Source organism: Micrasema longulum, unplaced genomic scaffold (genome assembly GCF_059751315.1).
Source record: "Micrasema longulum isolate JH-2025_06_02 unplaced genomic scaffold, ASM5975131v1 h1tg002285l, whole genome shotgun sequence".
Lineage (NCBI taxonomy): Eukaryota > Metazoa > Arthropoda > Insecta > Trichoptera > Brachycentridae > Micrasema > Micrasema longulum.
The window spans coordinates 34,073-106,161 of NW_028279441.1; the positions used below are offsets into that span (position 1 = coordinate 34,073).

General features: G+C 32.8%; 3 protein-coding genes across 4 annotated transcripts in view; 1 reads left to right on the forward strand and 2 right to left on the reverse strand.

Moving 5' to 3' along the window:
• Positions 1-2,762, forward strand: part of Rcd6 (Reduction in Cnn dots 6) — a gene marked incomplete at its 5' end in the record, with an annotated part of 13,469 nt that extends 10,707 nt beyond the window's left edge. The window contains one exon of the mRNA XM_088239864.1: positions 501-2,762. Within this exon, the coding sequence (XP_088095990.1) occupies positions 501-641 (141 nt within the window). The remainder of the gene's footprint in view (positions 1-500) is intronic.
• A 13,638-nt stretch (positions 2,763-16,400) lies between these two features.
• Positions 16,401-28,506, reverse strand: LOC148272572 (uncharacterized). 2 transcript variants are annotated; one of them, XM_088239862.1, is made up of 8 exons: positions 28,470-28,506; positions 25,290-25,399; positions 22,716-24,197; positions 20,189-20,408; positions 19,725-20,029; positions 18,479-18,606; positions 17,775-17,887; positions 16,401-17,250 (listed from the first exon to the last, which is right to left on the reverse strand). In XM_088239862.1, the coding sequence occupies exons 1-8, from the start codon at positions 28,473-28,475 to the stop codon at positions 16,909-16,911; spliced, it is 2,706 nt and encodes a 901-aa protein (XP_088095988.1). In that variant the 5' UTR covers positions 28,476-28,506; the 3' UTR covers positions 16,401-16,908. The 2 variants fall into 2 exon arrangements, with proteins under 2 accessions (XP_088095988.1, XP_088095986.1); XM_088239860.1 differs by lacking the exon at positions 28,470-28,506 and adding an exon at positions 28,159-28,335.
• Positions 28,507-31,568: 3,062 nt separating this feature from the next.
• On the reverse strand, positions 31,569-32,490 carry LOC148272573 (14 kDa phosphohistidine phosphatase-like). Its single transcript, XM_088239863.1, has one exon. The coding sequence runs from the start codon at positions 32,312-32,314 to the stop codon at positions 31,952-31,954; it is 363 nt and encodes a 120-aa protein (XP_088095989.1). The 5' UTR covers positions 32,315-32,490; the 3' UTR covers positions 31,569-31,951.
• Positions 32,491-72,089: the final 39,599 nt, after the last annotated feature.

Here is a 72,089-nt window from a genome sequence, read left to right on the forward strand (position 1 = left end):
TATCCCTACGGATACTAATTTAGGAGTAATAAAATCTTTCGTACCATGCAGAGTTCTGCATTGATGTTACTTATAGTCTCTCTTGAAAATTCACCAACTTTGATTTCATCTGAACTTGGATGTGCGTTATCTGTCTCTTCAGATGGAAGGAGGTACAGCGAAACTGGGCGGTTTTAAGGGTTTTTGTATGATCCTAGCTCCTATAATATATAATGGTGGATATATATAGTGTATAAAAATCACTCTAGTGTCAGTCATAATACAGGGAGAAAATACGGGAATATGTTTGTAATAAGAAAAGTCAGACCTAATTTTTCCCCCCTTCCAAACTACTCACCTGACCCCACTTCGAATGCACTACCTTTAATCCTTCCATCTGTTGACATATTTTAAAAGTAAATACATAAACATCATGTAAATGCCACAAAGGGATTATGGAAATCTATCTCAAGATAAATGTAGCTGTATCTAAAATCTATTTGCTATTTGTCATCTTACAGGTATTCTACGGACCCATGATGTACGGACCAGACAGCTTAATGAGTAGAAGACAATATATGGACAGTAGATACGGCTCCAGTAAAACTTCTATGGGAAATGAATCAGACGATCTTACCAAGTATAGAGATGTAGCCTTATAAAAATAAAGAAATAGGTCTAATCCATTAATCATTTAAATATCATCGACTTAATTATTAGAAAACGATGAGCCTGATCTGATATCCATTTCATTTCCATCCAATTCATGAATTGATATTGCCAGTCAATCATAAATCCATAAAATGTAATTTTTTCAATTTATGTTATTTTTTTACGATTAATTCTTGATGGAATTCCATTGTAATTATATCATTATTTGAATATAAATTAAAAATGCTCGGAACACTTCCACTTGTTTATTTGACCAATTAGCATTTTCACCCTCTAACCGGCATCTTCAGACTGCTCAAGCCCATTAGAGGGTAAAAGCTCTAATTGGTCAAACAAACAAGTGGAAGTGTACCAAATATTTTTAATTTATAACTTATATTCAAATATAAGTTATTATATAACATCATTTTTAATGCATTAATGTTTAAACTGGTATTTTAAATATGCATTACTGACAAAACAAGCATTATCGACAGAAAACAGAAAGGTGTTCTGTGTTGGTTTGGACATGCTGAGCGAATGGACAGCAAAAGAACGACTCGAGAGATTTACGATGTGAATGTTGATGGATGCAGAAAACGAGGAAAATCGAGAAAGACATGGTATGACCAATTCCAACAAATACTTGAAGGTTTACATCATAACAAAAGTAAAGGTTATATAGCTATACTCAGTATATTTTGTATAAATTTGTTTGTATAAATAACAGCATTTATAATATTAATTATTATGTAAGAAGTCAGCAAGACAATTTACCTGTACAAAGTATAATATGTACTACATTTATGAAAATAATGAGCGCATGGATAAAATTATCTACATTACCTTTAATTAGAAATAATATTATTTTGTGTATTCAAAATTGAAAAAAAAAATTATACGAGTTACCATAAAAGTGTGGAATGAAGTCATTTGTGTAAAAAATAGTTAAAATTTATATATTGTTTTTTTGTGGAAGATATATTTGTTTTAGCATAAAATATTTTATTTTTTCAATTGAAATGGTTTAAGATGGATTTTTTTTAGAATCAATGTTATTGGATCTGTTTTCATTTTTATCAATACTCGGTGCATAGAATTTATGGTAATTAATAGATATCTATCTCTCTATATCTCCATACTTTGTTTCATAGGTTGTGAAGAATGAACGAGTATAATTTAGGTACAGCTTGAAACACGACCCATGTCAGACATTTTGCTGTCCCATGCGAGAGGAAAAATATAATTTATTACAAACATTACCATGTCTTTAAAACAAGTATGGATAAATCACTTTATAGTACACCAGAACCTCTTTTTAGACATCCTTTTTTCTACATGGTTTTGAAATCAATAATGCTTTTTGTTTTTTATTTTAAATTTGGATGGAAATATTACACAGGGTTTGAATATTTTAAGCGATGAATGGGTATGTCTATCGTCTGATAGTGAATAATCTTTTTTTTGTCACTTTAAATTTTTTTAATAAAAATAAGGCTCAGTAAATAGCTAACAATTAATTAATTTTTTATACAAGGAAACCTATCCACCTTTTTTTGTATCCACCGTGTAAAAAAGAGGTTCCAGTGTGTTTGTCATCAGGTGCTAATATAATCTGGGTTTTCATTTTAAGATTTCTAAAACAATTTGCAGATCAGACCAGAAATATAGGAACCAAAAAATAAAATCATGTTAAAATACTTAGTACCGTGCTGATGACATATTATGAATGGAATTCGCTCTTAACTCGAACTTAAAATATTCTTGCATACAATTTCATTATGGTGACATATTAGTGTTAAGTTTTTATGTACTAGTGTGCTATTAATCCTTGAGTTAAGAGTTACTAAAATGTTCAAGGATACAAGAAAAGTTAGAAAATGTAATGCCTGATTATTTAAGATGAAGCATTGCTCTTTAATTCAAAAGATGTCTGTTTTTGTTAAAGTGCTTTAATATGTGGATCCATAATGATCTGTGTTTATAAATAACATGTGTATATAATTATTTATTACGTATATAAGGTATTTTATATACGTAGACCAAAGATCAGTAATGTTTTGTTTACCTGTCCTGTGTATGTACTGATAAAATGTGGATTATGTTCATTTAATAAAATGGTTACCATTTTTCAACCTCGTTTAATTTAAACACCTAGCGTAAATAAATAATGATCACTAATCCATATTATATACACAGTCAACTTGAATATTTCATAAGAAATTATGACCAAAGATTTAGTATGTACAAACAAAATTGAATTTTATTCTATCAATATTGCAATTTTCTTATGGAAAATTCAAATTGGCTAAACCGATTCATCTTTCAATAATGAATGAGTAGAAACCCTGGAAATCTGGCATACAAAGCCCTATTCTCATGCGCAGGTAACCCGTAAAATAGACCCATCACATTCTTCAGAATGATGGTCTAAGCGCACCAGAATACTTCTTATCTTTCCTCTTCCTGATGGAGGTTGGAAATCATTGCAGCAATTCTTACTTTGTTGGCCTGCCCTAAACACGGGCCAGAGTGCTGCAATGGAACCAGCCTCGCAAATTCTTTAGCCAAGAGATGCGCCTTCTACCTGCACTGCGTCTTCCTTCAATCCTTCCCCGTAGAATGACTTCTAAAATGTTATATTTTACGCCCCTCATCACATGCCCAAAGTACCCAAGTTTTCTTTTCTTCATGGTCTTAAGTACTTACTTACTTATCGGGTCTGGACTTCAGACCTTGCCACTCCAGTGTGCAGCGACAGATATCACCTTGTCAGTGGCCATCCTCAAATCATCATCACAAGTTAACTGCATTTGTGGACACCGCAGCAGATGAGAACCATCCTGCACCTCTCCACAATCGCAGTTCATGTCATCTCCCTTCAGAAAACCCCACTTCTTTCGGATGGCACTATCCAGAGCCTATCGCCGAGTTCCTATTTCTACAGATCCTCTCTGCGTTTTTCTGCAGAGGTCTCTAAGTCAGTTGTGACTTTGAGGAAACTCCTTCTCAATCCCAGCCTTGGAGGAGTCATTCGATGGTCATGTGTCTAGGGTCATGGATCTGTTTGTGTCTCTCTGTGTCCGCTGGTACATTTCTCCCGATGTTGGGTGGAGCGATTCCTATCATAGGATAAAGTTTGTGCACCGGTGTGGACTTAAGGCAGCTGGAAACCAGTCGTGCCATATCATTAGCAGCAATATCCACTTGTTGGGCGTGTGCTGACTTCTGCCAAACGGGACAAGCGTACTCTGCTACGGAGACGCACAAACCCAAGGCAGAAGTGCGGAGTGCCAAATACCCAAATATCGTGGTGTTACTCTGGATAGGACGCTTTCGTATAAGCAGCACTGCACCAATACTAAACAGAAAGTCTCCGCCAGGAATAACATATTATGAAAGCTCACTGGTTCATCTTGGGGAGCATCTCCACATGGTCTTCAGTACCAGAATACTGCATTATTTTAAAACTATGTTTAATTTAGACAGGTATTTCAAAGCTATTGTAAAATGAAAAAAATATATTATTTGTCATAATATCTTGATTTTCCTACTTCAGAGAGTAAGTGGTAGTCGATCAAACCGAGGAAATAGTTATTTCACGAAGCATTGAATTTTTATATATATTTTATAGAAAAAAAAAAGATTGCCAAGGAGGTAAAAGAAACAAAGAAAACACCGGCATTTTTAGTTCAACTTGCATTTATTGATACATTTATTTGAAATTAAATCAACAAAACAAGGGCATAGTGTTGTACAAAGTTATTGACTCCAATCTTAAATGTTGATAGCTGAGTAAAGCAAAAATTAACTTAAATTTAGCACGGGGAATTAAAGGTTAATATCATAATCGTGTACGATACGTTTGTCAATAATTTTAGAAATTTAATGACTGTTCTCGCATCCTACGAACGCCTCAAACCGGAGATACATTTACTTGACGCATTTGTTTCGCAAGAGAATTACAAAACCAGAAAGATACACAAAATGAAAGCGTGAACCGACTTCTTCCATATTAACATTTAAATTAATCACAACACATTTTTATTATAACAATAGAAAAGCCATTCAGACTCAATCTGTTAGAATCAATTTTCATACACATTATCTTTCTCAGCATTATTTGCTTTTAAAAGAGAAAATTAGTTTTAATAAAATTACATTATGTGGAATCATTTTTGACTAAAAAGCTCGATTTAATTCAAAGCAAATAAACAAAATTAGTTTAGGAAACACAATAATTGTGAAAATAGTTGGTCGGATGTTTCATTATTGAAATTGTAAACCACAAATGTCTTAAAAACTAAAAAGCCCAGAAGATATAGATGAAACTTATAATTATTTGCTTTTATTCGGAAACATAAATAAATTATGAACACCATAGTTTATTACTCTATTGAAAATTTATACTATTCTGATATGGCAATAACTTTTTGGATAGGACATCGGCAGATACCCAAATGATTAATTGTAGGAAGAAATACCATGTTTTATATTGGGATTACACTTTTTTATTTAGAATACAAACATATTTTACGTGGAATTGAAATATTAAGTTGAATTTTTAATGAATACGCTTAATTATTATCTTGAACAAAGAATTCACATGTAATTCAAAACAAAAACAGAAATGGAGTGAATTAAACTAACAGTGGACACATATATATGTAATATAATCAAGTTACACTAAGACATTTGGTTAAGAGTTTAACAGGACTCGAAATACTAAACATTAGTTAAATGAATATGTAATCCTTAAAAATAATAATAAATTTAACCCAGAGACTTAATCTATGGAAAAACTAGCAATACTAGATTTGTTACACTGAAAATATCCGATAAAACAATACAACAAAGCCACTTTTAATGACTTAAAAACAATTGTCGAATTTGGAAATACGTAATAATTGATCAGCGTCAAAATAACAACTAATTTAATTGACTAAAGATTTAAAAAATTGACACGACGGTAATTAAAGAAGTATGAAGAAGGAAGTAAACATTGTATCGGCGAATAAGAAACATTTGATATAATAGAAAAACAAAATGATACAAGTTTTGGGAGTTTGTCAAATGAATGAATATAATGTCATTAAAAATATGAAAATACTTAAAAACTAGAACAATATCAGATAATCCATAAAGTCTGTTACAAAATGTGCAAATAAATCTATCAACTCCCATATTAATAAATAATCTTTAAAACAGGACAATATCCTTAAAATCTGTTAATAAATTAGTACGTATATACATTATCATGTATGTACAATGGTAAAAAAATCATAAGACTTATAATAGATATTCTTCTGTTTAACACATTCATAAATCAATAATATTAAATAATTGCATCAATATTTGGAATAAATAAATAAATATTTTGTTTATAATTAAACACAAGTCTGTTGTCAAATTTGACCCATCAAAATACAAAATATCCAAGTCCATAAAAATGCGTATATTTTACTAAAATCAGAATTACTTTTACAAGATAGATAAATTTACCATTATAAAAAATATGGAGCTATAGTTTGGAAAATGGCGTAAGATATTTTATATTGGAAGAATCGGTAAATAATTTTACACCGTAAATATTAAAGGAACAATTATTATTATTAAGTTTGTCATTATTGCACGAGGATAGATTTTAAATTTATATAATCTAATATAGCGTCATCAAACAATAATACAATTTTCCAATAAATATAAACTTTTTCGATTGCTTCAGACATGTAACAGAGGTCCATATAATATTATATTACGAGGATTAATTAACGCTGTTTTTCATGTTAAAAAAATATATAAACTAAAATCCGATGAAACAGAAAACAAAGTGACAACATAGTGCAAATTTGCAAATTACACATTACAGATAATATATTTAACTTTCAATGACAAAATGCTAGTGCATCATTCTGTTCGCTATTCCACACATATGAACATTTCTAGGAGTGATTTGTGCATTGCATAAAACAAAACATATAAAAATGTTATGCAAATTTGACACGAAGGTATAATTAAATGCAGCATTGTAAGTAATACAAAATACAAGTTATATTAACCTCCGTAAAGACATTTTGTTTAGTAAGAAAGATTCCATTCAAATTGGAAAATGCTCTGGCGAATTCAACAAAATATAATATGTATGTCTAATACGCAGAGAAAACACAAATAAATTACGCTTATAGTCAAAACATACTTTGTAATGAGGAAAATAAGTTAAATTCGTAATAGTTACAATTAATACCCTTCAAATGGCTAAATTTGTCAATTTTATCTATCTAAACTTACAAACTATAGAAAAACGCAAACGTTAAAAAAACAACATGAGCGGGAGAAAAGCAAATGAATAAGATAAAACCTCTCCCAAGTCCACCTGGCACCACTGCTTCGGGTGAACTAACCAGGACATAAGGATACACAATTTCCATTCTCAATACAACTACTTTAAAACCTCCATTCAAGAGTACCCTTTTCACATTGTTGTTTGGAGTTAACTTCACTAGCAAGATTCTAACTAACATTTTTCTAAGACTATTTTAGATAAGTACCACAGCGAATATTGTAACATTTATTAAGGTAATAATTTGACCGTCTCGGTCACACATGCGTTCACACACACACACTTAGGTTTATGTCGTTATCACATAAGTTTCGGGACGACAGCTTTGTTGAATTGTTCAATTCCAAACAACGGAACACACACTCGTCTAAGTCTTATATTATTTATCAAGTGAAGTTTCTATCATAAGAAGATGACACAGTAAGGGATGATAAAGCCATTTTTACTGAAAAATTCATTCGTGTCGAATATAAGTTATGGTGGATAAATTCATCAGTTTTGCGATTAACGAACCCGGGAATACAACAGTGCCGGGTTTCTAATAAAATGCTATATTCAACACGGGTGAATTCCCAGCAGAAAGTGGCACACCAGGGGAAATGCACGGCAAGGAAAATATTATAGAGCCATCGAGACAGTAATACATTAGGATATAATTATTACAATATCATATTGATAGTTTTGTCCAAAATACACCCGAGATGATTGATCCCACTAAATTATAAGGTATCGTTATACTAATTACTCTATTGGTGTTTCACATAGAACTAGGTTACATTCAAATACTTGGAGTTCATATTCACTGCAGACGAATACTTCCGGATATGTTTACAAACATCATTATTGACCTCGAGTAAAAACTGAATACACATTAACGCGCTCTTTACTAAGTTCTAACTGCGAGAGCGAGGTTAGACTGTTTAGAAGTCTCGCAACTGAATCTGCGGCAAATCTGAAATGCTCGTGATAATAAGACCACGAGAAGCAGTCGGTCTTGCATTTTACTGATTGTAATTTCCCACAGAGCATTGTGGGAACGCATGTCGGACAACCGAACTGAAGTTTTGTCAGTCTTCCAATTCCGAATCTATCGTAATATCAACGCGGCGGATTCTTGCGAACAGATAATAATTTGAGATCCAATCGAACAGTTTTGTAATTATGTTCGACGAAACATTGACGCTTCGTTTCAGTAGCAAGTTTCTTCTTAAAAAAAAAACTCTTAAATGCTTTTTATAAATAACACAAACGATTCGATAATCTTTTTATATTTAACGAGGAACAAATTGGTGACAAAAATTATTGCAAACTAACATTAATTTTACAAAAGCGTAAATAAGCGACTTCGATTTTAATAACTTGAGCAATTTATTTAATTAAATTTCCCGTAATAAATAAATTGGATGTAAGAATGGATGTGAAAGCGTGTCTGTATGATTTTCTATCATAAAATGTATATTAAAAATACGTATTAAAATTTAGCATCTGGAGCGCTCTCTAAGTTTGGTTACATCCATATTTGGCAAGATTTCGAGAGTAAGTTTGCGAAATGAGACTTATATGAGCCGGTAGTATACAGACGTAGTAAGTTCGATATATATTGGACCCAACGTGTATAATATATATATGTAATATTGTGTGGAGAAGTAATGTTTACAGCACAAGCTTAGGTTTACAACATTTAGTTCAAGTCACATATTGCGAGAGCAAAGGGTAAAATACGGACACATATACATTTAAAACAGACAACTATTAGATTATATTTGGACGTAATCAACGTAAATTTGAACCACTTTGATAGAACTGTCGGTCTTCCTCCTCGAACACTTCAAGCGCAAGAACTCAAAGGTGGTTCAGTTATATTATATTGAATAATTAATTATGAAATCACACATAGTATTTAACATTACGCGCTAATTACTGTAAGTAAGCACATTTGACATTAATAATATTGTATCACATCTATTTATGTTGCGTATTATCACTATAGACATTTACTAATCTATTACAATATTATTTTAGGCCAGCAATCTCCATCTTTAGACAAACTTTTCATAAAAATACTATTTTTGTATTTGTATCAAATACTATCACTCTCTGCGTACATATTGCCGACTTCCGAATCCCCATACAAACATGCCTTCTTTTAATAAGAAGCTTAAATTTTCAAGAACACTTATTTTTTTAAGATTCATTAATTTTTGAAGAATCTTTCGCCCTGTGCGATTCAAAATCGCTTTAGTTTATTAAAAATATTTAGAATCAATATTAGATTATCACCGTAACAATCAGATCAAATATTTTTCAAGAAATTGAAATTTCTAAGAGGGTCGTTTAATATCACAAACCCGATATAATAATTATTGTTTTTTTTTTAATCTTTTTAAAATTTCTAGAGCAATTTTATTTTGTTAATTGCACATCTAACACACATAATGGTTTAACGAGTGTTCTAATATTAAAGAAAACGGCTGATATATTTTATTATTAAAATGACTGAATTCGTTTGTCAGGAAAATATTCACGTGAAGATCTACAGATTGACTAATATATTGATCCTAATTAAACTTTGTCAATACGCTAACGACATTAAGATACAAACATGTATATAAATAGGGTTAGTTCTCCACGGAGCGCCGACTAGCGGGAAAAGCCATAGACATATAAAATTTGTATTAGAATAGTAAGTAATCTTCGGATGATATTAAAAATATTACATCCAATCGGAAATGACGAAAATATGCCGACACAATCAGAGGTCAATGAATAGCCACGCCACGTATTGTATGAATTTCAAGGTATGTGAAGTTTTTTTAAGGCTTGGGAGGACGAGATGTTGTAGGTTATGGAGCGCTAACCCCAAATTGTTTACATTCACGGAGCACTGACCTCAATTGTATACAATTACGGAGCACTGACCCCACATTGCATACAACAATAATTCTGTGGCTTTCACTTCAATACGGGGACACTCATTGGGTCGGAATATTTTCCCCGTCCGACAGGAACACAGATAGTCTAACTAACAACATTTACCTAAACTACGTACGAGGTCTCATAAGATTTAGAGATTGAACTTTATCCCATTTTCTAACATCAATTTACACACACAAATAGAACAATATTGTTTTTGCGCTAAACATGGATCGCGTAGGATATTTCAAGGTTCACATATTACGTTATTTGTATATTTTAAAAAATTGGTCAACATTTATAGCGTACATTTACAGATTGTCTCCTATAGTAATTTAGCTACGATAACAAACATGCCATATAAAATTAGCTCTCTGAATTGAAAATGAGTGAAAATAATCAAATTCGGGGTTAATAGTCATTAAAAAACATATATTCAATGGCCAATATTGCAGGAATTCATAACACGATTTTAATCCTTACAAAATTTATAGCTAAATGTATTTTTAGAACATTGATAAAATGCAAATGGTTTGTATTTTATATTTTTTTTCAATGTCTCAATGTTATTTTGGGCAGATCTATTGACACTAATCTGGCTCGACTAATTTCACAAATGGTGTTAAAAAGTGTTTAGTCAAATTTAAAGAAAGGGAAAAATTTAACCTAGTTGCAATTTGTGACATATTTGTATTTTGAAATTAATAGAGCAAGTAAGAATTAAGTGAAAGGAGGGTTAAATGTTAATGTAATATTTTAAACTATAGTGAAAGTATGCGGTATCTCGCTGCGTAATTTTTTTATTTATTTGAATTCATACTTAAATACAGGTAACCGTTAGCGAGCGAGTTATCTTTCCTTTTCACTCACTCACATAATACACATGTACATATACGTAAATTCACAAGCGTGAGTGAGATAAAATCTACCTTCATTACTTCAGTGTAATCTTAGCCGCAGTGTCAAGTCAAGTGTCAAGCGCACGCTAATTATGTATAAGCGTTGTCGTAGCGGATTCTTTGACAGTTATAGACTAATTTTACATAGTCAACGTAGAGAGGCAAAAAAAGGAAATCTAGACTATCTTTGCAACGCGGAAAGAAAAAAATACGCATTGTTTAAATTATAAATAAAGCATTTTTTTAGAGTTGAACGTAGTTATGCAGAAAGCAGCCAGTCCACAATTTCGAAAAAATGAGATATTGATGTTATCGGGTGCAGTAAGGTTAATTCTATGTTCTGCTAAAAACAGCCAGACCGCTTTCATACAAAAAACTGTATTAATCACAATCCGAAAATGGTATCGATCAAAAAAATGGCATTTCTCAATTTACAGAAAACACCCACAGCACTAAAAAAGTCTCACGGTACTTTAAAAATCATTAAAACTGGTCAATTACATAAAAAGATTCTTGTTTGTAATATAAAAATAAATAATGTATTCATTGTTTATCATTTGTTAAAGTCAAAAACATTCCAACTGTTGTGTAGATTTAATTATCCAGTCTTTTCATAAAGGTGCTATTATCTCAGTTTCACTTTTTTATGGCTGGCTGTTTTCTGCATAACTACGTTCAATTATAAAATGATTATTTTTAAATCCCCCGTCGATTGTGAAATTTCGCTTATCGCGGCCATGTCCAGGACGTATCCCCTGCGATCAACGGGCGTCACCTGTACATTTGTTTCGTGGAAATTTTTAATAACAATTTCAACACAAGGTTTTTTTTTTCTTATAAGTGTGTAAATATCACTTTAATGCAGAGTTTTTAAAAATTCAAGCTGAAATGGTCATTGGAGACAAATAAGTTTAAGAACTCCATTTGAATCAATTCTCATTTGATATCATTAATTTGCTTCCCGGCGATGCATGTATATGCGTGAATTTTTTCATAAATTAATGCTGAAAAATAAATATATTTTTATCTATTACATTGAGGGGTAAGCCATAACTAATTTAGTAAAATATTAGAAATAATACATAGTAAAATTGTAAGTAAGATTAAGCCTCCCAGCACTCAAAATTAACTTGGTTTATTTTTTAAAATCTCTATTGTTATTTTTCTATTATCTAATGTAAATATTTTATTTGACAAAAAAAAACACACTGACATTACTTCTTAAACCAGTAGAAATGATAATATCCAACAAATCTGTCCATGCTAAATTATTAAAATAAAATTCTTTATTTTGAAAATTATTATTTAATTGTAGGGTTATAGGTAATTGATTTATTTTTTAAATTATGACTCAAATATAAATTATGAGTTTTGTATCAAAATCTTGGTAGGAAAAATATGTTTAAAATTGCTTTAATTCGTTGAGTATTGTTACCTATAAAAAAAGTAAAAAGTGTTGGAAAAAACCGCTATATTATATTTCAAATGGATAAAAATATGTATTGTGCTTTTTAAAATTAAATTTGAGATTTTCATAAATGCAAATGAACCACTATTTAAATAAACCAAACAGTTTGGTGCATATTTAAAATTATTACTTTAATTGAAATCAGATGGTACATACAATAATAATTCAGTTGAAAATGCGAACACGAAGTAACTTTATTTACTCTGGGATAATTACAATATCTTAAATTGATTAAGCAGTTTATCACAGCTTTTATATCATTGTCGCAAAATAAATTGTTTAATATAATATATTTTCTTTGTCCGTATTTTTAAACTTTAAAATTCATCACTGCTTAGAAATATTATTAACATGAAGTAGATGATAATCAGTACGTTAGTAAAATCTCACCGAGAGGTTTGTAAAAATTATACAAATATAAAATAACAACAATAAAAACAAATTAATATTATTTGTGCACAATTTACGGAAGAAATAATAATAAAATATAAATACATGACGATATATACAGAAATGCCAGCAAATTTATCATTATTATCTAATCTATGGAGAACGTAATCAGTTAATTGGCGAGCTCAGCTCAAATAATAGCGAGATTGTTTTTTAATGAGTCCAAGCACCAGTTTTCAAATGGGTTTTTATTTATTATTATACATAAAATGCAAAATATGATCAGTTATCAGCGGTACTGCGATGCATGCTAAATCTTAAAATATCAGGCAATCGTTAGCGATATACAAAACAGTACCTACAACTCGAGAAACAATCGTATGTATATAGACAGACATGCTTTAAGGTCTAGCGTACGAAAATAAGTTAGGAAATTACTACAATAGTGAATTCTACATTAATACTAAATTCACAGATATAACAACATAGAGAATTTGGACAGAAATAAAGTTCTTTTTATATCCGAGCGAAACCTTTCCGGATTTGTCGAGTGTCTACCGAGCGTCGGTCACTCCCCGGAGTGGGCAATCGGGGAGACAAATCCGGCGACGATTCGGTCGGCTAAGGCTAAATATTTGGCTAATAAAATATCTCAAAAGGCTTTTTACTAACAATTTGGCAAATCTTAAAAACGTGATTGGTCTTTATATTAATACAATTAAGAGGGATACAGAGAGAACCTTGAAAGGTGATATATAAGATTATATTATACTTATAAATAAATAGGGATTTGCACCACACATTAATTATATTGTCTTTACAAGGTAAACACAATTCCTTTTATCATCTTTTGTGGCTTTTCCATCACAATGTGTGCGGGAACCTTTACAGCATGCGCTTCCGTACACCCAAGAAAAATACAAGAAACTTCATTTTATTCGCATCTATTATCATTATTAAAATCAATTTTAAACGGTTCGGTATCAAAATATCAAATCAATTAAACTAAAAATAAGTTTGTAGTTATTATGTTAGCAGTAAGAACCCTGTATAATTGAGCCCATTACAGGTAAAGTGAACCAACTGACAAAATGGTCCCATAACAGGGCCACGGATAGTAGCGAGAAGCTCCATTCGGTAATCACGGAGAAGGGGAAAGGGACAAGACCACAGGATGTGTTCAGAAGATCGGTTAGGATATCCGCAGCAGCAGGAAGGGGAGTCAACAATATTAAAAACAAATAATTTTTGATTAAATTTACCATGAACCAATAAAAACTGCGTAGTCCAGTGATCGGGGATAACCCAAGAAGATTCTAAGCGCTGACGGATTGAAGGAAAAAAAAGAAAGGTAACCCTTCCTGAAGGGGAATTTGTTGCAGTAAAACATATTTGTTAACAGGTTACGCGGTATTGCAGTATCACTGACGATATGCGTACTTTGAATTTATGAAAAAAAATATATATTCCAGCGTTAATCTACTTAATTCACTTTTTTAGAAAATGTCAGTTCGTTCACTTCACCTGCAATTTGGTAACGAAGAACAATTTGTAGAGGAATAAATGACGAAAAAATATCTTGAGAATTGTTTTAATGTAATTGTGAACAATATTACCAGGTTGTTTTTGATAAACAAATACATATGTAAGTTTTAACTAGGATATGTTACCGCGATTAATGCAAATAATTTAAACTTTTTCCATTGCATAAAAAGTAATTTGAAAGTGTGGTCTACGAGCGCACGCTGTATATTTTCTCCATACACAAAAGAGGATCACTTTAAAACTACTCAACTTTGATTTAAAGTGCATCTCAGTCTTAGGAAATTACAAAACATTTAACCGACGTCGCGGGAACGCCGTGCAAAGTTTGTTATACGCTTACAATCAACTCCCTACAGTTAGGTACAAGTCCGATTTAATAAAATATAATGTATAGACACATAGAACTACGGTCCCACTAAAGGACGTTTAATTTTAGTTAATTCCTGTAACTACGTTCATCCATCACATCGAACTCGGCATATTTGCAAGTGATAAACTCGAACAAACTTTCTTGGCGCTTCATTTAACTGTGAAAATTGAGTGGAGTAGGTAGACATTTCAAAGGTAGACTAGTCTAATTAACTTAAAATATCTGCCGACATCATTACAGGCAGTTGTTCCATAAATAAAAAAGCTGCACATATTTTTGGGTAAAGAATTCTGCAAAAATTGTTTAATAATACTGCAAATTTGATGTATTATACATGTATAAAACAGTGATCAAATTTTATTGTCCGTGTCGAGGCGGACGAAAAATACAAGAAATAAAACCCTGAACAAGCGTTACCGACTCGATGCCTACTCTCAGGTAGATATCCTAAACAAAAAATCAAGTGGAGATAAGTCCGCTTAGTAGTGTAGCGGTTGGCGCGTTCACCAACCACGCTTCCGGTCCGGGGTTCGATTCCTGGAGAGGTCGAAGTGAAATATTCATTTTATGTCCCGGGACTAGCAGCTGAAGTGTAAGATAGAACATCTTTCCTTCATGTAACAGATGATAAAATACGCTGCATTCGGTGAAACAATGCAGTGCTCTATGCACCACTGGGTGCAGAAAGGGGAGTGATTAAATTTACTGTGTGTATTTATTTTATGACGCACACAAATTACATCCTATTAAATAAAGCAAAGATCGTAATAGGCTAAAAATGATAAGCGTATTTGTATTTTAAATCTAGAATTATTACGCTCGAGTTATAGAATAAGGAAGAGTAAGAAATAAGTACTATTTAATTGTACGTGTATAGAGTTTCACAGTTAAATGAGTTACGAGCTATCCAGAAATATGGCGCGAGATTTGTGAGTAAACAACACATAAATATACATAATATATTACGAAGCTCTGAAAAATATTATTACTTTGTTTATTATGACGGCGAGTTTTGCGATCCATCGACCGCATATTTAAAATAATCATTAGCCTAAATTGATTACCACTCTGGCAACATATATCACATTGTGAACGGGTTAACATCGAATAAATATTTAATTAATATTTCCTCATCATGGGTTTGTTTTTTTTATTAAACCGAGTTTTGATTCTGACGAGTTTTATTTGAATCCGAGGGTATTGACATGTTTGTTTTCAAAGATATTATACATGGATATGTAGTTACAAAACCTTCAGTGCGACAGTACCCACAAACAATATACACCGGAACCACTTTTCACACCACACTTTCCACACAGTGCCTTGTAAAAAAAAAAGTATAAAAATCAAACAGAAGCTGTTGAGAGAAAGCTATTGTAAAGTTATAGGTATTAAATTGTTGATTTGAATTATATAATTGTAATTGATTGACGTTTGCAGGAGATTCTATGAATACTATGAAAAAAAAAATGGAAATTGACATTTAAAAAAAATATAACTTGACAAATACTTAACAAATCATAACAAGGCTTATTCACTCAGGGCATTTCGAAAACAAATACAGGTAAACGTCGTTTTACGCCGGGGTTCTATTTCGAGAGACGCCAGCGTTAAAAAAATCAGCGTAAAATGAACACAAATATAATGGAAGATATAAAATTAGGTTCCATGTCAAAATTCTAAGAACAATCTTAACATGTTTATTTAATACATATCCCATATATATATTCGAAACAAATTATAAATGTATTTAATAAATACAGTTTAAATTCGTTTACAAAATAAACAATAATCTCTTGATATAAATATTTTGATTTTTAAAAAATAAATACTAACTCACCAGTTTGTACTTAATTAAATTCAAACACTTAAAAAAAAAAACATCCAATGTCATTTGCTTTGATTGTTGCTTAATGTCTTGCAGAATCATAGCATAAACTAAAAATATTTGAATATTCTTTTAATTTGAATAATAATAAAATAAAAAATATAATCAAACCTTTTGAATTTTCTTAAAAACAAAACGAAAACTAACTAACAATTGCACACACACAATAGGCTGCTCGCGTACACGGTAATAGAATAAAACAATGTGTAAAAGTGTGTCTGCTATTAGAATCGCGGCGCCTATTGTCGTCTGGTGTCGGCAGAACCGGGGAATCCCACGCCGCCACGAACCGGCGTAATTGGAAATCGGCGTAAATCGAACCGGCGCAAAACGGCGTTTACCTGTTATAGTTATTATTAAGCATGATTAAATAGGTATACAAAATTTTAATTAATTGAATTTTGTACCGCATTATTTCAAACCCTGTAAAAAGAGGTTCCGGAATACTTCATTAAATTATGGGAATTATTTGATAGGAGCAGCGGTCACATAATTGTTGTTGTGATTAGCCTTGTTCATACCGGTGGAGTGATCGTTCCTGACGTTCCCGTTTACCTCGAACTTGCCCCTCTCCAGGTTGCAGTGGTTGAAGCGGTTCTCCGTGTGAGAGTATTGCATGGCATTAGTCTTGCGATTGCGGTTGAACTGCATGGAACAGTTCTTGGAGAGATCTTGGGGGCGAGGGGCCGCGGGGATAGGAACGTCTTTAGTGGGCTCCACATTGGGGCTTGTGTTCTTCGGTGGCTCCGCTTTAGGAACCGCAGTGTCAGGTTTGGACACGGTGAACGTAGAATCTTGTTCCTTTATCTAAAATGTTAAACCGTCGGTTTTATATAATCAAATTACATGCATCCCCTGTATGAGAAAATTAATGAATGAGCAGTTTTGTTGTTAATTTATTATTTTTAACATATTACAACAGAGATGAAGAACATTTAAGAGAAGGTAATATAGAAGTCTAGGCATCTACAGGGCTTATGACCTGTCATCGGCTGGTTTAAGTGGCCACTTGTAACACACTATGTAACATTCACCATTCTGCCCATATTTGAACGTCGGGTGTGTATAGGACCCATGTAATTGGTTAAAAAGACATTAAAACTAATAAAACCACTTTAGCTAAAACAGTCGATATTGATATTAGTCATTTACCAATATCATAGAAAGAATAGAAAAAAATAAAAGAAAGTGTTTTTTTACTTTCCTGCCAAGAACTTTTTGAAAAAAAAAATACCTATGCATTTGAAGCACAAACTATGCGATGCAATTATTAAATTTTTTGAAGATTTATAATAAGTGATAATGTCTGTCCGGTAGTAAAGTATAAATACCTGTGGTCGGGCAGCCATAGCCTTGGTCAGCGTCAGGTCACACCACATGGCCCGGCGCGCCTTCTTAGCGCACACAGACAGGCGCTTCACACTGTCCGCTAGCTCCCGCACAGCTGTAAGACAACATTCGTCCGTATGTTTAACAATGTACAAGACAAATGGTGTACACACATCATCATCCTATCCCTAACTACACTACATCGAATGCAGTGTATTCTGCCGTCCCAAGCAAGAAGGCAGTAACCAACATTTCTTGCCTCTTTTTTGGTGTGGTACATCGTTTTGTTTTTTGTTTCTGTACTTTTGCTTTATTATGTATTTCTTTTTGTTAACATGTTGTAACTTTATATTTTAATAAATAATTTTTAAAAATAAATAATGTATTTGGTATTTTTTTACAACATTACATTGCATTAAAATTCTTGAATCGTCCCGAGTCGTTATTATAAATAGTGCATTTTATCAAGTGCCCAAAATTGAAGAACATTCACACCGTACCAAAGGTAGGTGCATATTCCATGTTCCTTTTCTTTCTTCAAATATTCCCAGCCTTTTACAAAACTGAATGAAATTCGTTTTTTCGCTACAGTCTGCTTTTTGTTAACACTGACCATCTAACAAAAATGTGCAGAATTATCGTCAGTACTTATTAAACGACCCTCATATATTTTTGTTCCAATACAATTAAAAATAGGAGCACTGACCAGTTTCCTCATCCTTGTGTCTAATCAGCTCCTGTATCCTGGCGGCTTCCACCTCCTTCACGGCCGTCTTCCACTCCTGGATGGCTGTTTCTATCTCTGTGTGCGTGGTCACCGATATCCCTGACACCCTGGGTTAATTCAATAAAAATACTCATTTAATATCGCGAACTCAACTGACAAAATTATTCGAGGGATATAAATAAACATGCGCAAATGAAGGTCTAATAAAAAAAGGATGCTTGACTTCGAGGTCACAGTCTTAGGCTGTAAAAAGAAAAAGAATCAACCTAAAACCAGGAAGCATTTCCTGAGCAATAGGGTTGTTGATAGTTGGAATAAACCACTGCAAGAGCTGCTCTCAACACTTAAAAATAAATAGCTAGTTTTTCTTTGGACAAGTGAAAATCGAAAAACAAGAAAAGAGATTAAAGCTGCCCGCTTAAAACTATTGAGGATTTTTTTTTTCATAATTACGCAAAAAGATCAAAGTTGTAAAAACATAACATTATTATCTTCTTTTTACCTTTATTCGTACTTAATGGGTATGGGGTATTGGGCGCTACATTGACAAACAAATGCGGAAGTTCAGTGGTTTTTTTTATAGTTTTATTTGTTAATAGACTATACTAAGCCAAAAAAATGTTTTTAAATTTTTATGTATCATATTATCAGTGCAATGATTTTTTGAAGTTATGTATTTATGAAATTAATGCACGTGTGATGTATCAAGTTCTCTTCCACTTCTTCTCGGTCGGATCTTCTGATTGGTCCGTTGAATTACCGTAAACCGGAAATCTTCCACAATTCTCTTATCATTGGTTGATTTATATGAACTAGTGACATCGTTCAAATTCCCCAAGATTCCCAGTGAGTTCAGATTTTTAAAAAAATTTTCAAGCTTGACTAATACTTAAGTCAAATAAATTTTGCAGATTGTCTGACCCTTTCCTCGCGTTCAAAATTGACATATTTTATTTATTAGTTTAAAAAGTTTTTTTGGTAGTGACCATGAATATAGACTTTATGTTTGATGAATACTTAAGGTAAGAACCTTTTTGATAATAAATTACTCACATACCATTTTTGTTGGGGCCATTTTCAACTAGTTGTAAATTAATAACTGTGATAGAAAAATAGAGATCAAGTCACGGAAGAGGGGAGTTCAAACCTCGGACCTTAGATACGTGAGTCCGCAACAACCATAACCAGGTGCAAAATTATAATTTTAAAAATGCAAATAACTCACATGGATTCCAGGTCGTCTTCATCGTCAGAATCCTCCAAGCTGGAGCAAGACTGGGCATCAGAGTCTGCCAGGGTTTCCCCCCGTTTCAAGACTATCACCGGACTCTTCTTCAGGTCGGCATCCACTCCCTTCCCAGCCCCACTGCGTTCCCCATTCCTCAGTATCTTAGTCACTACAGCCGACTTGTCCGGGCTGTCGACAGCAGAAGCCAGTTTGGACTCTGAGGCTCGAAGTTTTGCTGCTTCATTTTTTTCTCTCAGGGCGCTTGCTCTCAGAGCTTCCATTTTTCCCATGAGTGTTATGACCTGAGGAAAAAACAATAGTTAGAATATAGATAGTGTCAAGTGGAATTTACAAGGAAAAATAATATAACGGATAAAAATTCTATGTCAATGATTATATTCCAAACACATTCTTAGAATTGAAAGGATCCAAAAGAATTTCAAATTCAGTAGTCTGGTTACCTTCGTGTGCTCCCTCAGCATGTCAACAGCCAGACGGTCCACACGGGAAGCGGCGGGGAGCGTTCGCGGGATGGGAATACTGTTGGCGGAAGACACCATGCGGCCGGGGAAGGCCCGTGCGAGCTCCGCCTCGGTCTTCTTCCTCTCCTTTTCCAGTTGGTGCCACTGCTCATAGCACACCTCCAGCCGACTGTGCAGAATGCCCGACGCGTCCGAACGTCTGGAACGGTATTGACAAATAAGCTTGTTTTTTATTTTAATAATTGGTGCGAAGTAGACTTAAAAGTGGGTGGATGATTTGGGGACTGCGTAAAGCTACGGTTTCTTAAGAAAGCGGTGCCGTTATCTAGCGGCCATGATCACCTAATTTTATTAACTTATTTTAATAAATCTGAGACACACTGCGGTGGAAAATTGACAATCGAGACATTCTTTAGCATTATTAGTAGATATATTTGGAAGATGAGGAGTCATTGGAAGTCGAAAACTATTGTTAGTTTAAATATCAACAAAGTTTAAAAATCAAGCGTTTCAAGGTTTTGTGGAAATTTTTTATGATTTTTTTACAAAACAATCAAAATTCCGTCATTTTTTATAGTCCAAATTATGTTTGTGCATATTTTAAGACACAAAATTGAACGTAGTTATGCAGAAAGGAGCCAGTCCACAATTTTGAAAAAATGTTATATTAGTGTTATCGGGTGCAGTAAGGTCAATTCTATGTTCTGCTAAAAACAGCCAGACAGCTTTCATACAAAAAAATGTAATAATCACCTTCTGAAAATAGGTCGATCACAAAAATGGCATTTTTAAATTTGCAGAAAACACCCACAAAACTAGAAAAATCTTATGGTACATTAAAACTGGTTAAATACATAATTAGATTTTTGTTTGTAATATAAAAAAAAAACTTAGGTATTCATTGTTCATCATTTGTCAAAATCAAAAACATTCCAACTGTTGTGTAGATTTGATTATTCACTATTTTCATAAAAGTGCTATTCAGAAGCACTCTGAGAGAGTGCGGATTATATCCATGGCTGTATCCCAGTGAGTTCCTCCAGGGTATTATCGGTTACAGAAGTTTTTTAGAAGGGATGTGTATCTAACTACCCATTTCTCTCGATGGTTGCGTGGTGTTGACGACAACCCAGCAATTACGCGGAGCAATAGTTTTTATGTTCCAGATAATTCTTCATATTCCAATATACGAGACCAACCTGCTAAAATTTATGCCTTGTGGAAGAGCTACCTCTATGTTGAACAATATTACTTTGGACATTGAAGTTTTACGATGCAAGGTTCTCTTGCTCATTTGACAATTAAAAAAACATATGAAACTTTTGTGTACCTAATGTGATTCACTTAGTATTTTTATTATATTTACAAATTAAGATGTAATATTTTGTAATACACATACATATAAATAAAACTAGGCAGGTTATATGACAAAATGTGTTAGCTGCTTAAATCCTTTTGCCAGAATATGTTCTGACCTTTCTCTTGACGCTCAAATCAGTAGAACGATAAGTTCATGCTTCTACCAGCTGAAACAAATTAAATGCATATGCAAAAATTTGCCGGTTGATGCTGCCCGTCAATTAATAAATGCGTTTGTAGTGTCTCGAGTCGATTATTGTAATAGTATCTATGCAGGTCTACCAATGAACAAAATGATTCGCCTACAGTCTGTATTAAATACTGCAGCGAGACTTATTTTCGGAATCTCCAAGTTCAGTCATATCACTCTACTACTTCGGGAATTACACTGGCTACGTTTTCCAAAGAGGGTGGAACACAAACTCTGTTAGCTTATGCATAAATAACTGCACAACTCTGCTCCGGAATATCTAAAGGAACTATGCATTCCAGATGAACTAGCTGACAGGCGTCTTACACTTAGATTAGCTACGGTGAGAGAAAAAGTTATTATACGTCTACGCAAACAGCGCACTAAATTCAGTGAACGCGATTTGCGATCGCCGGCCCTATGTCATGGAATGCTCTCCCAGCAGAGGTGCGAGGCTGTGAGAGTGACGTGATGTTTCGGAAAAAACTTAAAACCCACTTGTTCTCTAAATCATTTGAATAAATCCGTAGCATGTCATAAGAAAATAAATTGTTTTAATTAAATAAATTACAAATTTAAAAGCTGCAATTAAATTTATTTATCTATAGAATCACTGTGTAAAGCGCCCTTGAGGTATTATATTAATAAAATAGCGCTATATAAGTTATCCATAATAATAATAATAATGACATAATTGGTTAAAAACACAAAAAATGACAAGAGCTTATTCCAGAATTGTGATTTGAAACCTTTGTCCATAATACAGTCAATGTCCTTTTTATTTATATGTTAAAAAAAAGAAAACAAACATTTCTGTTTTTATAATTTACCCAAATATTTCAACTTTGGGGGCCAAAGGGGGAATCAAGTTGGGGTAGAGTGGGATTTTTGTTATTGACTTATGCATTTTACAAAATTATGGTTTGGATTATCAATTACAAAATTCAATGAATTTACCTGAAGTTTCTCAAGTTCATGTGAGGCAGCCAATCCAACCATGCAGCTGGGATTTTGTTCATGTGGAACGTTGGAATGGGCAAAGGGTGTAGACCGATTCCATTCATTCTTCCGTCATCCAGTCCCATTAAGTGCTGGAAATTCGGAGCCTTAAGCCCGAACCTCAACTGTTCCTGAAACTTCTTCTGCATGACGTCCATGTTCCTCGGATACATCGGCTTGGAAGCTTGGTTCATGAAGTTGACTTGTTCCATGTTTCGAATAATCTGTTCCCGCTGCAAGGCATTCACGATATTCTCATTCTCGTGATATTTTTGTTCGCCCATATAAGCTTGGATCAGATTCTTCTTCTGCTGCGTCTGAGTGAAGTTGTTCGGTATGACTCCGTTCTTGTACCCATTCAACTGATAGTTGTTTTCGTAATTACTCTTGGGAGAGACGTCGAAGTGATTGGCTTTGCTTATTGCCCGGAACGGAGGCGCGGAGACCGGAGTATTATTTCTCTGACTGAGAATTTTTCTCATAGTTTCTTCTTGAGACAGAATCATCGGATCCTGGAATAAATGTCGGGATAAATCTTTGGTCCCCTCGATTTGTTTTTCGCCGAAATTTGGATCGTGCAAATATGGGGGCGGCGGATTGGAATACATTCGCGAGTCGACATTATTATATCCATTCTGCATCGAAACTTGCTGGTTATTTAAACCCATTTGGGAAGTTTTGCTCATCAAAAGGTCTTTGTCAATTTCCATATTGGACAACGGATCCTGGTATCTCCTGCTGTTCCAATTGTACTGGTCTGGAAGGGTACCGTTTCGGTAATTGGGAGGTTTTTGCATTGTCGGCGGTAAAACGGAACTGTTCATTTGATACGGCTGTCTTTCCGTCAAATCCAGCAGCGAAATTGTCAAATTTCTCGAGTTGTCACTCGATTTCATGCCATAATCGACCGGAGAATCCAGGTTTATATTTGGAAACTGATTAAAGTCAGAAAACGAGTTAAGATTGTTACCGTATGAATTGAAATCAACTTTTGCCATAGGATCCGTCATGCAGTTGTTCATATTGAAGTTTTGGCTGTTTCGGACTTCTTGAGCGGCGAGTCTCAAAAGATTCATATCGAAGTTTTGTACAGACGAAAAATCATTAAAATTTGAGTTGGGATCATAGGCAAGTGGATTAATATTGCTATCGTTTAAGGCATCACTATTTTGGAAGTAATTCGTGGGCTTTAGGGGGGAGGTGTTCATGTAGTCTTGGGGAGAAATGCTCTCTTTAATATTGAAGTTGTTAATCCAATCTTGAGGTTGGATATTCCCGAGGTCCACGGAGGAAGAATAACCGTTGGGACGGCCCCGAGTGTTGTGGGACTCTTGGTAATACGGGGGTTGGTTGTTGTGGGACGGAGCCCTGAACATATTGGGATCGTAAGATCTCATGTTCAGATTGTCTATGGAAAAATTGTTTGTTGGTGGTGGTGAACTGAAAATATAAAAAGGTATAATTTTATTTTAAAAATAGAAGCCTCTGGAATTGTGATGGATGTCATCAAATGTAACTGAAAAAATGCATTTTCAGTTACATTTGGCAACATAGATTTATGATTTACCCAACAAACATATTGCGATGGAATTGGATTTTAATTCTTAGATTTGAGATTTTTTAGATACCAATGGTGTTTTTCTGAGTAAGGTGTTTTTTTGAAATCTTTATTTTTTGAATACATAGATATTAATACAACATTTTTTTGACTAAAAAATTTAAAATATCCAATAATTTTAGGAACAATAAGAAGAAGAAGAATGTTTATTTTTTATGAATACATTTGTTGTGAAGTTTAAGCAATTTTTCCAAACCGATGGGTCTATTTGCATTCCAATTACTTAACTCGGTGAATTTTACTAAATAATTATTTGCAATTATTTACTAACATTTAATAAATAATTAAGATTTGATAAATAATTTTTCTTTGTTATTATAATTTACATTTTGGAGTTGTAAATAACTTGACGTCGACAAGGTAAATAATGCAGGTAATGAAATCGGACTCAAAATGAACACTCTCAAAACCAGAGCTATGGTGGCCAGCAAACAGAGGCATTAACATCCATCTCATTATAGATGGTAGTGGGATAGAACAGGTTATTCGTTTTAAATATTTGGCGGCTGGCTAAATGATGAGTGGAATCCGGATTCAGAAATAAAGACCAAAATTTATTTTGCGAGATAAACCTTTCATAAAATGCAGAAACTCATGTGCAACCGAGATCTGGGACTAAGCACTAGATGGAGAGCAATAAAAGCTTATGTTATTGTCAGTGTTGCTGTATGGAGTGGAGTAGTCATCTACACGTCATTTACGGCAGAAAAAATGAGAGGGAAGGACACGTACGCGCTGAGCATGTGGCTAATTTTAATGTTGGCAGGGGTAATCTATTGTCTGCGGAGATAGCCTGCCCCTGCCTGCTCTAGGACAATGTCTCGGCCCACTGTCTCGTCCCAAAAATTTCTGTTCACACGACGACGATAGGTCCGATGCTGGGATAGGACCCTACTTTAGGATGAGCAACTTACAGGGATTGTCCTTCCAAGTCTGGTGCGGGCTCATCCAGTATTTTGGTGATGAGTTCATACACCATCGTGTTTTCAGCCATCGGCTGCCCGCTAACGTCACTCTGTTCGCACTGAAACCAAATAATCTATATTATATTCTTCAATTTCGGTTGGGCACTGTATTGCAGTAGTGAGCGGTGATTTTTAATATAGGTATGCAAAAAATGTTCATTAATTTGTACCTACATGTAAGTACATAATAAATAAGTAATATAATTATAAATGGCTAGTTTTTCTGTGGTTCTGTGAAAATCAATTCAAACAACGATAGGGAAATATCACATACTGCAAATACCCATAAAAATATATGAAATGGATTTAGAATAATTAATTGTATTTTTAAAATCAACACGGATATTGTGGAAAAGTGTTTTCATACATAAATTTAAAAAAGAAACTAAAAAAATATGTCACTAGAAAAACGCAACATGTTTAGCATTAATAGTTGTGACATAAAGATTCGTGACAATGTTCTATAAATTTTTTAACAGTTAGGAACAAAGTTGAAAATGAATATGAATCGTGACGTATTAGTAGCAATGACCCTTTTAGCGGTAATTCAAAATTACAAATTTACAAACATTTTTTATGCTACTAATGAATGGCAAAAAAAATTTTTGTTTACTGGACGGTATTTCAGAGACCTTTTTTATTTAAAAAATGTTTTTAAAAAAAAGCGATATTTCCCTATTGTTACTTCACGATATACATAGCTTTATTCTACACTATTTTAATACAACACTAGTACAAAAATTTATTTAAAAAAACAATGAAATTCAGAAGATATTTCCATTATGATTGAAATGCCAAAAAAGCTCGTCATGTATAATTTTGTGAAGGGTTTTTTACACCTTTGTTTCTATATATTATTATCTACCGTACATCTGAAGAAAAAAAACTGTTCTGCGAGTACTTACGAGAATTAGAATTTTAATTATTAGGTACCTAGGTATATTACGAGTATATTAAAATCCTTTTGCGTTTATCACAAACCAAATTTCCTAGTCATCTGCAGCCAATATTCAAAATTCCGCATGTGTACCAATTCTATGTACCACCTAGATTAAGCAGAACATCTACAATATTTTATTGTCAAAATTCTCGAACAGTAGCTCAATATAACTCACCTATTGTTAGATTACGGAATACCGGTAATGAATATGCATCACATTTTGAAATATTTAGTTTATCTCTGCCTAACTTAAAAAATAAAGTGACAAACATATTTTTATCAAAAAGAGCAAATGATCTTCATAAGATTGGGTTGGAATAGTTATAATTGGATTGATTAATGTATTTTGTTACTGCATAATTTCTTTAAAATATATATGTATTTCAAGTAATTAATAATGTGTACAGTACGAGTATATTAATATTTCATACTCGATTTTTTAAAAATATTTTTATTTTTAAGCACTCTTTATACCACATTTATGTAAATGGCAGAAATGCCGTATATAAATAAATAAATGTGCTTTGTTTCTGCATTCCTCCACAATATACAAATGAAATAAAAAATATACGTATGTAAAAAATATATACTAAAAAAACACAATCTATTGTTCTGCAAAGATTACAATTTAAAAATTAAGTCACTCTTGAAAACCACACGATGCGACGAGACCTTTATATGACCAGACCTTTATATGAAAATAGTGTACTTCAAAATACAGTTATTTCACAAAATTGGTAGGTCGATAAAACATAAACATCTATAAGCAGTAGAAACTCTAACCTTTTATCACTGGCAGAAATCTTTCAAAAGAATCAAAAAATTAGGTGGTACCTATTTCAAATTCTTCCGTTCCTGTTTTGAATGGATGGGGGTGGCAAGCAATGACACGTGTTTAGACTTTTGCCGGTTATCGGCAATAAATACGCTTGTTATCATTTCTAATTGTTTGAAGAGACTTAAGTAGATATTTTTTTGAAACGTAATATTTGTTCCTGGCCAGATCCAGTGCGCTCCGGCCCGACTACACCACTGTACACACATACATACATATATATTCACACATACATATTAACACAGAATACTTATTTCGAATGGACAATACGAAGAAAAATAGTTCAATAAGTTTGAAGATACTCGTTATTCGCTGATAAAGCGCAACGTAACACTGCTAAAATTGCATAGAGTAAAAATAATAAAATGTTTTGAATAAAAATCATTTTTAGTCTGAACATATTGCTGTTGAGAAGGAAAACTGATAATACTGCTGATACAACTTATTTTTGTTTATATTGCAAATTTGATAATGCAGATTGTATTAGATAATACTATAATACTGTTATGAAATGTTCACTCCGCTAAAATGTAATCAAAACACGAGGAATAAAATAAACCTGATGTTGCAAAACAATATTCGCCCGAAGCGTACAATATCGCTTAAAAAATCACATTACTTTGACCTAATGCTACAAGTAAATAAGCTTACTAGTGAAATATCTTCCAAATATCCATAAATTTGATTTTGTAAATCGAAAAACATGTTTTTATGAAAGATTTGTACGCTGTTTTGACCCTGATTAATTACGTTCCGTGTCGTTCGCGCGGACTGCTACTTTTGACAGTCCGTCCATATTTAGCGATAAAACAGACGGAAAACGACCGATATTTGATCTGCCGCGATATGCTAACATATTTATTTAGCGCAACGACCAAAGAAGCGGACGCTTTTATTATTTATAAAAAGTAAAAAAGAAACGCTGGCACGAAAATATAACGCCTCCCACTTGTAGGTCAAAATGACATGACACAAATATTTTTGAAAGTTCATTCACGCAGGGGAAGAAAACGAATATTTTAGTATTTAAACGATGTATTTACCTGATCGAAGTCATTTTCCGTTCCCTTAAATATATTTCTTACTTTATACAAATCACTGAAGGCCATTTAATGAAAATACGTTCTCACAGCACTGACGTTTACCTAGGCCATTTTTTTTTCTCGACTAACTAATACATTGTTACACGGAAAATTTAACCCACACATATATACCGGCGCGGCCAATATGCTCAGTCTGAAATCATTTGTATGTCAATATAAGCAATACCTTATACAAAAATACGATTCAAAGGAACTACAAAATATATATAATAATTCAATAGGTTGTTAAAATGTGTAAATAATGCACTTACGTCCATTTTTGTGCATCACAAACGAAGAAAAAATGTTATGTTCCACCGTGAATTTGAAAATGAAGCGCGCACCGCGCAAGTTTTTTTCCATCGTTAGTGTCACGCCGCAAAATACCACTTGAGAGATATTAAAACACTTTCACAATAAAAAGTTCTTACCCATCAAAATTATCTTTCTTTTACCTACCAAAAATGGATTTCAGAAACGAAGGTAAAGTAATAATACAAATATTTGTATATTTTTAGCAAAATAACTTTTTAGAAAAAACGGGATTCCCGGATACATTTTCTATCAAGATTCTAGTACGATTATTGTAATAAAACTAAAATAAAATTGCAGTCAGAGTTTTTTTTAATATTTTTTACTAAAACTTGTCTTTGCGTTTGTTTCCCTTTTGGTTAATTTTTTTAAGAGCGATAATTTTCGTTTATGTAAATAACTTTTTATTTTGTATTACATTTCCTAATTGTATGTCTTTTTATGTTATTTTAATATTAATCAATATTTTAGTGTGCATTAAAAAATTTCATTGCGCAATCATTTATATTTATTTTTTCGATTTCACAAATATGCTTTAAAAAAACCAAATAGATTAAATTTTTTATAAAGATAAAGACGAATGTTACTCAAATTCACAAATTTAAAATAACCAGTGACTGCTTTTTTAAATGAACTCCCACCAATATTTTTTACTAACAATATTATTTGTTACATCAAAATATTTTTTCTATCAATCTTAACAAATAAATGACTAATTTTCACAAAATATTGAATTTTAAATCAGCTCTTATGTGAAGTGGAAAATGTTGACTTATCACTTTTTAGGAAATCATCACAGTATTATCATTCATAAACATATTAAGAAACTTTTCTTACTATTGTGGAGTAAATATTTATTATAATAGCCTTTATTTTTTATTGCAATCATTAAATGCTTACATTTTCTTAGACAGAGTAATTATTTTACCCTTTTATTGAGGAGAGCGGAGAGAGTGGAGAGGAAAAAGGAGAGAGGATAAAGAGTTAATGATTTAACATTTTGATATTCACGGAGATCCTTTGCAATAGTTTTCTTCTTATTTAACAAATCGGCATCAATCCATTGTAATTGGTGGATTTTGTTCAAACATTGCTTCTATACTATCAGGAGTATCCCAAAGTTTGAATCTTGAGCCACTCCTTTTCAACGGCTATCTGTATGATATTCAGTCTTTTTTTCAATGATTTATAAGTATATTTACCTATTAATAATGATATGATAACATAAATCTTCAATAAGACCTTAATAGATTAGGCACTTATTGTATTAAAAACAGATTGTCTATAAACGCCCAAAAATAAATTTGATTTTACCGCAGCTGTTCCCAAAAACTAAAGTATACGTATAAAATCAACGAGTTGATTATAATTTTTTTTCGGAAGTCCATGCCCTGGTGTTGTATTTGAAAGTAAACTCACATAAAATATAACAAACATATTGAAAATACAGTAGAAAAAGCTTACAAAATGTTAGGGTTTGTCATACGATCAATCAAACCTTTTACAAACTGATGCATTAAAAAAGCTTTTTGTTGTATGTATGCAGTGTCCTAGAATTTAGTTCTCCGATTTGGAATCCTCAATACATTATTTGTAAAAATCATATGGGGCATATTCAAAACTATTTTCTTAAAAAAAATAAAATTTTATGTTACATTTTCAAGTAGGAGTGAGTCCTCTAATTTTCATAAAATCCAAAATCTCGCAACTCGGCGTATCATTTTGGATATGAGGTTTCTCTATAAAAAAGTTGATAGCCCACAAATTGTTGGAAACATTTCATATCAAGTCTCTGTGCATAGAACTCATCATTTTTTACTCTTCGACATACCGCACTCACAGACCATTTTATGAAAAACAGCACCCTTCAAATAATACAGACTCCTGCAATTATAGTTTTGGACACATTGACATATTACACTGTAAGTACAGGTCTGTTAAAGACATTTAAATTTATCTTCTGCTTAACTTTTACATAAACCTACCCAATACTTTTATATAATGAATTATTGGTTGTGAAATTTTAGTTATAAATATAAATGTACATGGAAACAGAGAGATATAAGAGAGTAAGGATGACACTCTCCTTTTTTATATATTTTTATTCAAGTTTTACATATCTTTTTATACCCTGAATTTTATTAAAAGACTATATGATTTCTATAACAAATACACTGTTATTTGAATTTGTAAATAAAAAAAATAGAAATGGCAAAGACCTGTGAAAATATCTTGAGGATGTTTTAATTGACAGTAGATTATTCAAGAGTTTCTACTCGTGTACTTTTATAGTAACTTAAGCCATGTTCGCTCTTTAGGAGGAGGATATGGTGTCCACGAAATCTCTCCGGGTCTTTCTGTCTGCGGCCAACTCCCGTATGTCGTTCCAAGTCAGGTCGGCGCCTGTAGTTTAGACGTGAATTGCTGACAAACTGTCAGCGGTAGACGTCCAGGACTGCAAGAACCTGATGCCTTGTAAAGTAGGCCCTCGGAAGGCACAGGTGACATTCAGTTTTGACCGAGTAGTCTTCCAATCTCAAGAACTTAAACATGGTAGTTGATTGATAAATTGTAATATAATATTATTAAGCACGTTAAATTAATTATTACTTAAAAAGTCAATTATATGATTCCACCATAAAAAAATTGCATTGCAAAAAAAATAATTAGAAAATATTATAATCTCTTTACAATAATATGGGTTTATGCTCAGTGTAATAACGTGCCACCATAAAAGAGCCGCTCATACGGACAAAAATCATTCTAGGATTATTAGTCACAAAGTTAGCTATAGTTTACCGCAAAACAATGGGCCTTAGGTACTCAGGTTGAGAATTGCAAGTACAGCGACGAAACCATCTGTTACACGTCTGTTGTTAAGCCAAAAATTTACAATGCTTTTATTCTATGCCATAGAGCAAAATGGCATCTCTATAACTGTAGTGTGTTATTACTCTCGAAGGTTCATGTGATATGCTCACATTCATTAATGCATGTCTAAAGTCTGACAAACACTAACACATATGGAAAAAAATGTTGAACTTAAGTAAGAAGACACATTAACATAAAGAGTTTTATTCAATTTGATATCAAACACAAGAGTTTATACTAAGCACTGAAGAAATATTTATTTATTTCACTTTTTTAACATAATGTAAATTGTACATTGGCGGGCTTATTGCCAAATTGCAAGTTTTAATTTTATAATTTAGGTTACTAAACGTATTCAATAGATAATAAAATAAAAAGCTAGAGATTTACAAAAATAGAAATAACTAAGTAGATTTAAATCTTCCTTTTCAAGCTGACATATATTTACATAGAATGCACACTTAACTTATTAGAAAATATCGAAATATTTCATGAAAATCAAAAATATAAAGCTTTATTTGTTTAGCAGAATATCATTGGATTTGCAGTCAGACAGAATGAAACAGTTTTACTAGTATCCATCATTACTAATGCTGATGGTATAGTCCTTGTAGTGCTCTTTTAAAAGTTGTGCGGTGATTTCATGGTCAGCTCTGCCATATCCCTGGGAATATCCGTAAACATGTAGTTTTTTCTGAGCAGCATCATGATTTATTCTTCCTCCGCCAATGCATTCACAATCCAAAGGCGATAATTTCGACTGAACTTCATCAAAGATATCTGCGTGCCATGTTGATCTTTGATACCCCCTTACGATCGTAATATTAGGTTCCTTGCCATTGACTTCTGAGCCATATACTTTTATTAAAATGTATTTATAAACTCCATTATCGTCGATTTCTACCAAGGGAATACTTTTTAACTCGACTGCCATGGTTTTAATAGTCGTTAAGAATCTACGAAAAATTTTGAAAGCTTGTAAAAATCGTATTTGTCCTAATATTTTCGGCGTTTAAAAATTAAAATTGTAGGTTACTTTAGTTAGATTTTAGTCAATTGACGCGATTGACGTTTGCTTTGAATTTGTAGGTTATGCAATATGCATAGACAAGGCGATATTTTCTGTACCGATGTGACAACTGATGCAAAGCGTTCTCTGTACTGTAGCCACATTCGCATAAAGTGCCTACTTTCTTACCGAACCAAAATACTTTTACATTTTTATATTTCTCAAGATAGTCATCATTATTTCCCTATTCACACATAACGCATGAATTATTTTGAGCAAGGCTTATTTTCCTTGTTTAATTTTTTTGTCTTCATTAATTTAATGATTTTCTAAAATATATTTTTTGGCAAGTCGTAAAAAAATGCTTGTTGGTAGTGAACCCGCCAATATATCTAAAAGAAACACGTTTTTAAGAAAAGGCTAAATAAATAAATTCTTACAAGGTGTCTTATACTAAGATATTTTTTAAAAATTGGTCTATTAAAATTTTACCTGCCGCTACTTACGTAAATAATATTGTTGTACTAAAATAATTGATAAAATTTATTTACAAATATTTGAGGTACTCATTTAAACAACCTCGAGTAAATGGTTTTTATTTCTAAAAATATATTTTAGAAATATTTTTTCTCCTTGTATTGTGTTTAATTTAACCAATAAATTGATTTAATTTTCTGAAACGGCTAAGACACTCGACTCACGAACAAAAGGTTCTGGGTTCGATTCCAGATGAGAACACACAAATTAAATTTGATTTTTTTCAAACCTGGGTGTTCTGTGCTGTAATTCACCACTTTAATTGGGTTTCCTGGCCTGTTGTGGTGTGAAAAAAATTAACAATAAAAAGTTTTATGTTCCACGTCTGCTGTTAAACCTAAAACCAAACCAAAAATTAGCAACGCTTTTGTTCTATGCAAGAGAGTATAATGAAATTTCTATAAGCGGTAGCGCGTAGTTATTCTGAGTATAATATTTTCATAAGGTACGTCCTCCAACCGGATAACGCCCCCTCCCTGAAATTAAAATTTCAGAAATAATTAGCCTAATTCTGTTAATAGGTAAAAACTCCATAAACAATAAAACCTTACATTGACTTAGACATATATACCCAGGCCATGCCTGTTCTAAGGAACCGATATATTGCGGCAAAAAAATAATTAAGGAACATACTCATTATCCATAAGGACAATTAGTAAGTATTCACAATATAAAATTACTATTAAGAAATGGATAGTGGAGGTAGGTTGCGCACGGATCGATGAGTGGATCAAGCCAAATAAGTAAAATGTGTGTACTGTTGATGAGATTTCGTCTATATAAATTGCTTATGTTTTTATGATTATTTTAGTTTATACTGTTTATTATGTTAATGATAATTTGGTTAGTTAGATTAATTAGGTTTTTTTAAAAAATATTATGTTAACTTTGTTAAACAACAAATTTAAGGCAAGTTTCACATTTTGTAAAATGTTTCCCTCGGCACAGGACCCCAGTGAGGGAACATTATTCAGTATAAAAAAAGAAACCAAACAACGTAAAAGTATAAATAAATAAATAAGCAAAAAAAAAATACAAAAGTTTTTTACTAAGGATATAACAAAAAAGTAGTATTAAAAAAAGTTAATTGGGTTTTTTGTTTTATTATTTTTTTGACATGAATTTATTATTGGCTGGTTTAAGTGATCGCTGTTAACATTCACCAATCTTTTTCGGTCTCGTGGTGTAATGGTCGCGCGTTTGCCTACCATGCAAGAGGTCTCGGGTTTGATTCCCGACATGGTTGATATTAAATATTTATCAAAAAGGGTGTTTTTACGCTAAAAATATTTATTAGTCCCTTGAATGGTACCCGAAACGTGAGACTGATCATCTTACCTTCATGTTACAAACATAATCAAGATAAGCTGCGATTGGTGTGCCAATGCAGTACCCTATGCACCATTAGGTGCGGAAAGGGAATGATGATAATGGTATATTCTCTCACATAAAACACTAGCTGAATGGTTATTTTTACACTGTGTGAAGAGTGGCCACCTTAACAAGCCGATGCCAGGTCATAAGCCATGTGAATGCTTAGACTTTCGTATTCCCGTCTCTAGAATGTTTTCCATCATTGTTGTAATATTTTATTATCTCAAACCTGTTTTTAAACATTCACCACTGAATGCATTATTTTAGATAATTATTACATCAATTTAGATAATGATTATATCAATCGATAGATGCATAATCTAAGTATATGATTTGATACCTAAGTAATATTTTTACTAATTTGTTTTTACTCATGTTGACCATAGCTGAGTGTTCCGTAATGGTGCAAAAATGTATCCAATTGTTTTTGATGAACGCACGAAGTTTTGTGTCACATAAATAATTATTATTAATTAGAAGATAAGGAGCCGGCTTTGCTAAGCTTGCACGAGTCATATAAATACCATAATAAATATATAGTATGCGTACCTACTTATGGCTTGTGCTTTGTGCTAAAATCATTAAAATTTTTATGTATTACGGCTACCGCAGTCGTCGTGTAAGCACTCGCTCTAAAATCGGGGCCAAAATAAAAACGAACACGTTTAAAAATCAAAACGCGACCAACCTTCAAAAAAAAAAAAAATATTTCGAATTCAAATTAAATTAGAATGTTCGGTAAATACGGGGCAACCAATCGTTTATAACGCGGGGGAAAATGCATGATTGAATTTTACGAAAGTGGGTGAATTCAGAAGGCTTAAAATGATATTCAGGAAGAAAATGCGTTTTTCGATAGATTGGTTTGACATTTAAAATAATCAAAATTATTCTTATAATTGTGTTGTGTTTTGTATTCGTCGTGTTGGCGCGGATAAGTGATCATTTTTGTGATAGTATCTTTTTTGTTTTAATTTTAATTTGTCAGTATTATTAATATAATAATAAAAGCACGTGGCGTTGAAAAGTTAAGACCAGGACGAACGAAGATTTGGTGTTGAGGTATGTAAATTTATATTTTTTATTTGCATACATAAAATCGTGTTATAATTTAAAATTTAACATGCCGTTATGTTATTATTTAAAATACTTGACAATCTGTTAGACTGTCCATTATTGTTACATTAAAAAATCTTAAAACACTGTAGTATTTTTGCCCCGCAAAGCCGAGGGATACATTGTCGCATTTTTGTTTATCTTATATTATTAATGCAAAAGTTTTTGTCTGTTTTTTGTATTCCGATAGCCAGAGAGCTGAGAACTGTTAAACGCTACTTTTCATTAAAAAAAATATATTACTCCCTCAGGAAAATTTTCAGCGGAAAATTAATTATTTTTTCACGTCGCAACGGAGCGACCCATTGACTTGTTTTTTTTTGCATATGGATAGCCATAAAGGTAAGTTGACCAGTGTCTCCAACTAAAAAATCCCGAAAAAAAATCGCTTCCTTGGGAAAATAAAAAAAATAAAAAAATGAAGTTTAAAACAGTATAGCGATGCTAAGTCATTATAAACGAGCGGATCGTCATTTTTTTTTGCATAGCGACAGTTGGAGGACCGGCGATCGGTACAGGGTAATTTTTATCCTGAAAAAATATATCATTACAATGAGAAAATTTTTGTTGATAAACGACAAAACTAATTAATTATCTAATTTCTCTTTAATACGAAGCCTCGGGTAAAAGCTAGTAATAAAAATGTTCACTTTATTTATAGGTACACATATTACTATGTAAGCATACTTTTAATTTTATTCTATGATAAATTATGAAACGCTTTGTTGATAACATACATTAGAACACTAACTGTCTTTTACGGTTTTAACATTTAAAAAAAATATTTACCGAAGCATATTTTTTTCTTCGCTAATACACGGTTTTTCAGGGCCAGACCGCGTAATTTCAGAGTAACATTCATCATTCAAAGAGTCATTAAAAAAAAATTGTAACCTCAAAATGTAGTACATCCTTAATTGCTCGGACAAGCTGTCCCTCCACAAACCCATACCCCTCTCCTACCCAGCCGCTTCCCTTGTTCGGGTCTGGTGCGTATCGCTTCGTTGGTCAAATACGTTTTTATCGCAATTTTTTTTGTCGGGGAAGGGTTTGCAGAAGGGATGCTGGTCCAAGAAATAAATGATTTACTCCATTTTGAGATCATTTTTTTTTTAAATGACGTTTTGATCAAAATTGTATTAGGATTTTTTTTAAAGCTTACCATGAGGAATGTTCCTCTGAAGTTTCGCGGTCTGGCCCTGAAAAACCGTGTATATATAATAATTATTTTTTTATATACAGGGTGTTCTTCAAACCCTGTCACATCCGAAACCACGGTGATCAGTATAGGCAAGAAGACATTAGCATATAAAAAAAATTTAGAACGGAGAAAATTAAAAAAAAAAAAAATACTGAAAAAAACAAAAAGTTGCTTACTTCTGCAGAAGAGAAGTGAGGGGGACGCGGCCGTATGGTCGACAGTGTACCAGACTCCTCCTCCTCCCTTCTCGTTTTTCCCCTGCAGATGTAAGCAACCATTTGTTTTTTTTTTTTTTTAAATGTTAATTTTATTCGTTCTAAATAAAAAATTTTAATGTGCCAATATGTCTTCTTGCGCATACTGATCATCGTGGTTTCGGATGTGACAGGGTTTAAAGAACACCTGTATATATTTTTAATGTAAGAAATTAAATAGTTTTGGAATCACAGTTGCTATCATTCTGTCCCCGTAATAATTTTGCTGTCGTGTTGAGGCAACCTCAGCTTCTGAGCCGAAACTTGCCGAGTCACCATTAGCTCTGATACCTTCTGCTTATAATTGCAATATGGAAAATGACATTTAATTATTTTACAGTTTTATGATGGGTAAGACGTTGATATATTATTGTCTTTTGCGTCTTCCTTTGTATTGTTCAATTAGGATCAACATTCGCATACTAAATCGCAGTACGATAAACTGCCAATTATTTAGTCCAAATTTTTGTACATATATATTTTTTTTAAATCTTGAAGTAGGGTGTACATAAACATATTCTTATGTGCGCTTTAATAATAACAGCGTACATATATTTCATTTCTAAGTTGTTCAACATAGTTCAGTTTGAATTTTGAAATTTAAGGAAATCTTATTGCATACATGTTTTATAATTCATTGAGCCTTACCTAAAGGAAAGGAAATTAAGTTTTCAATAATGTTGATTTATTTAATATTGACGAATAGAATTAAGAATAGTCCAGAAGGAGCGTAGAATCATATTTGAATACATCGGACTGTGTCAAAAAAATCCCACTTCCACCGCGCGCATGCGCGCAGTCACCGCATAATGTTGCCAGACCGCGAAAAATATAATCATAACAAAAATGTAAGATAATTATATATTGTTTAAAAGCAACTTGTTAATTTATCTAAAATCTTATTAACATTGATTGACATAACATAGTAGATAAGTAAAGGGTAATTTAGTAAGAGTAATTGAATTAATGAACTTTAAACTAAAAAGAATAAATAAAAATAGTTTTCATAAAACGGATACTTTTATGCATGTTAAATAATATTTGGTGTTTTAAAGATAATTCCGGTCAAATGTCCACCACGGCGTTGTTTAATCCGAAAAGTCTAATTTTCATTAGTTATCTCAATAGATTATCTAATGCTTTTTTTAATTACTTAACTTAATTACGTACTGAGCGACGTCTACAAAGAAACGAATGGGTCAAAACGTAAAACTACTCCTTTGAGAGTAGTTTAGTCGCCTTCTGTTTGATGCGCGTATGAGATTTCTGGACTATTCTTAATTCTATGTATTGACGTTTATTTGGTCAAGCTGTTTTATTCTAAATTGTAATTCCATTTACTTATATATATTTTTTCCATCGTGCTTATTTTGCTTTATATTTTTTCTCCTAATATTTTTGTTGTTTTTTAAATATTAAAAAAAAAAGTATGCGCGTTCTTATGATTAACCCAAATATTTCATTTTGAAGGCCATTTTCAACGGGTTGTAAATAACTTTCTATTAGAAATGGGAATCTTGTTGGGGTAGAGTGGGATTCGAACTACGGATCTTTGAGCCGTGAGTCCGAGACACTGGTCACGTGACCATAACTCGATCCGTATTTTCCTTGTCTTTTTCTTTACATTCTTATGTATAATATTTTTGAAGCCTCAAAAAGTCTTAAAATACATAAAAATGAAATAAATAACTCAAAGCTTTTTATTCATTTGTAATCATTCGCATTTTAAAAAAAAGTTGCTAAAATATTTATCTTCCTCGGTAAAAAATCTTCCAGTGTTTAATTTACCCACATAAAATAAGTAAATTAGTCATAAAAAAACTGTGTTGTTTCAGTCATCCTCAGAACAGGTTATCCCAGTTAGGATGAGTCTGAAATTAAATGTGTATAGGTATTTTATTATCCAATAAAATAAATTTAAAAAAATCATTATGTTCAGCGACTGTGGGATCCGTGAGATTGCTTGTACCTTTATTAGGGTAAAACGGGGGCATTTGTACCAGGGAACAGTAGTGCCAATGAAAACTACTCGTAAACTGTAGTGGGTATAACTATGTTTGATGCTAGACTGAAATTTCATACTCACATAGGCACTGTCTGTGACAATGCTCGCAAAATGTTGGGATTTGTTCTCCGAACAGCTAAAGTGTTCTTGAATACTCGTGTTCTAAGGCTTCTTTATAACTCATTGGTGCGAAGCAGACTTGAGTGTGGACCTCTGATCTGGGCACCCCACGAATTGAAGTACTCTCTTATGCTGGAGATGGTTCAGAAGACATTTCTGAGGTATCTTTACTTAAGGGAGTGCTGATATTATCCGTGGTTGTACCCGTCTGACTTCATACTGGGAATGCTTAGCTACAATAATTTGGAGAAAAGAAGAAATGCATACTTGCTTATGTATTTTTTCCGATTGATCCGTGGTATTACGATCAACAAAGGTGTAACGGAAAGTATTTTTCTTTATGTTCCTAATGACTACCTTAGACAGCTTAAGCTGTTTTATCTTCCTGCTTGCAGAACCAACCTACCGATGGTAATGCCAGTAGGAAGAGCAATGTCTTTACTCAAACGTATCTCTTCGGATATTGACATCTTTCATATTGGTGAAAACAAGTTCAGAGAGGATAGCATTCTTTCTCTGTAATAGCTGGGTATTTTTAATTTACCATTTTTGTAAATTTAAATTTTAGTATTAATTTTGTCGTTTTATGTATGCATTGAAATATTTTGTAATGTGCAAATTAAGTTTTTCTGGGTTATTATGCCGTGTGTCGTTCGTACTCTCTACCTGGAGTAGAATGGAACCTGGAATTTGCATCTTAACGGCCGTGAAATGTAAGAAGTTTAATTTTGTAATGTATATAAAAGTTTATAAAATTAATAAATGGAAATTGAAATGACATGCCAGGCGATGCGTCTGGCATGTCTGGACATGTATTTAGTCGTCCAAGAAAATATACGAAACGCAGGCATTTAAATTAGAAGAATAGGAAATGTAACAAGAATGCAAAGATAACAACATGAAATAATCAAACCAACACACAATTTACCCTCCCTGACCATTACGACGGAACTATACGAAAAACACACCAGTTTGACATAAAATACTTGAGGAAAATTGTAGACAAAATTGTACAAGAAAGAAAACAAGACGATGACGTAACATTAACCAAACATGTTGATGTACACAAATATAACACCAGACAACAACAACACTTCTACGTTGAAAAAACAAAGACAAACGAAGGGCAGTCAAAAATATTATACAATCGACTCAAACACTAAAATGACTTACTTTACTACTTGAAAAATTACACTGGAGACAAATTTAAAATTAACCTAAAAAAGCACACGATAACTACACTAACCAGACGAGACATGGTTTGACTAGACCTTATAATATGTCTTACGTAACCCTAACGGGTCTTCAAAAATAATAAATATTAAAATAAAAATAATGACAGTTTTCTGAGAAAACGGTGCAGGACAAACTCGATATGGTCAATGAGTTCTTTAGAATGGAGACCAAATTAGAGTAGCATTTAGATATATTAGATGGGGACCAACTAGTGAAAGTTGACAGCTTTGAATACTTGGGAGTTCACATAACTGAGGATGGAAGCATGCTCAAAGAGGTCGCAACCAGGCGCGTGTGGCGAATATTATCAGCAGGGTGCTGACAAAAAATAAACATGTACTTACTTTTAGTGGGCATGATAGCAGATACACATAGGTAAATATCTAATAATCAGTATGGCATATAATCCCTAATGTAAAAATGATGCTACGTAATTTTTCCATACGTACCTAAAACTTAAGATGTTCTTGAATTTTGACCAAATTTCAATAATACGATATTGAAATATTCATGCTGTTGTTATTAGAGTAGTTTGTTCTTTGCATCACACAAGTTGGATGCTCTTATCTCTGAGTCTTATGGAACAATATGACAATATTATGAACCGTAATGTGCCTGCGTAGAAATCTGATAATTTGTTATTGGACTGGATTTAGTATCCAGATTCCAGCGTTTCTAACAAATACTATCAAGTCCAAGATACCTCGATATTCAGAAAGTTAATATGGAAAATATGCGTACGTAGGTAGGAACGAGATAATTTTAGAAATAATTCTAGATTTTTTTCATGATAATAATTTTTAACATGATGCGTGTTTATTTATTTATTTAACACTTTATGTACATATACAATATATATACATATACCCAGACCGTTCAGTTTGAGAAAATTACAAATACATGGACATATTGAATCTTACAATTTCATACATAAATTAAAAACAAAGATTCACAAAATAAAAATATATAAAAAAATACGCTATACCACGAAAAGAGGAGAGGGGATGGGAAGGAAAGAAGAAAGACAGAGGAACAATTTAAATATTTAAATAGTGACATTTTAATCTTGACTTAAATTTAAATAAAGAACGGGTGTCTCTAGCAGTGGGTAGATTATTCCACAATAAAACGGCTACTACTGTGAAAGAGGAGGCAAGAAAATAAGAGGGATGACAGGGTATTAAAAGGGTTCTCTCGTCACTAGAACGAAGAGATAGTCCGTGTTGTGAAAGAGGTTGGAAGAGGTCTATCAGATAAACAGGCGAAGTGAGATTATTTAAAACATTGTGAAGAAGTAATAGAATGTGAATTTTTTTTCTATGCCTGATACTGAGCCAGTGTAGCTGCGTGCGATACTCGGTTATGAGGTCGAATTTGCCAAGATATAACGCATACAAATATTCTGCAATCGTTCTAACTTATCAAGTAATTCAGAGTTAGCATCTGGATAACATACATCCGCATAGTCAAGGAGTGGAAGAAGTAAGCTCTGGACTAATGTTTGCTTAACATTGATTGGCAAGAAATTCTGTAATCTTTAAAGTGAGTGCAAACTGCTATAAAGTTGTCTGGAACTCTAGTCTATACTCGGTCAAAACGAAATGCCGATTATTCAACTCTTGTATAATGCCAGTACTCCTATATGGGTGCGAATCTTGGCACCACCGAAGCTCAAAACACAAAATTTCAGAGTTTTGAGAGTGCTTGAGAAGAATATTAGGTATAAGGTGGTTCGATTTTATAACTAACATTGAAGTTTGAGAACGGACGCAGCAGCCTCCTATAACGAGCGTCTTGAGGATGCGGCGGTGGACCGGCTTGGACACGTGCTGCGCATGCCTCAAGAGAACCTAAACCCAAGTTGCCTCTTCTTTAAATCTGCGGGCTCACGCCGTCCTGGAAGGCCGTCGATGACGATCTTTCGACTTTATTCGGCGGAATAAGGGGCGCTGGATTGACGTGGGAAGAGGCGAAAATGTTGGCTGGCGATAGGTCTCCTGGAGGCAACTGATGATGTCCACATGCTCCACTTCGGAGCAGATGTGGAAAAGAAGAAGAACTAGTGAGCCGAATGTTCGTTGTTGAAATTCGTCGCCAATCTATTAGATTTTACAATAAACGTAATATAATGTAAATAAGGTGCTGACATTTATTTACCCTTATATTTTAATTTAATTTCTAATGAAAACCTTTAATCTCTATTATTGTTAGAAATTGAATAGGAAGTAACTTATTATTTATTCAGTAAATGTTTATTAAAAAATGACCTCCATTTTGTCATAAAACATAAAAAGAACGTGACTTTATCAAGACCTCACATTTAGTATCAAATAAGGTCTGATGTTTTGCCTTATGTGTATCAAATTATAAGACCAAGCATGTTTGGAATTTGATGATTCATTAATGTTTTGAGTTGTCACAAAATTCAAGGCGTATTTATCTCGAAGATCGTATTCTGATAGCATGCTCACAGTTCACAACCTACCCATAACCTAGATCGTTATATACACATGTCATAATATGACCATCAGATGGAAAAAAATAAGAAAAAAATAATATGGATTTCCCATGAGGAAGTTCAGTGTCATTTTTTATTTGTTAATGGAATATTAAATTAAGCCAATTTTTATTATTTTATATTTTTATCCATCGTATTATCAGCGCTATGATTTTTTAAAGTTTTGCATTTCTGAAATAACTCCGCGTGCGACGTCAGAGGTTATTCTATGACAGTTCTTCCGATTGGTTCGTTTACGGTGGCCAAACCGGATATCCTTCAATGCACTCATATCATTGGATGGTTCATACGAACCAGTGACGTCATTAGTAGTGCGTTTTTATTAAAATATTTATTATGATTTTTTTCGTACATTTTTAAGAAATTTTACGGTACAATTTAATGCTCTAATTTTTACCGCGCGCAAGAAAACATTATTTATATCCAATTTCCCGTAGGGCTGAAGTTCCTCATTTCCAAACGTGGTCAGAACTGTAAAATGAAAACGGAGTGTTCTCTGTTTATGATAGTCTCCATCTATATGCTGATGATACCGTACTCATTATAAGAGGATCTTCATGGGACGAAGTAAATTTAAAATCAAATATAGATATTAATAAAATGAAATAATGGTTTGATGACAATATTTTGTCTCTGAATACTGAAAAAACATATTACATCACTTTTGCATTGAAAGAACAAATTATACCTCCTATAAAAATTTGTATACACACAACAAAATGCAATGAAGGAAATCAGTTTCATAATGATAATTGCCTTCAAATTACTGAAAAAAATATCATTAAATATTTAGGCATTATAATTGATAAAAAAATAAAATGGAAGGAGCAAATAAATAATATTGTTAATAGAATGAGAAAACTTATATATGTATTTATCAGATTAAGGAATATATTAACCATCGAAAAATTCAAATCAATTTACTTTGCATTCGCCCAATCCATATTACAGTACGGAATAATCTGATGGGGTGGTGCTTTTAAAACAAATATTTTACCAGTTGAAAAAATACAAAAATTAATTATAAAAGTTATTTTGAAAAAACCGTCTACTTTTCCCACTGTTCAATTATTTAAAAACATTAAGTTTTTATATATAAAATTGCTATATAAAAATAATTGTTTGCTTCAAATTTATAAAGATAAAATAAATAGTAGTATTTCTAGGTCTCAAAACATAAGTACGCGACCTAGAGCAGGTGGTAATATCTTAATTCCTAAATTAAAAACAACTACTGCACAACATCATTATACTTACAGAGGAATATTTTTCTTTAATGAAATGAACAAAGATAATAAAAAGTACAGTCAGGAATACAATATATTTAAGAAAGAAGTAAAAAAATACATCTTTAATTCTTTTTTATGTAACACTGTTTGAAAACATCGTTAATATCTTTTTTGTAATTTAAATATGTTATTTTAAAAATATTATTGATTAAAATAAAATAATCTATTGTAAGACGTCACTACCCATTATGTACACAAGAATTGTTTATTTCTTTTACGCAATGGGAAACGTTAATGTAAATATATGTATTTGATTATTGTAAAAAATTGTATTTAGTTGTAATATTGTATTTTAATATGTTATTAATAAAAAAAATATTTAAAAAAAAAAAATCAAACATGGCACAGCCTGTTCTAAGATGGAGATTTTTCAAGATTCGTTAGATTCGTTCAATAATAATGTAACGTTTTTCAACCCAATATTAAGAATTACTATGGCATTGAAAGTAAAAAGATTGCCATTGAAACCGAATTTCGGCTTCTGTTCTAATTTCGGCCGAAACATATTTAAATAAGTAAAAAGTCACTCCAAAATGCCCAAAACTATGCGATGTCTAACTATGATAATGTTTCTGTTTTTCAATTGTTTGTAAACCAAATAAATAAGTATGAATTCAATAATCAAAATTGAAATAAATAATATATATGTTTTTAATGATTCGATCGATTTGTAAGAAATTTAAGTGAGGATTGAAATAGGCTACTGAAGTTATCAAATTTAATATAAACGACAATCATAATTGTAATATAAAATTAATCTTCAATCTACATAAGCTATTGGATTTTCTATTGTTTTATAATTACGATTATTTATTATTGAAATGTATTTTATGATTGCAATAATAAATCATTACTCTTATAGGCTTTATTGTCTAATAAATTTCTAACACATAAACGCCGATAGGGCTATTATATAAACAGGGTGATCTTTAAACCCTGTCACATCCGAAACTACAATGATCAGTTTAGGCAAGAAGAGATATTAGCATATAAAAAAAATATTTAGAACAAAGATTTTTTTTAAAAATTAAATATTCGAAAAAACAAATGGTTGATTACTTCTGCAGGGGAGAAGTGAGGGGAGCGCGGCGCAGCATCAGACTCCCCCTCCCCCCTCCTCGTTTCTCCCCTGCAGAAGTAAGCAACCGTTTGCTTTTTTGAGATTTTATTTTTTAAAATTTTATTCGTTCTAAAAAAATATTTTAGTGTGCCAAATGTCTTCTTACTCATACTGTTAATTGTGGTTTCGGATGTGACAGGATTTAAAAAACACCCTGTATATGTATATGTATATTTTAATAACATACACAAACAATACGATTTAAAATAATACACATCAATAAAAAATCATAACTTTAAAAATCAAACTATTTATTAAATTCCCAGATAATTATTTTTGAGAGCACAGGACTTGATTATCGATGGCGAGGCATAAAACAGATTAAAATCATCACTGCATTGATTGGCAAGCCGCTGCATGTGTACTTTGTGAATTTGATGAATAATATTATAATCAGGTTTTTTTTTGCACTGTAGATGTTTGGGGTTTGCCGACTCTACGATAAAGTTGAGAGAGAAAAAATAAACGGTCAAATTTTGAAACCGGCTTGTAACTCAGTTCTTGGCCCACCAGCTATAAGCAGGTACTATAATTTATAACTGGCATACCTTTTGTGATAGTTATTGGCATCTGCAAATGAAAAAATGTTAAAGACTTCATTAAAATCAACAGATAGAAGAATTGAAGAAATATTGATGTTCAAACAGGGAAAATGGTGAATGTTTCACAGTGTGTAAAGTGGCCGCTTAAACCAGCCAACGACAGGTCATAAGCCCTGTAAATGCCTATACTTCCATATTCCCTTCTCTAAAATGTTCTCCATCTCTGTTGTAATTTGTTAACGTATTTCTTGACTTCATTTAAATTTCTATTTTTTTTTCTTTGTGAATGTTGTTGTTTTTGCAAATCATAATATTATTTTACTGTCTTAAATAAAATAGATTTTTGTGACTTCGCCTTTTTTCTAAATGGGAGTCTGATTTTTACCTTTTCTCTGATAATATTGTGATCATGTCCATAATGGCTTTGATAATTTTTTTCTCCGAATTTTGTGTTTTTTTAGAATTAATAATTTCATACACAAATATCATACTTGGGAGAAAGCTTGCATGTTCTGAGCTGTGTGAAACAGCTCCACCACAGTTCAAATCCTGGTCCATTCTCGGATGTTTCGAAGCTAGGAAAGCTGTTCTCTGCCGACCCTTTTGTGTCCCCTGATCTTCCTCTTCATAACACGCTGAACTATGTCATAATTTGTCACCTCCCAACACATGGCCAAAATACGAAATCTCATATAGCGTAACGATTATTAAAAACATAAATTACAACGCATGAATATATCCAGTCAGAACTCAAACTAAGCTGGTAGTACTTTTATTTTTTTATTTTATTTAAAATATTTGATAATGTATGTTTTTATTTGTTTTTTAAAACGATATCAAACTGTCTTGTTAATTATTACTCAGAACATGTGACTTGTTAAAATTAAAACCCCTATCAAATGAGCAATGCTTCTTTATCTGAAAAGCAATAAAACCAATTAAAAACTTCAATTAAATAAGAACCACCGTCTGTATTATCATTCGTTACATAAATTCTCATTTTATTCTAAATTACTACTTCTTCTTATTTGCAAATAATAGTTACGCCAATGCTAGGCATAAAAAACATTAAAATTCCAGATTAAAAAAATTAACTATGCGCTTTTAACGAATGATTTTTTTTAAATTTTTATGTTTGATTTAAAAAGTTAGTGTACAGCAGGGCCGCGATTACAAATGTTTTATTAATTGGTACATCAATGATATGACTTTGACATTGTCTGATTGCCAAATTCGACTATTTGCAGATCATATGTTAATTTATGAAGCTGATAACGAATATGATTCAGCAACAAGGAATATAAATGCAGAATAAAAAACAGCCTTCAAATGACTTATAGGAAATAAGCTAAAACTAAATGTAGGAAAAATAAAATGTATAATAATGGGTAAGAAACGCTGTTTAACAGTGATCACAGTGTTGAATTAGATGGAGAGGTTCTTGAGAATGATGAAAGCATAAAATATCTAGAAGTTTGGATTGACTCTAAATTATCTTTTACCAAAAATGCAGACCATACGAGTAAGAAAATAGCAAAGAAGGAGTTCCTATTAGGGAAGATAAGGAATAAACTAAACCTTAAAACCGCTCTGCTGATATTTAAAAGTATTATCGTTCCCCACATTGATTATTGCTCCAGTATTTTATATTTAAGTAATGAGGGAGATCTAAAGTGACTCCAAATAATACAAAACAAAGCGATAAGGATAATATAAAGATGTGGGAGATGCACACAAGTTGAGAAAATGATTCAACTTCTAGATATTAAGGCAATTGGTCAAATAATCAAATGTTGCTAATGAAATTAACAAATTTATTAAATGAATAGTTCCGAGGTATTTTCAAAACAAACAAAAATATTGAGTTCTTTTGTAAGTATGCAACAAGAGGATATAAAAATATAAGACTGGAAAAGAAATCAAAAGCAATGTCCCAGAACTGCCGTATATACAAGGGAATACAGTTATTCGAGGAAATGCCAGAAAGTATAAAAAATGAAAAAATGTGCATATATTTAAAATTAAATATAAGGAGTATATACACGACACCTCGCCGTGTGTAGAGTTGAACTATAGATAGGGGTGGCTCTGTAGCTGCTGTAGTCCGGCTATCTCGGATGAGATAGAATTCTCTGGCTGGGTAGGCGGTGATATCCTCCAAGAAGGGCAGGCGGCGGAGTCGATGGCGGAGAGGGCGTAATTCCAATAAAACACGCTTAGTCTTGATTTATAGACAACTTTATTCACAAAAAAACACACCGGTTCTATTCAATTATTTGCACCGTGTCGCTGTCGGACAGGGTGCGGGACAGCATACATAAGCCGCAGGAGAGAGCGAGAGGGAGTCGGGCTGCCCCGGATTGACTCGTAGGACGCTCTCTCATTGGCTGTACATTATCATATTTTATTTTTACATCAGTACTTTTAAAGTCATATAATACCCTCGGTATACATTTTACATAAAAATGAAGTATGTAGGCATCATCCCCGTGTTCCAGTTAATACATAAACAACACGGGAAAAGATCCTACATACCGATTAAAAAGGTGACACGTTTTAGTGGGATTCAGTGAGGCCTAGTACCTCATAATCCTATACATATTTATGGCTAGAGCCTCGATATTTTTACGTCTGCCCCCGCAAGTGACATAATTAACCATCTTTATTAAAGAGGCAGCTTATTAGATTACAAAATCGAAACTACTAGCCGAAATAAGCAAGAAAACTAACATATGTAAAAACATCGGTGCCGGCCACTCAGATTGAAGCGCTGAGTGTAGCCCTAGCGACGATTTATTTATTTATTTATTTATTTATTTATTTATTTACGGACAAAGTCCATTATAAACATTACAATTAAAAGAAATTTTTACAAAGGAATAAAAAAATATAAGGAACAGAAATAAGCAGCAAAGACAGATGATAGATTTTTTAGATTAAGTAAAAAGCATAGGCTAACTATACAGATTCTTTAGCTGATTTGTAAAGAAAGACATCCTTACACCATAATAATCAAGATCTTGATGATCGTTCACCCGCCTGATCATTCTGGGCAAAGGCGACTGTGCACCATAATTGGTCCTGTAGTGACCGAGGAAAAGCATTTCATTATTTCTTAGTCTACGGGTGGGAACGTTAAAAAGAATCTTTTGCAAAATTTCAGGGGCATCAATGAGACAGTTCATAATTTTATACATGCAGATTATATCTGCAATGCATCTGCGTTTTTCAAGACTTGATATGCTTAAAAACCTCTCCATATCAGAATATGAATAGTCTCCTCTTTCCAATCCCATCTTCCATGCAATTTTTCTTATAAAACGATGTTGAACTGATTCAAGGCGCTTGATATGAACAGCATAATGAGGGGACCAGATTACAGATGCATATTCAAGAATAGGGCGAACTAAAGAGCAATAAAGTGTTTTAAGTGTAAGCATACTTTGGAAATCAGACGTAGTTCTATTAATAAAGCCTAAAATTTTTAAGGATCTGTTTACTATATTATCAAAGTGTTCCAGAAAAGTTAGTTTATTATCTAGGATCACTCCAAGATCTCTTATAGAGGTGACAATCGAAAGAACTTGGCCATTAAGTTTATAATCAAAAATAAAAGGATGTTTACATTTATGGTATGAAATAATTTTGCATTTATCGATGTTAAGTTCCATGTTATTAGTTTTGCACCAAGTATGAAATGCATTTATGTCTTCTTGGAGTCTGACACAGTCATCAATATTTTTAATTAGCTTAGATTTGCAAAGCTTCAGCTACCATCGAGGTCTAAGAATTTCTCGGAGCTCGGTCGAACATTTTTCCTCGTGCAGAAACCGCCTCCGTCTATGAGCCCCAAGAATGGCCGCTAGGTTTGATGATGTTTTAAATGATCGCCACTTGTCGCCGTTACGTTACGAAATTACGTATTTATCTATTTATTCATATTTTTCTCTTACAAACTATAATTAATAATAAAAATAATGTGACCTCACTGGGGTTACCCGTGCCGAAGACACTTAACAATATACTTTTTTTTGAAATATTTTTACATTTGAGAATAAACAAAGAAGACTAACTTAATAAACAGAGAAAATTAACAAAATATTTTGACAGCTTTAAACACTACGTATTTATGTTTATAAATTAATTTATGTACATCTTTATTATTTATATTTCAAAACGCACAATAAAAATAACAAAAACCTAACATAAGCTATATATTTGTGGAGCAGTTGATTAAATTTTTGTTAGGGCCAATGAGATAATCCATTTTACTTTTACCTAGCTCCACTATCCATTTTTTTATAGCCTTTTAAAACATTTTCTCGTTACTAATTGTTTTAATAGATAGTGGAAGTAGGTTATAGATTTTAATAGAATTATACTCAAAATCCTTTTGTTCGAAAGTGGTATTACATGGTACATCTCAAATGTTCTTTAATGCGAATATTAAAGCTACGGGACGTACTCCTAATATACTGAAATGGACACGTATTGCATTGCAATTGTTACACCCCTGAGTTTATTTTATCGTGCGGTGTGGATTTTTACGATCGTGTGAAATCGGCCAAATAATGAAAATATTTTCAAGATGACCTCTGATCGCGTCATGCCACAGACAATACATTATTAAAGTGAATTAAAACAATTGTCAATCATTTTAATTAACCGGTCAGCAATGCAAAATAATTTAAGGCAGTTAGATGTACATAATGTATGTATATAAAGGATTGTCGACGCGTTAGTAAGTCCACTATTCAGCCGCTAAAAAATCATGAAACCATTGTCATTAATCATAAAGCCTCATGATATTTGTATTAAAAACTCTAGAGAAATAAAAACACATGACCACATTAATTCACGCCAATTAGGTATAGCAAAAACGTCATTTTTCAAAAGACAATATCCATAATTAGATAAATTAAATTAATATGAAAAATTATTTATTTAAAGTTTATAGTGAAGCGCGGAGTAATTAAAAAATTACGAAACTTTATAAAATCGTTGCTATGATAGTACCATACATTAAAATGTTTCTTCTTCTTTTCAGTTTGATAGTCTATTATCAAATTATATAAAAAAAACTATGATTTTCTCATTAATATAAATAATACGTTTATATATTTTCTGGTTTTGTTTAGATGCATATTTTGTTTTTATTAGTATTTAATGAATTATTTTTATTAGTTTTAAATTAATGAATGATTTAGATAATTTTAATTCTTAATTTTATTGTTTCAATATTTATGGGTATTATGTATTATTTTTCATTGTTTGCAAACCAAATGCATAAAAACAAATAAAACATATTTTTATTTATTTATTTGGCTTGCAAACAATGAAAAATAATACATTATACACATAAATATTGAAACAATAAAAAAAAGAAATTTTAATTTTTAAAATTTAAATTTAAAACATATTTTTATTTATTTAAGGCGCTACATTTGACAGTATGAAGGCTGTATGGAGATTGGATATTTACTCAGCGAAAACCAAATGTCGCTTATATAACGCTTTCATAACACTACGGATGTGAACCGTGGCAGCTCACTAGGGCCCAAAACAGCAACATACTGAGTTTTAAGAATAGGTATCTCAGAAGAATCTTGGCTGTGCGGTGGTTTGACTTTGTGAATGAAGCAATAAGAGATCGGACGCAGCAAACTCGGGCAACAACTATCATCAAGCGAAGGCGATACGGTTGGCTGGGCCATATACTGCTGATACCTCCCGAGAGCCTTAGCCACGCTTGCCTACTTTACAAGGCATCAGGTTCTCGACGTTCTGGACGTCTAATGCTGATTGTTCGTCGGCAGTTTATGTCAAAACTGCGGAACGAGAACCTGACTCGGAACGACGCACAGAAGCTGGCAGCCGATAGAGATACATGTGGGCTCTTTGTCGATACCATGTGCTCCAACTAGAGAGGGAACATTGAATGATGATACGATGATGTAATTCCGTATTAGCATGAACAGATGAAAAAATATTTATTTAGACCTGCATTGGATCTGAAGCTTAAGATCATCATGCTTTTTTGCATAAAATTATCAAGATACGCCGAAATTTGAGCACTAATGCAGAGCCCTATGCACCAATGTGTGCAGATAGGAAAATTATGATGATGAAGTCATATTATCTTAAATCATATTAGCATTGTCTCCAAAAATTTAGGTAGGTTTTAAAATTTATTTAAAAAGGAGTATTAAAATAGAAAAATCTTTTCAGACGTTGCCTAGGAGTGACCGATCGAATTTTCGGTTTCGGGCAGTTTCAACCAAAAAAACGAGTTTCGGCTGCGGTTATAAAAAATTGCCGAAACCGGATTACGTTCGGCTGTACTTAGGGACATCTTTTGGCTCATGACTTAGCCGCGTGACCTGGTGACTTTTTGTTTGTTTCGGCTATCAACCGGCTAGTGTTGTTAGTTCCATAACAGCAAACGAACCAATTTTCACATTAAATTTATGCCTTTAATTTCATTGTGTACGTATTTTTCTGAATTCGCAAACCATCTCATAGAAAATAATCATAATTTCAATAAAGACACTGGATTAAAAGTACTTCATGTTGAAAATAAAATACGAAAATTAGACAACTTAGAAATCTTAGAAATTAAAAGAGCTATTCATAATAAGAAAACAATAATTAATAACCAAATTAACAATATTTCTTTTAGTCTTCTCCTGGCTTACTTCGAAAATAATGATATCAAATTACCACCCGTGTAAGAAAAAACCACTTGATTTATTGGGTCCACGTGTAGTATTTAGAAATAGAAATAAAATAAAAAGGAATCAATTCATTAGTTACGTAAACCTTGACAAAGAAGCTTGTTTGCTTTGAAACCGGTCGGTGAAAAATAAAAATTAGTGGTTAAAAACAAAGTTGTTCTATTTATTTTAATTACCAATTAATTTAACAATGTTTGAGTATGTCCAAATGCTTGCAGGCTGGCTGGATTTCCTCCCTAGGGAGTTATTTATATTATGACAGGTCATAAACCCTGTAAATGCCAAGACTTCCATATTACCTTCACAAAAATGTTTTCCCTCTGTGTTTAAATAAATTTAAACAATTATTTTAATAAACTCGTAAGGTTTTAGAATAAAAATACCCAATTTTGGTCGTATTAAAGTGACTTTTAACTTATTTAAATAAGCCGAAACCAGAGCTAAGGCCGAACTTCCGTCTCGGTTTCGGCTGAAAATCTTGTTTCGGTGGACCGCTATTTCTTAGTAGTTGAAATAATTCAGCCGGATGAATCTAACCGATATCAATAAGTCTTAGCTCTTGAAAAAGTGGATATACATCATTGGCAGAATGGTAAATGTTACACAATGAGGCCATTGAAACCAACCAACAACAGGTCAAAAGCCCTGTTAATGCCCAGTGTTTCATACTCCCTTCGCAAAAATATTTTTAATCTCTGTTCTCTGTTGCATTAAATTTAGACACTGCTGGAATTCCTCGAAATAATTCTAGGCCAAGAACGGCATCCAATTTCCCATGATAAAATAATGCAATTAATTGCGTGTCCTTTAAAGTGGCACTATTTAATCAAAGGAACAATACCAAGGAACTTTGGGTTCAAAACAATTAAACCTAGGAGTTTTGCTGCGCAAAAATGTATGTGAAGGTTATGGAAGACACAAATTGTTATGATCTATCGACATGCAGTCATTTGAAGGGATTTTCTTTAATAAATCTTAATTGCTAGCCTTATGGAATAAATGTGTCATTGATTAACGAGGCTGGATTTAAAGCTGCCTTTTTAAATTAGTTTGAGCATGCAACGATCCAGGGCCAGCGCAGCGTCTTGAGACAGGCGGCTTATCCTTGCAGACTAGGCAGCTGGCTAGGGGCGTCAGATTTCGAAGGGCGCGCGGTGCTAGCACTTTAAAAAATACAATGAAGAAGGGCAATACAAATAAAACGAATGAAACGAATGAAAGGAATGAAGCGAATGAAACAAATGAAACGAATGAAACGAATGAAAGGAATGAAACGAATGAAAGGAATGAAAGGAATGAAATGAATAAAAGGAATGAAAAGAATGAAACGAATGAAACGAATGAAAGAAATGAAACGAATGAAAGGAATGAAACGAATGAAAGGAATGAAAGGAATGAAATTAATAAAAGGAATGAAAGGAATGAAAGGAATGAAAGAAATGAAACGAATGAAAGGAATGAAAGGAATGAAAGGAATGAAATGAATAAAAGGAATGAAAGGAATGAAAGGAATGAAACGAATGAAACGAATGAAAGGAATGAAACGAATGAAACGAATGAAAGAAATGAAACGAATAAAACGAATGAAAGGAATGAAACGAATGAAAGGAATGAAACGAATGAAAGGAATGAAACGAATGAAAAGAAAAGAAACGAATCAATCGAATAAAACGAAATAAAACGAAAAAACTAATAAAACGAATAAAACGAATAAAACTAATAAAATTAATAAAATAATTAAAATAAATAAATAAAAATACCCGAGTTCTTATTATAAACTCAAATTTTGTTCGGTTCGATTCGTAGCTGGGTGGACGTGGAATATTAATATTTATTTTTAATTTATATAAATTACACATTTTATATCATTGGTTGGTAGCAAGAAATTGCCATTTGGCAATGAGCCCGCCAATGTACAAACATGTCACATGTCACGAGAAGTCAAACAAATATTCCCTTTTCAGAAAAATTTCCGTCCAGGTTTTATTCATTTTAAATATTTTTTTATTTGGTGTTATCGCAACGTACTTATATAAAACTGTTATTTAATCTGTGAATTTTTAACGAGTTCCAATTAAAAACAATTGTGTAATTTCAAATACGATAGTAAATATTAAGACATTATATTTGCTTCCACAGACAAAATGGCACCGTCAGATAAGGTGGAAAATCTGGAAATAAAAATATTTATAATAAAATCAAACAGATTCATACTATTCATACCCATAGGAGAGGATTAGGATAGGAGAGGAGAGGAAAGTTGAAACAGTTTTTACATTACCTAGTATTTCTCATTTTAAAATAGACATACCTCAATGAAATTTATATCTTAAAGTAGCAAATTTCATAAACTACATAATCTAAACAAAATAACAGAAAAAAAGTCGGGGTCAATGAGAAAATCAGCTAAAACTGAAAAAACTCCTTGCGTTACAATTTTCCTTGTACCGAGGTAAGTTGAAACAGAAATTAAGGTAAGTTGTAACAGTTCGGTATTTGGGGATTCAAATTGTTTCCTTAAATAAAAAGCATATCTACCGACAAACAAAGATACTTCCTTTCAAGGTAATGCCACTGCATGACATAAAGAATTCTATTTTAAATATCATCAACTTTTCTGCTCACTCAAATTTAAAATACACATTTGGTCATAATATTCATAATTACAATACGCGTTATTCAGGGAATCTTCATGTATCTAAGTTTCGCTCCACAAAGTTTGGCAGTAGGTCCTTGGAAAACATTGGCCATTCCGAATATAATAAACTGCCCGATGAGCTAAGACACAAAAAATTGAACAAAAAATCTAGGAGTGTCCCAATTAAAAAATATTTCTTAAATCTTTTTGATAGTGATGATTATTAATGTAGTTTATATAAGATGGTGTTTTATGTCTCTTATACAATGATGTTTTTTTTTATTTCGGACGTATTAATTTGTATGATATTATGTATTGTCAAAAAATTTTTTTTTCTTATGTACGGTCCCAAATGAGTTTCTTTAATAACTCCTGGGAGTATAATATGTACTTTTTGTATAATATTTTTTTATTAATAATAAAAATAAAAATAATACAATTTTAAAAATGAGAGAATTTATTTAGAAAAATACGCGTGAAACCAATTTGACAGCTGTAATCAGCCGTTGGTATGTTCATCAATAAAGATATATTGGTTAGTCTTTATTGTGTAGTAATCATAAATTATAGCAACAGAGTCTTTCGTACATTGATTGAGCATTCTGAAACAAGAATAATTGACAATTCCGTGTCCAAATTCATACAAAGGAGAGTTAAAACAAAGTGTTTTAACTCTCCTCGGCCAAAAAAATTAGGCTTCGTTCAGAATAATGGCTTTTAACCTTTAAACTAGAGGCGAGATATAAAAAATAATATTACGTTTTTAAACTTGAACCGTCAGTGAATATTGGAAATAAAATCACGCCAGCGTTTACGTGATACGTATCAAATAACAGGCCATCAAAATACTGAAAAACAACTTACTTTTAGTATTTTTTTTCATCCAGATGTCGTATACACACAACCACTCCCCGTAGACTGCTGTTGCTGACTCCATCAAGTGGCACAATTGCCAGTGTGCCATCGATCATAGCTTTCTCTAAATCGCCATTATCTCAACTCTCCTCGGTCTCCCCTAGGTCAGAATTTTGACGCATAGGTATTTGAACAATGTCTTTCTGTCGCTCTCTCGTAGATGTTAACTCGATACAATGCGAAGCAGACGACTCCACAATGAGAGGAACTGAATTTTCATAAATTAAATTGACAACATCGATGTTTCGCTCTCCCGTTTTCCGCACCTGAAAACTGAATCGAATTTTATATTTTTATTTATCTGAATAAAATTTTCTGTCTCTGTACCATTCTCGTTATTCAAAATGTTTTGTTATATTCGTACTGGTCGATTATTTAAAGCTGGCGCGTTCGCAAAACTTACATAAACACATATCTGTGAACAGTCGTATGGTATATGACATCACGCGGCATACATATTTTTTTGCACCACAACAGGCCATGAGGCCCAATTACAGTAGTAAATTACAGCACAGAACACCCAGGCTTGAGAAAAAACACATATTTTTTTAGTGTTCTCGCGGGAATTGAACCCGGGATTTCCCGTTTGTGAGTCAAGCGTCTTGACCACTACACCACGAAGGCCACCTCATTATGAAAATAATATCTGTCTCTCTCGCGCTTAGAGGCGCCTATGAGCGTGACATTGACCTAGTATGTGAAATGATTCGATCAGATGAATCTCTTCACAACAATAAAGGTTTCAGCTTTTTAACTTAATAAAATCAACAGATGGAAGAATTGAAGAAATATGGTTGTTCAAACATAGGCAAAATGGTGAATGTTACACAGTGTGTAAAGTGGCCACTTAAACCAGCCAATGACGGGTCATAAGCCCTGTAAATGCCTTGACTTCCATATTCCCTTATTTAAGGTATTCTCCATCCCTGTTGTAATTTGTTAATCTTAATGACCCCCGAGGGGGTGAAATCCAGTCTTTTGTCTATGAACATTTGGACAAACTCAAATATTGCAATGAAACCAACTGGTCCAAGAAGAAGTTTAAAAATTGAAAAATTGTTTTCAGGCGTTGCCTAGTATGTGAAATAATTCAGTCAGATGAATCTCTTCACAACAATAAAGGTTTCAGCTCTTTAACTTCACTAAAATCAACGGACGGAAGAATTGAAGAAATATGGATGTTCAAACATAGGCAAAATGGTGAATGTTACACAGTGTGTAAAATGGCAAATTAAACCAGCCAATGACAGGTCATAAGCCTTGTAAAAGCCTTGACTTCCATATTCCCTTATTTAAGGTATTCTCCACCCCTTTTGTAATTTGTTACTCCTTAAGAGGTGAAATTCAGTTTTTGTCTACAGACATTTGGGCAAACTCGAAATATTGTAACTAAAAGCTTATTTATAATAATACGGTAATAATTATTTATAAAAAGTGACATCTGTGAGAATTACGTGATATTTATTAAATAAACAAGCAAATATATTAATGTCAATATCAAATTCAAAATAGTTATTATCAAAAGATGCCTCAATCAACAAACAATTATTTTCAATGAATTTGATTAAAAGGTAGAATGGTGATTGTTACACAGTGTGTAAAGTGGCCACTTAAACTAACCAATGACAGGTCATAAACCCTGTAAATACCTAGACTTCTACATCTTTTTTTATTTATTTATTATTCATTTTTCTTATTCTTATTATTAACCCATATATTTCGATTTTTGGGTTTATTTTCAACGACTTGTAAATAACTCACTATTAGAAAATGGTAATCAAGTTGGAGAAGAGTGGGACTCAAACCTGAAACCTCTAATCAGTGAGTCCGCAAAACTAGCCACGGGACCGCAACCCGACTTAATACGTTATTTTGCTGTTTTAAAAGTACCTATTTAGGTTCATTGATTCAGGTCCCGATTAGCTAGGAAATTTCTGTGTTTAGGCAGGACCTTTTTTTCATTAAATGACTCTTAAGAAATCCAAATAATAATATAAATAAAAAAAAAAAAAATAAGTACCAGTTTCGGTTTCGCTTTCGGCCGAAAATTTTGTTTCGGTCTGTCACTAATAAATACTAGTGTCGTTTCTCCAAATGTTTATAAACATGAATTGGATTTTATCCCCCAGGGAAAAAGACTAACATATTGCCATAGAGACGGAGAACATTTCAGAGAAGATAATGTCTCGTACATTCTTTACATCCATATATCATTTGCATTCAAAATGCAGAGGAAATGGTTGTGACCAATGACAGGAAATAAGGAAGACCTTAGAAAAGATGATAATGAAATATTAATTTTGTAAGGTCAACTAGAGTAATGGCTGTGTGACACGGGTCTGAAAATTGTACAAGGAATTGCTTAGAAATCTAAACAGACCTAGCAGAGACGAAGGAACCTTTTCTTCATTCTTCTACTTCTTCATCTTGTAGAAGTTCAGAGTATCTGATCATTACAAAGAGGTATTATGAGACACTGGGCTTTAACTGTCTCGCAACCTCTCTAAAGGTCTTCCTGTTGGCGGCTACCCTCAGTAGCCTTATCACAAATAAGCATTTGAGCGATCACAATGTACAATAATGAACATGCTTAAGTTATCGCAGTCATAAGTCAACGCGTGTGTAATCTCTAAGTCAACGCTCGTGTCGGTTTGTTTTTTTGTTTTCCTCGTAAATAAATGCAGTTCATTCGCGAAAAATCGGCGCTTACTATAATAAAATAATACAATATATTTGCACAAAAAAGTGAAAACTAAATTGCGGCGACTGCTTTTCTTGACATTTGGCATGTCAACCGCCGGCTAAATGCAATAAAAATCATGATAAATAATAAATAAATGAATAAAAATAGCAGTTTTGGAATATTTTCCATTTTTACACCGGTGAAATTCAAACATGTGATTGCGCAGCAGGATTATACGTCGCGAAACGTAAATATTTTGACATTTAATATTAGGTGTTCACGGATGTTGCATTGCGATTGCGAATGCGAAAAACAACCATAGTGAGAAATTGTTATCATGTCGGTTATTATAACGTCGATAGTTATTTGTGATTGAGCTACTGGCCTGTTGTTCGCTACCACGTGAGGAAGTCTGTCGGTATCCATTCTCTCCACGTGGTTGCGCCAGAATCGTCTTCTTTTCCTGCCCCATCTCACGTTATCTCCCATATATATGTTTGGATAATTTATATTGCGCCATTTTTGTGAAAATCACCTCAAGGGCTCCCCATGTTGCAAGCTTCATGTATGACTTTCTAATTTAATATTTTATCCTTTTTTTTTTAATAAAAAAAAAAACAGTATTGCAATGCACATTCTTAACTCTTGTGGTAAATAATCCCTTTGCGCGCGGTGATGTAACATCGTGTTACCACTAGTAAAAGACGGAATATTCTTAAGTCCAGATGTTTGAAAAAAAAAAGTTTAATATTTCCTTTTCAATCATTTATAAAAATAAAATTATTATATGGCCCATTCATTATTTATATCAAATTATTATTATTTATTAAATACATTTATAATCTATTTTGAATATGTAAATAGGATATGTATAAAATAATCATGTTAGATAGTTCTAAGAATTAAGACAGGGAACCTAATATTATATCTTCCATTTTATTTGTGTTCATTTTACGCCGTTGACTCTCGGAACAGAACCCCGGCGTAAAACGACGTTTTCGTGTAATATTTTTTTTATTTAAACGGGTTTTTATAATTTTTTTCATACATTTTCGAGAAACTTCGCCGCACAATTAAATGCTGCAATGATACAATTTACACCCATGTTCCCGTAGCACTCAACTTCTTCGTTATTTATTTCTTCTTCTTTTTCCACATCCGCTCCCAAGTGGAGCATGCGGACATCACCAGACGCCTCCAGGAGACTCGAGACCCTATCGCCAGTCAGCACTCTCGCCTCCGTCCACGTCAATCCCACGTCCCTCAGTTATAGTCATCGACGGCCTTCCAGGACGGTGGAAGCCCGCAGGTGTGAAGACCAGACAACTTGGGTTAAGGCTTTCCTGAGACATCCGCAACACGTGTCAAAGTCAAGTCCACCGCTGCACCCTCAAATCGCTTGTTATAGGAGGTTGCTGCCTGCTGCTTCAATATTATTTATGAAATCAAACAATTAGATACCTAAGATTTTCCTTAAGCACTTACTCTTAAAACTCACTTGTAATTGATTTTTCTAACATAACAAAAATTATATTTCATTCGTGTTTAGTTACGCCTTTGTCTCAAAACTGGACCTTCACCCAATAACTTGGAAAAACAACACTAAAGAGCTGGCTAAAACTAGTGCCGTGACCCTTGCAAAAATGACTTTATTGTCTAGATCCGCGCATGCGTAAACGTGGTCATTATTACTGGCAAACGTATATAGCGCCATTTTCGTAATGCCTCAGGGGCGCTTTACAAAGTGATTCTATTGATATTTAAATTTGTTGCAACAGAAAGGTAAAACATTTGTAAGAAAGCAATACGTAACTATAGACATTTACAGGGCTTATGACTTGGCGTTGGCTAGTTTAAGTGGCCACTTTACACACTGTGTAACATTCACCATTCTGCAAATGTTTGAACATCCACATTTCTTCAACTCTTCCATCTGTTGACTTTTGTGAAGTAAAAGAGCTGAAACCTTTGTCATGCGGATGAGATTCACCCGGCTGAACCAATCCACCTACAAGGTAACGCCTGGAAACAATCTTCATACTTCTTCTTTTACCAGTTAGTCAATTCAAAAATGTTTTCAGTATGTCCAAATGTTTGCAGACTAGTTGGATTTCCTCCCTAGGGAGTTATTTAGATCTAATTTTTTTGCAACAGAGAGGGAAAACATTTTTGAGAAGGGAATATGGAAGTCTAGCCATTTACAGGGCTTATGAATTGTCATTGGCTGGTTTAAGTGGCCACTTTACACACTATAACATTCACCATTCTGTCTATGTTCAAACATCCACATTTCTTCACTAAAGTGAATTTTTACTTTACAAAAGCCAACAGATAGAAGAGTTGAGGAAATGTGGATGTTTAAACATAGGCAGAATGGTGAAAGGCGGCCTCCGTGGTGTAGTGGTCAAGACGCTTGACTCACGCACGGAAGGTTCCGGGTTCGATTCCCGGTGAGAACACAGAAAATTAAAATGTGATTTTTCTTAAGCCTGGTTGTTTTCTAATGTAATTCACCACTGTAATTGGGCCTCCTGGCCTGTTGTGGTGCAGAGATGAAATGAAAAAAAATAAAAAATTAAATGACTTTGTGCGGAATGAAGTTATAAGATAACGGACGCAGCAAACTCCGGTGACAACTGTTATACGGTTAGCGAGTACTGCGGATGTCTCCTGAGAGCCTTAAACTCGCTTGCCTACTTTACAAGGCATCAGGTTCTCGACGTCCTGGACGTCCACTGCTGGCTGTTCTTCGGCAAGTCAGGACTACGGGATGCAAACCTGACTTGGTAGGATGCCCAGGGCCCCGATTATAATGGGAAGTTATTATTTATTTTCAATTTTATACACAAAGTAAAATTAAGTTTTCTGCGTGAAAAGCAGAATGTGCGTACAATTTTTTCTTCCAAACATATTCAATTATAGATAAAGCTAGGGTTTCCTAGGACAGCGGTGTCCGTATTTTAAGGGCCGTAGTGAACGGTGATGCAGTGGACAGCCGTCGTAAAGGCGACTAGACTAGTGTGGTTTTCTAGGAAAACGGTGTTATCAACACCATTTAACACCGTTTTCCTAGGAAACCACTCTCTAATCACCTTTACGATGGCTGTCCACTGCATCACCGTTCACTACGGCCGTTAAAATACGGGCACCAAGATACTTTAAATGTTCATGCAAATATACTCATTTTCGTACAAAATTATTGGCTTTTCATAATAGACTGTCGAAGATAACTCTGTTAACTTATTTAATTTATTTATTTAATATACACGGCACGCAGTGCCTTTTACCTTATATAGATACGAGTACATATTATATTTAAAAGAATATAAACACTTCAATATAATGCGAAAAACGTAAAAATCACATTGAAAAGTATTATTTATTTATTTATTTATTAATTTACACGACCTACGGGCTTTTACATTTATTAGAAATACATTAATGTGCATCAGTGAAACATAAGTATGTACATTTAGTTAAATTTAAAGATAACAAAAGAATAACTAAAATATACAATAATATGTAAAAATAAGGAAATGTACCAACATAGGTATATGGGTTATATAGAAAGATATGTAATATATTTACATATAAAAACATACACATGTACAATTATGTTACATAAATACTATTACACAACAGTTTCGCATAAATAACATATTTAGATATTAAAACATAATATTAAACAGTGTGTGCAGATAAAAATTTTAATGGAAAAGAATTTTTATATTTTTTTCTTTAAGAGGTACAAAATATAAGTATGTTAAATAACGTAAAAGAATCCAAAAAATAGTACCATAATAATAACAATTAAAGTAATTAAAATATTACAACAGAGATGAAGAACATTTAAGATGAGGTAATATAGAAGTCCAGGCACCTACAGGGCTTATGTTCTGTCAATGGCTGGTTTAAGTGCCCACTTTACACACTGTGTAACATTCACCATTCTGCCCATACTTGAACATTTATATTCGTTTAATTCTTTCATCTGTTAATGCTTGTGGAGTTAAAGAGCTGAAACCTTTATTTATGCCGGTGAGATTCGTCTAATTGAATTATTTCACCTGCATACTAAGCAACGCCTGAAAATGATATTTTTTCAATTTCTATACTTCTTCATGGACCAGTTGGATTTATCAACAATACTTTGAGTTTGTCCAAATTTTTGAACAAACTCAAAATATTTTTGACAATTTAAGTAATTTAAAAAATAATTAAACACCTAAATATGGTACACAAAAGTAAACATAGAAAGATCTATAATCTAAAAAATGTAAATTACCGTTCACCATCTTTGACATTATTAAAAATAGTTGATTAATATAAACTATACTTTATGTTAAAAATTTAATCATTGTAATCAAGGATCAGGAGCTGGCAGCCGATAGAGATGCCCGAAGGATCTTCGTGGACATCATATGCTCCAACTAGGGAGTGGACATGGAATGATGATGATGATAATAAAAGCATATTAAAAAATAACAGAAGAAAAGGCTATTGTTATCTTTGAAGGTAATAATTCTTTTATGTCTGTTGTAGTGTTGTATGACAGAAACTATAATTGAAGACAATTATATAACAAGGCGGTTTGCGGTCACTGAACTAAATATTTTTTTTTTATAATAGTTAAACATTATATCTATGTATGTATGTATGCATGTATCTGTCCCGTCATCATATCTATTGTGTTTAATTAAAACTAACTCAAATGCGCGTGGCGTATTAAAAGCGCGAAAATAATAAGTAACAATATTGATACATTCCGTGTCCGGGCCGATAAAGAATTCAGTTTAGTAGCTCAATCACAAATAACTATCGAGGTGCTAATAAGCGACGTGATAACAATTTCTCACTATGGTTGTTTATCGTATTCGCGATCACAATGCAACATCCGCGAACACTTATAATTAATGTCAAAATATTTACGTTTCGCGACGTATAATCCTGCTGCGCAATCACATATTTGAATTTCACCGGTGTAAATATGGAGAATATTCCAAAACTGCTATGTTTATTTATTTATTATTTAACATGCTATTTATTGTATTTAGCCGGCGGTTGACAAGCCAAATGTCAAGAAAAGCAGTTGGCGTAATTTGGTTTTCACTTTTTTGTGCAAATGCAATATATTGTAGTATTTTTTTATAGTAACCGCCGATTTTTCGCGAATGAACTGTATTTATTTATGAAGAAAACAAAAAAAACCGACACGAGCGTTGACTTAAAAATTTCCTTTTTTTAAAAAAAAAATATTTTTTTTTTAAAGAAATATTCGCGTTTTTATGATTTACCCAAATATTTAATTTTGAGGGCCATTTTCAACGAGTTGTAAATAACTCACTATTAGAAAATGGGAATCAAGTTGGGGTAGAGTGGGATTCGAACCACAGAGCCGCGAGTCCGAGACACTAGCCACAGGACCACAACCCGATTCTCAACCTGTTTTTTTTTTACAATCTTCAGACTGGTGATGCCCATTAGGGGGTGAAAGCGCTGATTGGTCAAAATAAATAAGTGGAAGTGTACCAAGTATTTTTTAAATTAATAACTTATTTGTAAATATAAGTTATTACATCAAACTTACATCTAATTAAATTCTGCTTACGAATCAATAATGAGGAACTTCAGCCCTACAAGAAATTGGATACAATTTTTTTTTCTTACGTGGGGTAAAAATTAGAGCATTAAATTGTACCGCAAAGTTTCTTGAAAATGTACAGAAAAAATAATAAAAAATATTTTGATAAAAACGCACTATTTTTAATGACGTCACTGGTTCATGTGAATCAACCTATGATCTGAGAGCTATAGAAGATTTCCGGTCTGCTTGTCGCTTCTGGACCAATGGGAAGAACTGAATCAGAATAAGCGGAAATGAACCTCTGACGTTACACGCGGAGTTATTTCAGAAATACAAAACTTTGAAAAATCGTAGCGCCGATAATACGATATATAAAAATATATATTTTTTTTTTTACTTAGTTTAACAGTCTATTAACAAATAAAAAAATTTAAAAAAACCACTGAACTTCCTCATGAACTCAACAACGACATAATGCGAGTTGCGACTGTATTGCAAACTTGTGCTAAATTGTCTTATTTACTGATTAATTAACGTTTGTCTTTATGATCCGGTTTATATTATGTACCTCAAATACATTAATGTACATTACATAATACATTATATTATTATCTGCTGATTTTTATTTACTACCTACATGTGTTGAAAGTTGTTTACTTGTTCTGTAATATATGTAAACTGCAAAGTTACATAATAATACTTTAAATACCTTTGATAAATCTCAATTACCTTGTTAGCCTCAATTAACTAAATTCTCAGGAAACAGATAGTTGTACCTATTTTTAATTTATCAGAAAAAATAAATGTCGATTAATAGTGACCGACCTAAATAAGATTTTCGGCCAAAACCGAAACCGATTTTCGGCTTCTGTTCTGTTTCGGCCGAAACCGAATCTGAAAAATCACTTTATTATTATTGGACTTTACGAGCACATTAAAATAAGTGTTAAATAAAATACACAATGAAATTAACTCTTAAAAGGTTGCGCTACAAAATTACTTTACAAGCGGTGATGTTACATCGTGTATCTTAAGCAAAAGACGGAATATTCTCAAGTTCAGATATTTGAAAAAAAAAACATAGAGGCGTACGGTTACTAAAAAGCATCAAAAATTTAAAAAATGTAAAAATATTTAAAATGAAATGTAAAGAGTATATCTGTAAAAAATACTAGGTTATATTTATTGTAAATAGTGAATATACATAGGTTTTTATTATTCATATTATTTTTATTTTTTTTTAGTATCATTAATACACTAAATTTATTTGTCAATTTTTAAAATGTGTAAATGGGAGCTAAATTTCTAACTGTCTATGCGCTCTGTAGCTGCAAGACGTCCTGTAATCTAGCTCCTATCTGTTATAATTTTTTATTGATCTTAATTGAAAACGAGGAACTAGAATCCCAACCGTCCATGCGCTCTGTAGCTGCAAGACGTACTGGGATATTTATTAATTGTACAGCGCCCTTGAGGTGATTTTCACAAAAATGGCGCTATATAAATTATCCAACTATATATATATATATATATATAATATAAGTGTATATATTTAACAGTTTGAATATTATAAATAAGAACAAGTGTGCAATAGTGATAATAAATAGAAGAATAAGTATAGATGTAAATATATTTAAGACCATGTTTATCATTGAAGTAAATAAAATAAATAATTTTAAAAATTAAAAAAATAAATCCTTTTTAAAATAAACTTTAGGTCTGTTATAGCAAAATAAATTTGAAATCATAAATACGCTGGTCGTATATCATAACTAAGGGGCACTCCCGCTAACTGCCAATAACCGAATGATTGAACGATTTTCTAATTTTGTTATTGTCTCTTTCAAACAAACACAGGCTACAGAACAGCGTCTGTATCTTTCTTGTTATAAGTTTTATTCTCGTGATCTTTCGTATAAATTAAAACAGTTTAGTTTATGTCAGCCTCGCGGTGCAGTGGCCAGCGCGTTTACCTACCATGCAAGAGGTCTCGTGTTCGATTCTCGACATGGTTGACATGAAATATTTATTTAAAAAGGTGTTTTTACACTAGAATATTTGATTGTCCCCGGACTGGTACCTGAAGCGTAAGACTGATCATCTTCCCTTCACGTAACAAGAATGATCAAGATACACTGCAATTGGTGTACCAGTGCAGTGCCCCACGCACCATTAGGTGCGAAAAGGGAATGATAATGATGAAAACAGTTTATTGTAGTATTGACTTCACATTCGTCACGGGGTTTTACTTAATGAACGAAATGCACTCAACCAGAAATGAAACGACTATCCGGTAAGTATCCAGTATCTGGCTTAATTTTTACTATCCGGCCGGATACCGGATAGTATAATATCCAGCGGATGCTTTATATTTATTGAACTTCGAAAATTTCATGAAATCAGCGCCGCTTCAATGATTTATTGATATCGACCGTGTTCGGGAAAAAGTAAATATCCCTCATTGTTTTTTAAAAAAATATATTTTAAATAAAAAGGTTTGTCATTGTTCAGTATACACTCTAGAAAAATAATTTAATCTGAATATAAAAAAGTATTTTTGTGTGAAAAAATAATTTTTCAATAATAATATCTGTATCTCAGAGGCAGACGGATGCAAATCCATAATTTGATCCAATGATATTTTGATTTTCATATCCAGTTTATAATCATATCCATTGATATTGAAGACATGTAAGTCTTATAATGAATGAACGAATGTATTAAGATACTGAACATACAAATTAATGTTCTGAATTATTAAAAATCACTTACAGATAGTAGATTCTTAAGGCTATTGTTGAACATTTGACGTTTGGATTTGCATCCGTCTGCTTCTGAGGTACATATGTATTTGCGCGAAAGAAAGATACAATGGGCCGAATATCCGGCTATCCGGCTATCCGGTTTAGGTGCATGCTGAATATCCGGTATCCGGCCAAACTACCATACGTTTTATACTTACAGTAATAATATATACCACTGGTTAATAGAGTTACCCACACGGACAAAAACCATTCTACGATTATCGACCACGAAGTTAGCTACAGTTTACAGCAATACAACGGGCCTTTACTAAACTTAAAAGCAAACCAAAAATTCGGAACGCTTTTTTTCTGCGCAATAGACCTAAAAGGTTTATCTAGCGAATTATTACTCTGAGGTCACTACACTCAACTTACTAAAAAGGTGTTTCTTACATTAAAATAAGTAAATAATTCATTAAACCAACAAAGAAACCGTCACGCCGTTTTTCCGTAGGGGTTGGCAGAGAGGATAGAACGCCATATCATTCTATCTTTGCATACAGACCTCGCTTCCTCTACATTCATACATCTTTTCATGCGCGCACGCCGATTATTCCTACTTTTGACTTATCCATCTTCAAGTATTTGATGGACTTGATCGTGCCATGTCTTTCTCGGCCTTCTTCGTTTTCTGCAATCATTAACATTTGCATCGTAGATCCTTTCAGCCGTTCTTTCGTTGTCCATTCGCTCTACATGTCCAAACCAACGCAGCACCCCTTTCTTGATTCTGTCGATAGTGCATATCTCAGCCTTATACAGTTCACGGATCTCGACATTTGTGCACCTATCATACATCGTTTTACCACATATTCGCCTGAGGGATCGCATTTCGACAGCATTTTACCTACTTTCATCATCATTTTTCCAATTTAATACTTCGCTCTTATACATTACAGTTGGCACTAGAACTCCATTATGAACTGCTAGTTTAGCCTCCTGCGATAAACATTTGTTTGCCACAGTAGATTTTAGTGCACCGTTCACCCTGTTCTCGGCATTCACCCTCCTTTCCACCCCTTGTAAACATACTTCCCAGATACACGATTCAGAATATCTCCGTTCACACTGATCTCATATTTAGTTATATTTTCATACCTTTCAAAAACCATCACTTTCGATTTGATTTATTACACGACACATGAATATTGCGACAACGCTAATTTCAGTTTTGCAATGATGGAATGTGTTAGTAATTGTGTGAGGTTATGCATTCAGTACCTTGTTATAATGTCATCACAGAATTCACGTGCTTTTCAAGGCAATGTTTCTCATCAATGAATGGACCGCGACCGGTGAAGGACAGACTTCAATGGACGCGGAAGTCAAACGTTTCAACAGTATCCTGTTAAGATGAAACATAATGACTATTTTTTATACTAAATATCACCTAATTTGTATTATTAACTCTACGTCTAGCATGATTTTAGACATTACAATTTTGCATTAGATTACAAAAGAAAAACACAAGCAGAATTTTAAATGAAATACTGAAATAATATAACATTCAATAGTACTTTAGGTTTTCATTTCCGGTCTGACTTTTCTTCATACGAACGTAGGTAGTCTCATATTGTTTGATGCTCAGTTATCTTTTCTTAAAATTTTCTTAAAATGCTTGGTTTTGTTCTTAGAAATGCCAAGATCTTTTTTAACACTCAGATTATGAGGAAATTGTATAATTCCTTGGTAAGAAGTCGCTTGGAGTTTAGTTCCATTATTTGGTCACCACATGAGGCTCGATACTCTTTGATGGTGGAGAGAGTGCAGAAAAAAATTCTGCGCTATCTGTGCCTAAAAGAGTGTGGATATTATCCTTGGCTCTTCCCAACCGACTTTTTACTGGGGATGCTAGGCAATCAGGCATTATGGAGGAGGAGGGACGTTCATTTGGGTGTTCACTTTTTCCAGGTGATCGGTGGTCGCATACATAACTCAGAAATTCTGATGGATGTAGGTCTGTTCGTACCTGATAACTGTCTTCGACAAAGACAGCAACCTGCCAATGGTTATGCCGGTTGGTAGAGCAATCTTGCTACTTAATCGCATCGCCTCGGATGTCGACATATTTCACGACAGTGGGCTTTCCCTTAGGAAAGCACTTTCTAACTTTTAATTTTTCTTTTTATATTTTGGATTATTATTTAAAAAACATAACTATCCAATGTAATTTGTGATCTATTATTGTATTAAGAATGAATTGGATCTTTTTTCCGTAATGTTCTAAATATCTGTAGAAATAAATGAAATATTTTCTCCCTGTATTTTGGCTGCCATACGTTTCGGTTTAGGGGTCTGTGTTTTAGTATTTTAGGGTTGGTTTAAAATTGAAAACAGTTATACAGAAAGCATCCAGCTATAGAAAAGTGAAATTGAGGTAATAATTAATAATACATTTTGTGATAATTTCAATAATATATCAATTACTCAAAGACCAGATTAAAAATCAGTTTTCGTCGGTGTCCAACAAAAAATGATACCAGTGATAAATTACTTATCATACAAAAATAACATGCTGATTACAAAGTATGGTTTGTTTTTTTATTTCTTGTGTGGCTGTGGTGTAACACGAGTCTACATAGGATACAAGACTTAATATATCTCTTAAAAAGTTTTATTTTTCGAAATGTTAAAATTAATATTTTTACACCGGATTTGGAAAGTAAAGTTTGTATGAATATGCTGGATTTTAAAACAGAAAATATTTATCCTTGCCTTGTGAAAAATAATTGTAAGTATGAAAGTGATACCAATACTCATCATCATCATCAATCCCTTTCTGCACCTAATGGTGCATAGGGCACTGCATTAGTACTCCGTCGCAACGTATCTTGATCATTTCTGTTACATGAAGGTAAGATGATCAGTCTTACGCTTCAGGTACCAGTCCAGGGACAATAAAATATTCTATTGTAATTATTGTTCCGGGGAGATAGCTTGTCCGTCTATCACGGTGGCGATGTCTCAGGTCAATGTTTTGTCCTACAAATCGCTGTTTGCACGTGGACTAAAGTCCTGCGACAAAACATTATTGTATTGTCTACGTGTAAACGGCCTAAAAGAAAATGCGAATACTGAAGATTTTAACGTTGGTACTGAAGAATTTATCTTGAAGATATTTTAACATTCATAAAAGAAAAAGAAAAATTTCTTTTGGATTCTAAAAGTTTTGCTGACTCCAAGCAGCCATGTACATATTTTCATTTATCTTGAAGATATTTTAACATTCACAAAAGAAAAATAAAAATTCCTTTTGGATTCTCGAAGTTTTGCTGACCCCGAGCATATTTCAAATTTTTTAAATATAATCTGAACCTGGTTGTCGTCCCGTGGTAATATTGTGGACTCATGGGCCAAAGGTCCGAGGTTCAAATCCCACTCTACCACAACTCAATTTCCATTTTTCCAGCACAAGTTATTTACTACTTTTAGGAAATGGCTTAGAAATTTAATTTTTTGAAATAAAAATTAGAACACCAGTTTTTATCTTTAAAACAAAAAAAAATCTATAACTAATGGCATGCACAATTTTTTTACCCGTGTTTGCTGACATCCATTTTTTTTCGTTTACTTAAGTTGTTTTGCTTTTACTTTAGATTTACATACTAAATTATCAGTATTTTTTATTTGAATTTATCTATAGAAAACATATCTATAAACATAAGTATTTGTTTATTGTCTAAAGTGCTTAAGTAAAAAAATATGAGGTCATAAACTTTAAAACGCGTTATCTTAAAATCTATATTTAATGACCGATGTTCATCTTTTTTTCCCTATTGTCTTCAAATATCAACTAGCATTTATTGATATGCATTTTTAAATACTAAATATTTTTTAAACACACGATTAAACCTAACTTTGATCTTGCATTACACAATAAATAGTATCGGATCGTAGATTAACAATATCTTAGGTACCTACTTACTACCGATTGCTGATATCTTAATATTTCTAAAGTCTACTCATATACATGTTTTATAAATGAAGGAAAACGTTTGTTAAAAAGAAATGAAAATTTACTATCTTCAAGAGAATATACGGTAGGTGAAAAGTACCTTTTCCATTTCTCAAAATCATTTGTCATATTTGTATACCGCGCTTCCGAAGATGGTAGATAAAACTGGGCGCTCTTATGGGTTTTTGGATGGTCCTAGTTGCAATAAAAAACAATTCATCAAAAAAACAAAACAATGCTGGTCAGCACTATGCGAAGGAGCTGGTAAAAGGGTACTCGCAAAGGTTTGCCTTCGACCTAATAAAGCTCAGCCTCATCGTATCTCCTCGGATGTCGATATATTTCATGACAGTAGGATTTCCTTTCTCCTTCTCTCTTTACCCCCCCCCTTCTTTTCATTGAATAGTGTAGATATTTAGTCAGTTTTTAGATCTAAAAAAAATAAATTTATAAATATTTAGTTCTATAAAGAAATTCTTAATTAACCAACAATATGTTCATATACCACTGATTTAAAAAAAAAATTGAACGGTTTGGGTCGGTAGGCAGAAATATCCCTGAGACAATATGCCCGCTTTTATGCATATATATGTAAACTGTATATGTTTATAAAGTGTTTAAATAAATAAATAGATTTCTCTTAGGAAAGAAATTTCCAAATTGTAATATGTATGATAATTTAACATGACTTTTTCTATTTAATCAATCTGTTATTCGTGTATATTTTGTAATGTATTGAAAATGAATTAGATACTCTGTAATGTTCTCCATGTAAATAAAAATAAATGAATGAAATGAAATAGTAAGCGACATTTGTCACTAAAGCCCGACCAGGGCACTGCAGATTGAACAAGCACCTTGCTACAATGAACCTTCCCGAAACTTCTAAATGTAGGTTCTGGAGTGCAGATGAGGAAACATCTATACATATTATATGTGAATGTGATGCTTTACATCATAAAAGGAGCGTCATCCTCGGGGGACCACTGGTTAAACCCGAGGATGTTAAAGAGCTCGCCCCCAACTAGATTGCCCGATACTATACGGATCTAGGCTTGGAGGGGGAGATTTAGCA

Excerpts from the sequence above, each read along its gene's own strand:
- LOC148272572 (XM_088239860.1), bottom strand. The coding sequence starts at position 28,224 with ATGGCCTTCAGTGATTTGTATAAAGTAAGAAATATATTTAAGGGAACG. Across the intron at positions 25,400-28,158 it reads CGGAAAATGACTTCGATCAG|TGCGAACAGAGTGACGTTAG; the intron begins GTAAATACATCG and ends ATTTGGTTTCAG. Across the intron at positions 17,251-17,774 it reads CTATGGCTGCCCGACCACAG|ATAAAGGAACAAGATTCTAC; the intron begins GTATTTATACTT and ends TTAACATTTTAG.
- LOC148272573 (XM_088239863.1), bottom strand. The coding sequence starts at position 32,314 with ATGGCAGTCGAGTTAAAAAGTATTCCCTTGGTAGAAATCGACGATAAT.